The sequence below is a fragment of the Gossypium raimondii genome, chromosome 11, assembly GCF_025698545.1.
Source record: "Gossypium raimondii isolate GPD5lz chromosome 11, ASM2569854v1, whole genome shotgun sequence".
NCBI lineage: Eukaryota > Viridiplantae > Streptophyta > Magnoliopsida > Malvales > Malvaceae > Gossypium > Gossypium raimondii.
Genome location: NC_068575.1, coordinates 43,845,775 through 43,917,863, shown reverse-complemented (window position 1 = coordinate 43,917,863; position 72,089 = coordinate 43,845,775). Strand labels below are relative to the sequence as shown.

The 72,089-nt window shown below is 33.3% G+C and overlaps 4 protein-coding genes across 7 annotated transcripts; 2 read left to right on the top strand and 2 right to left on the bottom strand.

The window, feature by feature from the left end:
• Positions 1-5,535: 5,535 nt before the first annotated feature.
• LOC105803735 (V-type proton ATPase subunit c2) lies at positions 5,536-6,916 on the top strand. The gene is made up of 3 exons (XM_012636123.2): positions 5,536-5,725; positions 5,815-6,100; positions 6,583-6,916. Exons 1-3 carry the CDS (start codon positions 5,647-5,649, stop codon positions 6,713-6,715), a joined length of 498 nt encoding a protein of 165 aa, XP_012491577.1. The 5' UTR covers positions 5,536-5,646; the 3' UTR covers positions 6,716-6,916.
• Positions 6,917-43,236: 36,320 nt separating this feature from the next.
• On the top strand, positions 43,237-45,015 carry LOC105801522 (agamous-like MADS-box protein AGL81). Its single transcript, XM_012632791.2, has 2 exons — positions 43,237-43,309; positions 43,623-45,015. The coding sequence occupies exon 2, from the start codon at positions 43,625-43,627 to the stop codon at positions 44,843-44,845; it is 1,221 nt and encodes a 406-aa protein (XP_012488245.1). The 5' UTR covers positions 43,237-43,309; positions 43,623-43,624; the 3' UTR covers positions 44,846-45,015.
• A 457-nt stretch (positions 45,016-45,472) lies between these two features.
• LOC105803736 (probable LRR receptor-like serine/threonine-protein kinase At4g36180) lies at positions 45,473-50,092 on the bottom strand. 3 transcript variants are annotated; one of them, XM_052623948.1, is made up of 3 exons: positions 46,267-50,092; positions 45,856-46,012; positions 45,473-45,755 (listed from the first exon to the last, which is right to left on the bottom strand). In XM_052623948.1, the coding sequence occupies exon 1, from the start codon at positions 49,753-49,755 to the stop codon at positions 46,369-46,371; it is 3,387 nt and encodes a 1,128-aa protein (XP_052479908.1). In that variant the 5' UTR covers positions 49,756-50,092; the 3' UTR covers positions 45,473-45,755; positions 45,856-46,012; positions 46,267-46,368. The 3 variants fall into 3 exon arrangements, with proteins under 3 accessions (XP_052479908.1, XP_052479909.1, XP_012491578.1); XM_052623949.1 differs by having other exon boundaries at positions 45,865-46,012; XM_012636124.2 differs by having other exon boundaries at positions 45,473-46,012.
• Positions 50,093-50,893: 801 nt separating this feature from the next.
• On the bottom strand, positions 50,894-56,409 carry LOC105803737 (kinesin-like protein KIN-7G). 2 transcript variants are annotated; one of them, XM_012636126.2, is made up of 14 exons: positions 55,910-56,409; positions 55,249-55,338; positions 55,031-55,131; positions 54,821-54,934; positions 54,665-54,746; positions 54,517-54,584; positions 54,323-54,388; positions 54,105-54,229; positions 53,427-53,763; positions 53,222-53,341; positions 52,813-53,137; positions 52,223-52,698; positions 51,746-52,059; positions 50,894-51,630 (listed from the first exon to the last, which is right to left on the bottom strand). In XM_012636126.2, the coding sequence occupies exons 1-14, from the start codon at positions 56,121-56,123 to the stop codon at positions 51,306-51,308; spliced, it is 2,757 nt and encodes a 918-aa protein (XP_012491580.1). In that variant the 5' UTR covers positions 56,124-56,409; the 3' UTR covers positions 50,894-51,305. The 2 variants fall into 2 exon arrangements, with proteins under 2 accessions (XP_012491580.1, XP_012491579.1); XM_012636125.2 differs by having other exon boundaries at positions 52,223-53,137.
• Positions 56,410-72,089: the final 15,680 nt, after the last annotated feature.

Genomic DNA, 72,089 nt, shown 5'->3' with positions numbered 1-72,089 from the left:
TACAACTCAACAATTAGCTTTATCCAACGTCTATTGAATTCAATGATAAAAAGTTCGATGATTGTTAAACAAGTTTTCAAGATTGAGTTGTGTGAATAAAAAAATAGCGTCGTAAGAGTCCCCATTTATAGATTTAGGCTTCCTTTGGATGCCAACGCACTATAGTGCGTTAAATTTTTTTCCATTGAATTTCAATTTCACTGCACCACAGTGAATTGCTTGGCTGTTTGGATGTGTTGGCTTCCAAGACGGTGAGATGTTCTCACTTGACTTTGGATGACCTTATCTCCATGGTGCTAAAAGCTCCGGTCAAATGGAGTGAGGCGTGAGGCAATTTTAGAAGACAAAAATACCCATCACAATATCACCTTAGTAGAAAGAGTACCGTCTCCTAGTTTTGTCCCTCATTCATTCATCAATTCTATAACAAATACAAAAAATGGCAGTCAAGAAAAGAAAAGCTTAGCTGACGGCAACTAAATCATCGAAAACCTTAGCTGCTTGAGCTCTTCCAACCTCCGGTCTCAAAATGAAGAGAACCGAGAGAGAAGAATCCAGCGACGGAGCTGACGGAGGAGGAGAAATGGGGACGTGATGATTCCATTAATCCAACATCCATAACGAGTAGAGTAAAATCGACACTCCAAGGAAAGCTTGGAGAAAATTCAAGAACTTTAGAACAAAAGCAAATGAAACATGACAACAATTCGGCCGCATTCCCTAAGATTTCAAAACGATTTTGATTTCAATTTTTTTTTACTTTACACAAACCCTAATTTTGATGATGGATTTTGAGAAATGGATAAGATCGAAGCTGCGTCTTTTGGATTTAATTCATTTGGCTTTATTTTGCTTCAATAAAAAAATATATATGTATTGTATTTTAAAAATAAAAAATATATGTAGTGTATTTTAAAAATAAAAATATATATGTAGTGTATTTTAAAAATAAAAAATATATGTAGTGTATTTTAAAAATAAAAAAATATATGTAGTGTATTTTAAAAATAAAAAAATTTAATCTGATGTCCTTAATAGTCATTTTTTATTCTCACCTCACCGTTATAGCTGCATTTGAATCCAAACACACACTCTACCATTGTTTCTAATCTCACCGCTACAGTAACTAATTTCACCGCCACCGTTATTTTTAACCTCACCGGAGGTAAACACACCACCCATTTAAACTAAGCCTTAATCTAACTCGACTTTAAATTTAATTAAAAGGGAATATAATTGTTGAATGCGGAACAATTTAAAGAAAAAAACAGCCGGGCTTTTAGGAAAGAAACGATGTACAGATGGCGTTTCACAGAAGACTCTTAAAGAGGGGCATGAATACTATGGCGAGAAAATGGGCCATTGATTGGGAAAGAATAGGGGAATGATGGCCAGCCAGAGGTGAGCCGGGGGAAGGGGGGGGGGGTCCTTGAATAGGTGGTAGATTGCAATAGGATTTGGGCTTCGCCGAGTCGTTCAGTGCCTCGTGGTTGATGATCAGCTGAGAGCTTTCTGGGGCTAGAAATGGGGGGTCCAATTTCACATCGAGTATGAATTGACGCGTTAGATCTCTATTTTGCTTATATATGGCACATACAAAACCCAACGTTTTCCTTGTCAAAAAGGTGCCATTCCTTTTTGCGTCAACTTTTGCACTTTATTTTATTTTTGGTAAACGTTTGAAAAGACACCTTAACATATACAAATGAAAAATAAATACTAACAACATCACTTGTAAGAAATAATTTAATCAATAAATGTTCAAGCCAATGTAGTGTATATTCTACATTTTAAAAGAGAAATTAGGTAGGAATTTTGAAAATAATATTATTTAAAAGAATAATCATAAATTCTGAGAAAAGTAATCTTTATGGTTTGTAAATGGACACATGAATATCTTAATTAAATCAAACAATCGAAATCGATTAGAAAATTAAAAAAGAACAAGGTTTAATGGTGTAAGGAATTTTTAACTTTAAAAAAATAATTAAGTCTTTTTTCACTCAATTGGATATTTTAACTATCAAAATGCATCAAAAAATAGGGACTTAATTTTTTAAAAGTTTGAAGGCTTTTACACCCTTAAGCAATAAAAGAATACCCAAATTGAATTAAATGATGATATACTTGTTTAAATTTTGTTGAATAGTACCCTTAACATTCTTCTATATATAAAATTAGAGATAAATCTTAAAATTATATATGAACTTTGGTATAATGTGTAATTTTATACATGAACTTTGATTTTGTGCAATTTTATGGATTCAATTCTATAAAAAATAACATAATTATTGATATAGTACCATTTTTGTTTATATATTGCATACACATAATTATTTTTGTCCAACAAAAAAATAAACCGATATATTTATTTCTTTAAATGTGTATGATTAAATCAAAATTAAAGTTTCATGTATACATTTGAATCATAATCAAAATTTCTTGTGTATATTTGCACCAAATTAAAATTCGGTATCAAGTTGCACATTAAATTTAAATTCATGTAGAGTTTTATCCTATAAAATTATCATACTTGACTCGTTCTTAATTTGTTTGTTAGTAGTGATCTTTTTTCGCAACGACATAAGTGAGATTTTTGCATATATTATTGATTCGTTTCTATTTACATACAAATGCATTGTTAGTGTTTCATTAACATTTAACGATAGAGTGACTAATTTGATTACAATTTTTAAAGCGATTAACGAAACAAAATTTATTTAAATTTCAACAAATTCTTTAAGCTACATATGCAACGAATGTCTAATAAATTTGCAAGTAAATTTAAGCGTAAAAAAATGAAAGCTGAAAAATGATTAAAGTAACAATGCATGGTATGAGGAACAATATGAAGAAATATTAGAAATAAGAAGTCTTTCAGATATGTAAAGCTAGTTCTATAATTAAAGGAGCCATCCTCAATGAAATTAAAAGCAAAGCAAATAACCAATTATGGCTATGGCTGATCAACATATTGTGATGACATTTCATGAATACTTTCTTCCATTTATCTTCTCTTCTATATATTATATATAACATTCACTATAAGAGAAAAAAACTAGTGGATGGTACAACAAAATTTTGGGTAAACTATACACATGGTCATTCAACTATGTCTGTGTTCTTGTTTTAGTCACTCGATTTTAAAAATTTTCAATTTAGATATTAACATTTGAATTCGTTCCTGTTTTGATCGTCCATGGTTAAATTGATAAAGAAAAGTCTTTTTTCTAAATGGTATAATAACTCATTTAGTCATCAATGCTTATATATTATATCAGTTTAATCCTAATTACAAATAATTCAATAAATTAAACCCTTCACATTTTCAAATTTTATCAATTTGATCTTCAAACTTTCTAAGCTTTTAAAACAAAGGCATTCTACATCTATTAATTGTTTTATTTATGGTTGAAATTCTAATAGCCCTTTTTGTTTATATTTTCGGAAGTTAAGAGTTATAAATTAACTAAAACCATTAAAATTAATAAAAATGTAAATTTTAAAAATATAATATATAATAAAAATATATAAATAATTTAATATTTGTAAAGAAATAATTTTTATTCTTACTAGCATAATTTTAGTTTTTTTATTAATTTGGTAAATGATTTAACACTAAATCACAGACACATATGGCTTATTGTGGGTTTAAAAATTAAAAACAATTAATTAAAAATAAATAGAACACATAATAATCTATTAATTTGTTTATAAAATTAAAAAATCATTATGAATGTAACAAAAGAAAATTCATAATTGTTTTACATTCTTTTTCTTATGAAAACTAAATGTTCATAATTGGATTTTTAAAGTTATATTTTTAACATTGATATTTGCTTCAAGGTACATAAAATATCATACTCTTAATAACAAGAGTAACTCTAAAGTGTTTTTTTAAGGTTTTTCCTTTTTTTAAGCCAAAATTTTATCAATCAAATGGTTATAAACAGCTCGTTAGTTGAGATTTTTTTCATTTTTGGGTTTAACAAATTTATAAATTTGAAATGCCTCTCATTTAAAAGCTAAAAGCTTTAGTTAGGAAGTTTGATGATCAATTTGATAGGATTTGTAAATATGAAGGGTTAAATTTATTGAATTATTTAGAATTAAGAATAAATTGATAAAATATGTGAGTAGTAAGGATGAAATGTGTTATTATATTAGTTAAAAAAAAATTAGCGAGTGACTAAAATAAAAATAAATTCAGTGCCTAAATTACAAAAAAAATTAAATTAATCAAAACAAAAAGGGGAATATAGTTGCATAACCTGTTGACCCTAAAATCTTTGACACATGGGAAGGTTTTCTCTACATGACTCACTATATATAATTATTTCACCATTGATCCATCATATCATGACTCTTTCCAAAGTGAACGTGTGTGGCTCTTACCGTGGCTTGTGGTAGAAACCCATTTACATTTTTCATCAAAGTAAAATCATTCCCATCTTCATCATAACATTTTTGTTCAGTAAGTACGATTAATGAAACTGAGAATGCTAAAGTCGATCTTTCTTTAGTGATCTACAAGCTTTACGAAATACATCAATGATGTAAGATGACCATCTTTCTTTTTATCCAAACCTTAATCACAATGCATTAGATGTTAAGCATTCGTGCACCTTTCGCTCTAATCCAATAAGCTTCAAGGTTGTTGGGAGAAATAAAAGTTTAGTTCCCTTTTTTTTTGTCAATCAACTTGCATTGCATTGCATGAGTTTTTCTCTTATGCATTCTTTTGTTGGAAATTGTTCCCCATATTGTTGGTGGAGATGATTTAATCTCTGTGAGCAAAGTTTGAAAACTAACATATGTTTGGGACATGCTGCAGTTTCTAATTTCGGTTGTGAAGTTAAAAATCTCCACATCTTTAAACTCCATAAGAAAAACTAAAAGCTCTCACCAAAAAAAAAAAAAAAAAGAGAAATGGTTAAAATATACTATGAGTCCCTATATATTTTTTTTTTGGAGATTTAGAATTCAAGTTTTCTATTTTTTCTATTTTAAAATTTCAAAATTTTGATCCAATGGTTAACCTCATTAAACCTTTTTCTATCAAATTCATAGGTTTGACATTTTGGAAAAAAAACAAACACTCACTTGATAGACATTCAACAAGAAAAATACGTTGTAATGAACCTGAATTTAAGAGAAGAGTTTTAAGGGAAGAGTGACTAAGTTCCTTGAAATAAAAGTAGGAGGACTAAATTCTAAATGAATGAAGAGTACAGGGAGCTAAAGCACATTTTAACCGAAAGAAAAATTGGGTAACCTATATATATTTTCGACAGCCACTTGTGATTTTGGGCTATCAAAGATTCCTAGCCCTAATTATTAATGTCCAATTAAAGACCCCCAATCCAATATTACAGCATAACACATGAGCCCAAAACATGTCTCCAACAAAAAATTTGTCCCAAATGAGGCACACGTTTTACGTAATGCCAAAATCTGCCAATTGTATGGCGAAGGCTCGATCACGTTCACGTGGGATCCACTCAGAAATTTCCCAGTTCCTTCTTCAATTCATTATCTCTCTTGTCTCTCCCTTTCATTTCATCACTCACGAAATCCAGCGATCAAGGTTTCCCCAAACTCCCTTCCAATCCTCGTCTCAACAATTTTTGTTTAAAGCCTAGTAAAATGGCGTCCACATTTAGCGGTGATGAAACGGCTCCTTTCTTCGGCTTCCTCGGAGCCGCTGCTGCCCTCGTTTTCTCCTGTAAGATGCTAACCCTAACTCCTCCCAGAAGAATCGATTTTTGATCGGTGCTGATCCTTTCTAATTGGGTTTTCTTTTTGTTTTTACAGGTATGGGTGCTGCGTACGGGACGGCGAAGAGCGGTGTCGGGGTGGCGTCGATGGGAGTGATGAGGCCGGAGTTGGTGATGAAATCGATCGTGCCCGTTGTTATGGCCGGAGTTTTAGGTATTTATGGGTTGATTATTGCGGTTATTATCAGCACTGGGATTAACCCAAAGGCCAAATCTTACTACCTTTTCGATGGCTATGCTCATCTTTCCTCTGGTCTCGCTTGTGGCCTCGCCGGTCTCTCTGCCGGTATGGCTATTGGAATCGTTGGCGATGCTGGAGTTAGGTACTGTTATCTTATTTATTTTATTAATCTTCATTTTCAGCACTATATAAATTGGATTCAGATTTCGTTCTTTGTTGTCGTGTTTGTAGATTTTTCTGACTGGTAATAGTAGTTAAAGTAATTTAACTCAGGGGATAGTAAAATCCATAATTAGATCAAATTAGTATTCTAGAATGGGATTTTGTTTTAAGATTTCGCTTATAACTGATGCACTCTGATCATACGGTTGCCTGATAAAGATGTATCCGCCAACTGTTCTAGTTGGAATATCACTGGTTATACAAAGTATTGGTCATTTTGATTCAATCAAGCATTGAGAAAAAGGGAAGGGGTAGTAAAAACAAAGTAGGATATGGTATTTCGACGAATGAACCTCATAATCTGCTTGCTGTATGGTTATATATTGCATTCAATTTACCACGATGATAATTCTTTTGCATTTGTTAGAATGTGGCTTGTTTGAATTTATATTTTATGTGCAGAGCCAATGCCCAACAACCAAAGCTTTTTGTTGGAATGATTCTTATTCTCATTTTTGCTGAGGCTTTGGCTCTCTATGGACTCATTGTCGGTATCATCCTCTCTTCCCGGGCTGGTCAATCCCGGGCAGAATAGAGTGCAAAGTTCCGAGACTTGGGTCATTGCTAGTAGGCTTCACTTGGTTGTTTCGTCTCCAATTCTTGCCGCTGGAGCAGTATGAAACATTTGTCAAGTTGTTCTTTCGATCTCATTCATGAATTTTCTTTTCAATGGTTCTCTGCTGTTTGTATGATTAGAAGACGGATTCCGTTTGAAATAAAATCTTGTTTTACATTACATTTTTTTTTTAAGATCTAGTGTTGTAATATGCAAGTTCAACATAATGTAGACACCATTTAGTTTAAAACTGGTTTTTCTTATATATATATACAATTTGTTATGTGTTTTAATGAGTTAATGATAAAGAAATTACAGAAATTTCATTTCATAATTAAAATAAGTTATACCATTTGAGGATATTTTATTCTTTTCATGTTAACAAAATGAATTAAGATATACAGCTGGTGGAATTTGAACTCGCGTCAATACCAGCGTAACTTGACACTAATTCATAATTAATGATAAATAATTGTAGTGGATTTAGTATTATAAATACGATGTGTTTATATTGCTAATTTCATATATTATTATGATTGATTAGTTTCAAACCATACATTTAATTTGTTATTGTATGTTATTTTTAAACATATGTCTATGTTCAAATTCCTGGTTCCTACACGCACACGCATTGATAGGATTTCTAGGATTTATAGCATGTCTGTAAATGTTTTATATCTATAGAATATATTTTTTGCTCTATAGGCGGTAAATAGGGGTAGTTTACAAAAGTTAGGTAGCATGTGGTGTTTTTTAATGTTATGATTTCAACCATATGAATTATTGGAATGTGATTGATGGGTTTGACATACATTGGAATGTGGTGATTAAAATGTTAGGAAATTTACATTATTATGTTTGATTCACTAAATACTTTGATGAGAATGTAAATATAATTTACAATTTTACTTTTATTAAATAAAAATAATATTCATGTATTTAATTTTTACGATAAACTTTATTAGTAAGAAAATTTATGGATTAAATATTTAATAATGTTTTAATTGATAAATTTTAAAAATTATAATTTTATTTGAAAATAAAACCATTTCAAATTTATCTTGCATAAATTTTATAAATATAAAAAATAAAAAAAAAATCCATTGGAAGAATTAGGTAAAGTAACAAGAGAGTTGATAGGAAAATGATTGGCTTCGGAACTGGATCTAACTTGATGGTTTTATTTACTTGGGTTGGAGGGCGGTGAGAGAGAAGCTGCAAAAAGAAAGAGTATTTTGTTATTTAATAGATTAATTTTACTTTTAATATATATAATTAACTTTCCAACTCACATGGAAAAGCAACTTTCACACATTTTATTACATGTTCCATGGAAAAGAGATTCCGAAGAAAAATAATAATAATAAATGCAAAGGCATTAAAAAATATTATTTTCCCTTCTAGCAAACTCTACGCTAATGTATAAACAAGGTAGTATAAGAGTCTTCAAAACTTAGGGTTAGAATCACTGTGAGGGTTGGAAAAAGTCCTTGGCATAATTTATGGGGTCATAACTAAAAAAGATTTTTTAGGGTATTTTGGCATTTCAAATTAAAGTATTTTAGGTAATGATTAATTTAAAATATTTTAAATAACTAGCTTCTTTTTATCTCTAGGTAATACTTAGGTTTTTCTGTTTATGCATGTGTAAATTAAAATATATTTATATATTTTATATTTTTAATAAATTTTATGAATAAATTTTGTAATTGTATTTATTAACAATATTCTTAATTATTTAAAATATTTCTATTATGTTTTAAAATTTTTAATAGTATTTTTATTTTTTTAAACCTGTAAAGCAAATATTTTAATTTTAAATTTTTAAGTGTTATAATATGTGTTTTAAAATTGTTTTAGAACTATTTTCAACTTTTAATTTTTAAAGTTGATTGCTATTTTATTTTGCTTTTCCAGAAGTAGTTTATATTAGTTTAAAGAATTATTTACTTTGAAATTTAATTAATTTATAAATTTAATGTTATTTTAAAATTATGTTTTAAATTTCTTTATAGTTTTATAACATATTTAAATACATTTAAAAATATTTTATATCCATTTTTTAAATTTATAATGTTATGATTTTAATATTTACATAAATATTTTAATCATGTTTATAGATTTTAATAATAATTTTAGTTTAAAATATACTTCATTAACAAATATTTACATGCCACTCAATGGGCAAATTATATCAAGAATTATATAATTTCCTGATTTTTCTTAATCAAGAAAATGCCCTTTAATTTCCATAACTTCATGTTTGTTATTAGATCTAAGGTAAGTCTTGTCTCTTCTCATATTAATCAAACTAAGTTTATAAGATTTTAGTAAATGTATATGTTCAGGTTGTTTTGTGAGTAGTTATAGTCGTTGTTACATTGGCCGAGTTTTATAATTTGTTGATAATATTTTAACTCGAAATAATTGGGCCATCACTTAGTTGATATTGTAGATGTATGTTGGCTCATATATAGATATCGTTCTTATGAAGATTGGATTGATCTGAATCAAGCAAATCGAATTCTCCGTTTTGTAGAGATTAGCTTGAAGACATATTTTGAAGATTTCAGATTTATCCTAAACTTTACTAGGATATTGGTAGTCCTATTTTATTGGTTATTTCGTTGAGAATTAATATTGTGATCGAGTTATATATCAACAAGTCCAAAAATGCTTATAAATTTCAGACTTGTATAAGTTAAAGGTAATGAGAGTTTTAATATTTAATCTATTGGGAACCTGGTTTAGAAAATGTGTAATACTCCTAACCCACATCCTTCGCCGAAATAGGGTTACAAAATGTTACCAGAGTTTACAGAATAATTACACATAGTTCCACTATTTACTTATGATCATATCAAAGCTGTCCACTCAACTCATCGTCATTAAATTATCTATATCTTGAGCTACGGAACTCCGAATTAAGATTCGCTAAATTTATCTGAAACTAGACTCACATATCTTCTTACCATAAAATTTTCAAAATTTATGGTTTAGCCAATAAGTACAGTTTATTCTTTAAAGTCATCCATGCTCTGCTGTCTAATAGTTTCGACCATTCTTAACTAAAAATTAATTATCTCCTCGTACGGGATTCGGATGATGTTTCTGTTTGTTTCTATTGAAAATAGACTCATTAAAAATTTTAAACATATAAATTCTAACCCATAATTATTTTTATAAAATTTTTAATTATTTCCAAAGTCAGAATAGGGGATTCCAAAATCATTCTGACCCTGTCTCATAAAAATTTAAATATATCATAATAAGAAATTCTTTTGCTTGCACCTTTTCTTCCATATAAAAATAGTCTCAATAAGCTTTAATTTCATATTTTATTCAACCTCTAATTCGATTTCCACAATTTTTGGTGAATCTTCAAAGTTGGACTACTGCTGCTGTCCAAAACTGTTTTAGTGAAAAATGTTGATAACTAAGTTTATAACACCTTCACTTCCTTTCAATTAAACCCTATACATGCCATATAAACATTAAGACGCACAATAAAATTTACTGAAGTAATCTGGATAGTGTGTCCTGATGTGTTGATTCGGTCCAGCAATTTCACATTAATCTACAAAGAACACATACAGGAGTAAGCTTATGTAAGCTTAGTAAGATTTTATATATAACTTTAACTTTTCTAAATTTCTTTATTTTCATTTGCATTTCTTTACTTTCCACTTTTATCCCATATGCCTAACACACAAGTCATAATCATATCATTCAACCATGGTCACAAGCTAGTGCATTTAACCAAAGTTCTTTTTTTCCGAATTGATTGCATGATAAGTCATTTCATAAAAAAAAATTGCATAATTTAAACCTTACCACTTTTTCGTGAGCACTAGCATGTTTTCACTTAAATACTTACCAATTCAATGCATTATATAAATAATCATATTACCATTTCTCCAATGGCTTGGCACTTGCCTATGCATCAAGCAACCACACTGGTTAGCGTACTTGCATATATTATATATAAATTCAACTTTGATAAAATTATTTTCTCGACATGTCACACTTGAGTTTATTACAACAACCATATCATATTTCATTTGTTTCACAAATATCTCAATTCTCATGCTTGCTATATAAATAGCTTTTCACAATTTATTTCATATTTCATTATATAATTGCAATATTCATTCCATAGTCATTTCATGAGTATATACCTCATATATTCCATATATTTGCAACATATTTCACATTCTATTTTCAATTCACTATTTCATGTTCTTAGCCCAAAGTAGACTTTATAGAACACACCGGATATACGGAACAAATACAGAGGTACATTATTATGCACTAATGAACAGAGAGCATTGATGTTCTAATAATCAGAGAGCGCGCTAAGGTTCCTTAATGGCATTGATGTTCTAATAATCAGGGAGCGCGCTAAGGTTCCTTAATGGCATGCCACTAATATTCTAGTAGTTCTAATCTCGTCTACTTGGGCAAATTATATTATGCACATATATCACTTTTACACTTTTCGCATAATGCTTCTATGTACTTTACAATTTAATCCTTACACCGATAATCCGTATACTTATATCTTCACTATCTTTAATACATGTAATATATTTCTAAATTCATTATTCATCCATAATTCACTAATAATTCTTATCATGTATTTCACATATCACTTTTATATATTTTGTAATTTAGTCCTTAGCACAAAATTTCATGTATCAATATATTTTACTTTTAATAACACATATAACATAATTCAATACTAACACATGTTTCTCATTCAATTCAATTTTCTAAATTCAATTCAATAAAATTACTTACCTCAATATTTACTTAATTAAGCTCAATATCAAATAATAATCATTTTCAATTTCTTGGGTCCATTTATCGCTTACTTTTCTTAATCAATTTAGGGAACGGTTACGAAATTGAGTACTTCGTTTTCACAATGTCATAGTATAACTATGGTCTTGCACATAATCACATATCACAAACCAAAGCCATAGCCCAGCCATGGTCTTACATGGAAGCACATATCACACCGATGCCATAGCCCAGCTATGGTCTTATACGGAAATCACTTATCACATATTGCCATGGTCCAACCATGGTCTTTTCCGTCAATGCGTATGAGTCACTAAACGAAAGTACTCAATCCAATGTTCCACTAAATTAGAAATTTTATTCAAACATTCATATTTTCACAATTATCTCAGTTTAATAAAATTTAGGGACTATTTTGATATTTTCTCTTTTCCGCGTTTATCTTCAGATTCTCGATCTATAATATAAAATTTTCCATTCATTAGCATCTAATTCAATACTAGCTCACTTCGCAATTTATGCCCTTCAATTTTTGAAATTACACTTTTACCCTAAAATTTATAGTTTTATAATTTAGTCCCTACTCAATTAACACTTTAATTGAACTAATTTTTCCTTAAATAACACTTTATCTGATCATTTTAGGCAATTATACAGCCTTTGATATTCATAATGTTAGTACAAAACCCCAATTCTGGCTTTTTCACAATTAGATCCTAAAAATCATTTTATACTAAAATCACTTAATAAAATCATAATAAAATGAAATTAAAACTTCAAATCTATGATAATTCATCATAAAATTCTGGTACTCACTCATGGTAACTTTCAAAATCACTCATAGAATAAAAACAAATGAATTCAATAGTTGGACTTAATTGTAAAAGTCACAAAACATGAAAAATTACAAAGAAAAAGTAAAAATTGAACTTACATGATGAAAAATATGAAAAACCAGCTTGAAAACTCTCTCCTATGGCATTTTGGCTGAAGAAAAATGATGAAATCTCTAGAATTTTCAATTTTGTCTTTGTTTTATATGTTTAATTTGTAAAATTTCCAATTTTGCCCTTGTTTCTCCTTATTTTCTTGTTGATTTTCTTGCGCAAACTGTCCAGCCCATATAATTTGGGCCCTTATTAGTCACTTAAGCTATTTAATCACAATTTAACAAATTTTTTACTATTTTCAATTTAGTCCTTTTTAATTAATTAACTATCCCAACGTTAAAATTTTTTAACGGAACTTTAATACTAACTCAATGACACTCCATAAATATTTATAAAATTATTTATGGCTCGGCTTATGAATTTGAGGTCTCGATACCTTGTTTTAGAACCAATTTACCTATTAAATTCTTTTTAAATTACAAAATTCACTAATTCAAAAATTCTTCTAAATTCACACTTGACCCATAATTATTAATTATTAAATTTTCAAGCTTGCTTGTCGGATTTAGTGATCCCAAATCACTGTTTCTGACAATACTAAAAATTGGGCTATTTTAGAATGCATTTTTGTAAGTAAAACAAATGAGTCACTTGGTTTCACCAACTAAGCTTTTATGGAGAGAACTTAGTGAAAAGGGATTTAGATCTTAGGTACAAGTGTCACGGGTCGCAGTTCAAAGTTCATGACCATTGCTCAAAAAACATCCCACAGAGGTCAATCTATTAAATGAGGTTTATTTGACCCACTTGAACTGGCCCGATTCAAAGAACAAGTGTTGAGGCCCATCTACTTAAAGCTTTGGTGGCCTAGCGAAGCACTTATGAAAAACTAGGGCTACATTGGTAAATAGGGAAAGTAATATTATAAGATTTGTAATCTAATAAGATTTGATTTTGTAACCTTGGGGATTATGCAAATCCCTTAATTGTAGATATGATTCGATCTTGTCCGTTAATGTAAAGCTAGTTTTACCGTTGGATTTAGGGAAGTTCAACTATAAATAGAGGGTCTCTCCCTCATTTATAATCATCTATTGTATTACATTCTTTAGTAGTGAATACTAATTGAGAGCATTTACTCAGACACCTTGTTGGCGTTGTTTTTTTGTAGTTATTTTGTTCTTTCGAGCTTTCTTTTATCTTTAAGTTGCTTTCACTTTATAATACTCAAATACTTAAACTTACCTATTTAATCCATCTCATTGGTTTATCAAAATCTACTACTAGTTACATAAACATACATATAATATATATCATTCACAATCACATTACAAATTATATCATTGCCAACTCAACCCTATACATGCCATATAAACTAAAATTTACATTGCAAAAACTACCAGATTAAACTGGATAGTGTAGCTTGATGTGTTGATCCGATCTTCTGACTACACGTTAATCTACAAGAACATTAAACAACACGAGTAAGCGTAATGAAGCTTAGCAAGTTCAATAGGTTAAACATTGATCTTACCGAACTTAATATAATAAATTAAATTGTAAATAAATCATACATTTTTCCCTATCAATTACAATATAATCAATAAACACACTTCCTTTAGATCAATATCAATAATAATATATAAATATTTCAATTCAATCACATAAGTCTTTTACCATTTCTTTCTGAATCGAAGAACGGGTTACAGATATGAGTACATCGTTCTTTTTGTGCCATAGTCCAACTATGATCTTACACATGCATTGTCATGGCTCTACCATGGTCTTACATTTGTAGTGCCATAACCCAGTTATGGTTTTATCATCAGAATGTCATAGCCCAGCTATGGTCTTACACACACACACACATATATATATACCGCCATGGTCCAACAATGGTCTTACGTTTAAGGTGTCATGACCCAGTTTTTCATTAAAATGTCATAGCCTAGCTATGGTCTTAAATTTAAACATTGCCATGGTCCAACCATTGTCTTATCCGTCAATTCATTCTTTTCCACGAAACGATCGTACTTAATACTGCGTTCTACTCATTTTAAACATTCAATTTAATTTTCAAACGTTTAAAATAATCTTAATTTCAACAAAAAAATATAAATAAATACATTATACCATTCCTAAATTAACAAATGATCATGAAATTTTAACCATATGAACTTACCTGGGTTGGATTGTAAAATTGGTAGTAATTCAGAGACTACTCGGTTAATATCCTTTTTTTTTCTCGTTAATCTACGAGTTCTTGATCTAGAATGTGAAATTTTTCATTCATTAGCATATATTTCAATTTCAGTCCACTTCACAATTTATACCTTCAAAATTTGAAATTACACAATTAACCTAACTTTTATAGTTTTTGCAATTTAGTCCCTCACCAATTAACTCATCAAATGAGCTAATTTTTCTCAATTAACACTTTATCTAAATATTATAAGCTATTATGTAGCCTTTAATAAATAGAATTTAATACCAAACCCTTAGATTTAATCTTTTTCACAATTTGGTCCTAAAATCAATTTCTATTGAAATTACTTGATAAATCATCATATAACAAAATTAAAACTTCAAATCCATGTTAATTCATCATAAACATCCAACACTCATCAATGGTAAATTTCAAAATTACCTATAGAATCAAAAACTAATAAATTAGATAGTTGGACCTAATTATAAAAATCTTAAAACACAAAAATCACAAGAAAAGAGCAAGAATTCAACTCACATGATGAAAAAATATTAAAAACCAGCTTAGAGGACCTTCAATGGCATTTTTGGACTGAAAATTAGAAGAAGAATAGCCTAGAAAAGTTTAGAATTCAATTTATTTAAGTTAATTTCAAAAAATTTACAATTTTACCCTTAAATCACCTAATTCCAAGATTTTTTTTCGTCTTAGGCCGCCTCAACCATTCCTTGGGTGTCTAATTGCCCTTTTAGTCCTCCCTTATTTACCATTTATGCTATTTAATCACTGTATCAAGTTTTGCACCATTTTCTAACAAAACTTTAATACTACCTTAATGACACTTCATAAATATTTATAAAAATATTTAGCGCTCGGTTTATAAAATCGAGGTCTTAATAGCCCATTTTCAAAACCAATTAATCTAATAATTCCTTCTAAACTCAAATCACTATTTCAAAAAACTTTCTAAAATTTATGAGCTTAATCTTCGGAATTGGTGACTTCAAATCACCATTTTCGTTACCACTAAAAATTTAGGCTGTTACAACTCTCTCCCCTTTAGGAAATTTCGTCCTCGAAATTTGTTACTTGAGAATAAGTTCGAATATTGCGATATAATCGATTCTTCTATTTCCCAAGTAGCCTCCTCCGAACCATGATGGTGCCATAATACTTTAAGTAATGGTAGTTGTTTATCCCCTAGTTCTTTAACCTCTCGAGCCAAAATTCTTACCAGTTCTTTCGAGTACGTCATATTCGGTTGTAGCTCAATTTAACCGTGAGGAATTATGTGTGAAGGATCTGATCTATACCATCTCAACATTGATACATGAAACAAGTTATGAATTTTCTCAAGTTTCAGGGGCAAAGCTAACCGATAAGCCACAGGGTCAATTCTTTCAACAATCTCATACTGTCCGATAAATCTTGGGATCAGTTTCCCTTTTTTACCAAACCGCAATACTTTCTTCCACGGTGAAACTTTTAAGAACACTCGATCACCTACATCAAATTCTATTTCTCTTCTTTTCAAATCTGCATATGACTTCTGATGGTTAGAAGCAGTCTTTAAACTGTCCTGGATGATTTGAGCTTTATCTTCAGTTTCTTAGATTAAGTCGACTCCTACTAGCTTGGATTCACTCAATTCAAACTAATACAACGGAGTCTTACATTTTCTTCCATAAAGAGCTTCAAATGGTGCCATTTTTATGCTAGATTGATAACTGTTGTTATATGCAAATTCAGCTAACGGTAAATACCTTTCTCAGCTACCACCAACTTGATATGTAACACCTTAACATATCTTTCAGAATCTGAATCACTCGTTCTGACTGCCCGTCAGTCTAAGGATGAAACGCAGTGCTGAAATTTAGCTTTGTACCTAGAGCTTCTTGTAATTTACTCTAAAATCTCGATGTAAAACTTGGATCTCGATTTGAAATAATGGATGTGGGAACCCCATGTAACTTCACAATCTCTGATATATACAATTCTACTAACTTCTCAAGCAAAAAGTCTATTCTGACCAGGATAAAATGTGTCGATTTAGTCAATCTATCAACAATCACCCAGATTGAATCTTTCTTTCTTAGAGTCACAGGTAATCCAGATACAAAATCCATCGTGACATGCTCCCATTTCCACTCAGGAATCCTGACAAGTTGTAACAAACCTGTTGGTACCTGATGTTCTGCTTTGACTTGCTGACAAATCAGACACTTTGCCACAAACTCACCAATCTCTTTCATACCCGACCACCAATACATTCTTTTCAAATCACAATACATTTTCGTACTACTCGGATGAATGGAATACATGCTACTGTGAGCTTCAAAAAGAATGCCATTTTTCAAATCTGAATTATTCGGAACACAAATTCTATTGCGATAACGCAACATACCATTATCATCAATGGTATACTCTAAACTCAACTTGTCCCGAACCATTTGTCGTTTCAACACCAATTTCAGATCATTATCTTGCAACTCTTGAATTCATTGAAGGAGCATAGGTTTCGTTCTCAATTCTGCTAATATAGAACCGTCTTCATTAATAGACAAATGAGAGTTCATCGCTCGAAGTGCAAACAATGACAACTTTCGACTAAGTGCATCTGCAACCACATTAGCCTTCCCTGGGTGGTAGTCAATAACCGAGTCATAATCGTTTAGTATCTCTTACCACTGTCTTTGTCTCAAATTCAGCTCTTTCTCAGTCATCAAGTATTTCAAACTTTTGTGATCCGTAAACACATAACATTTCTCGCCGTATAAATAGTGTCTCTAGATTTTTAAAGCAAGCACAATTGTAGCCAACTAAAGATCAAGTGTAGGATAATTCTTCTCATACAATTTTAACTGCCGAGAAGCATAGGCCACTACTTTTCTCGACTGCATCAGTACATAATCCAATCCATTTAAAGACACATAATTGTAAGCAACATACGGTACACCCGATTCTAGCTAAGTCAAGACCGGAGCTTCTATTAGCATTTTCTTCAACTGATCAAAACTCTATTGACACTCATCAGACCAAACAAATTCTACGTTTTATGTAGTAATCGAGTTACCGATGAAGCAATCATCAAAAAGTTCTTGACAAAGCGGTGGTAATATCCTACTAAACCCAGAAAACTTCGCACTTCTGTTATATTCTTTGTAGTTTTCCAATTCACCACTGCAGATACTTTACTCAGGTCCACTCGGATCCCTTCGGCTGATACAATATGACCCGTAAATCCGACCTCATGTAGTCAGAATTCACATTTATTAAACTTTGCATACAATTGTTTTTCTTTCAAAATCTGTAACACGGTTCTCAAGTGTTGTACATGCTTAGATTCTGTCTTGAAATAGATCACTATATCATCAGTAAATACAACCACAAATCTATCCAGATAAAGTTGAAAAATCTGATTCATTAAATCCATAAAAGTAGTAAGAGTGTCAAACCAAATGGCATTACCAGAAACTCATAGTGACCATACCGAGTTCTAAAAGAAGTCTTAGGCACATCACACTCTTTAACCTTCAGTTGATAATACTCAGATCTGATATCTATCTTCAAAAATACTGCAACACATTTCAGTTGGTCAAACAAATCGTCAATACGAGGCAAATGATATTTATTTTTAATTGTGACCTTGTTCTACTGTCTATAGTCTATACACAGTCTTAAAGAACCATAATTCTTTTTTCACAAATAAGATAGGTGCACCCCAAGGAGACATACTCGGTCTAATGAACCATTTGTCCAATAACTCTTGCAATTGTGTTTTTAACTCCTTTAACTCAGCTGGTGTCATACGGTATGGTGTTATCGATATCGGAGCTGTTCCCAGAATTACATCAATTGCAAATTCAACTTCATGATCAAGTGGTAAACCCAGCAACTCTTCAGGAAACACATCAGCAAACTCATTAACAACTGGTAACTGTTATAGCTTTGATTCAGAATTCCAGGTATCAAGAATGTAGGCTTAAAATGCCTCATTACCTTTCTGCATTAGTTTCTGAGCTGAAAAAGCTGAAATAATTCTAACATTTTCCTTCAGATTCTTAAACTCAATAGTAATCATTTCACTTGTCTGACATTTCAGATCAATCTGTTGTTCTTTACAATTTACTACAGCATCATGCTTTGTCAACCATCCCAAAATAACATTAAATTCCCGAAAGGGTAGCAATATCAAATCAGCAGGGAATTCACAGCCTTTTACTTTCAGTGGACAATTTCGACACACTAAATTAACTATCACACTTTGGCCTAATGGATTAGTGACTTGAACATCATAATCAGTAAACTCTATAGGCATTTTCTTTTTTGTTACTAATGCAGTGCAAATATAAGAATGCCTGGATCTAGGGTCAATCAATGTATACACAATAGCATAAAAAAGATAGAATGTACCAGCTATTACGTCCAGAGTCGTAGCTTCCTCCCTCGCTCGGATAACATAAGTATATGCAGGTGCCCTAGTCTCTGACCGGCAGCAGAATTTCTCATACCCAAACGAGTAGTTCTAATGGCACTGTTTTGGCCCAAACGTTTACTTCTTTGGAAAGTGGCCATATGTTTCTCTTTCTGCTCTTCTTCCTCTCTTTGCAACTGAGGGCAATCTTTAATAAACTGATCGGTGCCCCCACATTTATAACAATCTCCTACATTTCCTTTACATTCATCGAAATGATTTTTCCAACAATATTTACATTTGGGCTTAGGAACATTTTGCAAACTAGCCACACTAACCGTAGGTCTAATAGTCATCTCGTAATCTTGTCTAGTTGCCTTATTCTTATTTGATCGTTTTGGCATTAGAGTGGCTCGACTAAAATCATCTCTAGACTTTTTAGTCGGAATTGTTAGAAATGACTTGGAAAAAACTTTTCTTGTAAGATTCTTTATTCCTTCTGTCTCTCTACATTTTTCTGTTATATACCTCTTCTAATTTTTGAGCACGATCTAACAAAATGACAAATTCTCGTATTTCTATGCCCCAAATCATCATTCTAATTTCATCATTCAGTCTTTTCTAAAACTGGATACACATTTCTTTTTCGGTTGGTACAATTTCTCGGGCATATCTGCTAAGCTATATAAATTCCCTTTCATACTCGGATACCAATCGATTACCTTGTCGCAAATCAAAGAATTTCCTCTTCTTTTTATCCAAATATCTCTTCCCAACATATTTCTTTTTAAATTCACTCTGGAAAAATTCCCAAGTGACTTTTCTTTCGGCACCACGGCCACTATGGTCATCCACCAATTATAAGCTTCATCTTTTAGTAGTGACACAACATATCTCAGATAATATTCGGAAGAACAAGCTAATTCTTCAAAAACTCTTATTGTGTTATGAAGCTAGTACTGAGAATTGACAGGATCATCATTTGACCTACCTCGAAATTTTTTAGCCCCACATTTTCTAAGTTTTTCGATCAAAGTACGTTTACTGGATTCAATCACTAGAGGAGGTGGAGGTGCTACCAAAGGCACTTTGGACGGTGCAGTAAGGGGAGGAGGTTGTTGAGCCTGATTTCTTTCTTGCATAATTTTATTAAACCATTGGTTCATTAACCCAAAGAACATATTTTTAAGTTATTGTTCTTGAACCGGAGAAATTTGGATGTTACTACTTGTTCCGTGCTCAAATGTCTGTACTCTACTATTGACCTCATCATGTTTAGCATGTTCAGATCTATCCGATATCTTTACAATCTATAAGAAAAACAAGAGTTAGAGCGGATCATACACATCACACCATCACAGATTTATATGACATGTATTTCTAGACACTTTACACATTACTATCATTCCGAGAATCGACTAAATCGAAGCTATGATAGCAATAAATGTAACACCCTTAACCCTTATCCGTCACCAAAATAGGGTTACGGAGTATTACCAAACTTTACGAATTAAAAACGAACATTTCCCAACCTTTGTTACACATATTAAGAATCAATCAGATAACGCTCATATTGTCCCTTAGATGGACCCTTGAGGCCCAATATTCACCTTAGAAATGAATCGAGATTAAATCGGGTACTCAGGGAATTTTCCCAAAATCTCAAAAATTTTCTTAGAAGCAGGGGACACACGCTCATGTGGCTAGCCGTGTGAGACACACCTGTGTCTTAGGCCGTGTGGGCATTTGCTATGAGGCACACGGTCGTGTCCCAGCCCATGTCCTTACCTATGTAACTCTCTCTAACTTGGGTCATACGACCAACCACACACCCGTGTGCTAGGCCGTATGTAAAAACCTGGGTATTTTGTTTCGAAATTCAAGGTGCATGGGACACACGGCCATACTACACGCCCATGCATCAGGCCGTGTGTCACACACGGCCGAGACACACGCCCGTGTGGACAAAAATAGGCCATTTTAAGGCCACTTTTCTCACCCATTATGATATCACCCTATACACAACATTTTAATACCTCAATACATCCCAAACAAGGATTAACTTAAGCCAAATATACATTTTAAGCATGACATGCATCCTAAATACTCAAATACTTAAACTTACCTATTTAATCCATCTCATTGGTTTATCAAAATCTACTACTAGTTACATAAACATACATATAATATATATCATTCACAATCACATTACAAATTATATCATTGCCAACTCAACCCTATACATGGCATATAAACTAAAATTTACATTGCAAAAACTACCAGATTAAACTGGATTGTGTAGCTTGATGTGTTGATCCGATCTTTTGACTACACGTTAATCTACAAGCATATTAAACAACACGACTAAGCTTAATGAAGCTTAACAAGTTCAATAGGTTAAACATTGATCTTACCGAACTTAATATAATAAATTAAATTGTAAATAAATCATACATTTTTCCCTGTCAATTACAATATAATTAATAAACACACTTCTTTCAGATTAATATCAATAATAATCTATAAATCTTTCAATTCAATCACATAAGTCTTTTGCCATTTCTTTTTAAATCGAAGAATGACTTACGGATATGAGTACATCATTCTTTTTGTGCCATAGTTCAACTATGGTCTTACACATACATTGCTATGGCCCTACCATGGTCTTGCATTTGTAGTGCAATAACCCAGTTATGGTCTTATCATCAGAATGCCATAACCCAGCTATAGCCTTACATATATATATACTGCCTTGGTCTAACTATGGTCTTACGTTCAAGGTGCCATAACCCAGTTATGGTCTTTTCATTAAAATGCCATAGCCCAGCTATGGTCTTACATTTAAAAATTGCCATGGTCCAACCATGGTCTTATCCGTCAATTCATTCTTTGTCACGGAACGATCATACTCAATCCTACGTTCTACTCATTTTAAACATTCAATTTAATTTTTATACTTTTACAATAATCTTAATTTCAAAAACAAAATATGAATAAATGCATTATACCATTCCTAAATTAACAAATAATCATTAAAGTTTAACCATATGAACTTACCTGGGTTGGACTGTAAAATTGGTAGTAGTTCAGATACTACTCGGCTAATTTCTCTTTTCCTCGTTGATCCACGAGCTCTTGATATAGAATGTAAAATTTTTCATTCATTAGCATATATTTTGATTTCAGTCCACTTCAAAATTTATACCCTTCAAATTTTGAAATTACACAATTACCTTAACTTTTATAATTTTTGCAATTTAGTCCCTCACCAATTAACTCATCAAATGAGTTAATTTCTCTCAATTAACAATTTATCTAAATCTTATAAGCTATTACACAGTATTTAATAAATATACTTTAATACCAAACCCTAAGATTTAATATTTTCACAATTTGGTCCTAAAATCATTTTCTATTGAAGTTACTTGGTAAAATCATCATATAACAAAATTAAAGCTTCAAATCCATGTTAATTCATCATAAAAATCCAACACTCATCAATGGTAACTTTCAAAATTACCCATAGAATCAAAAACCAATGAATTAGATAGTTGGACCTAATTGTAAAAATCTTAAAAACACAAAAATTAAAAGAAAAGAGCAAGAATTGAACTAACATGATGCAAAAATATGTAAAACCAGCTTAGACGACCTTCAATGGCATTTTTGGACTGAAAATTAGAAGAATAATAGCCTAGAAAAGTTTAGAATTCAATTTATTTAAGTTAATTTCACAAAATTTTCAATTTTGCCCTTAAATAACTTAATTCCAAAATTTCCGTGTGATGGGCATTGAGGATGATGCCACTAAGGTAAACACTGCTTCAATCTATTTTACTGATGTTGCTTTCTTATGGTGGCGTCGTAGGTTAATTGATGAGAAATGTTGCCGGACAGTTATTGGGACTTGGGAGGATTTTCAAAGAGACTTGAAGAAACAATTTTACCCATAGAATGTCGAGGATGAGGCTCGAGCAAAGTTTCGTTGGCTTACGCAACAAGGTACTGTTCGGTAGTATGTTTGCGAGTTCAATGAGTTGATGCCTTAAATCTCTGAGTTGAGCAAGAAGAATCATTCTATTGGTTTAAGGATGGGTTGAAGCCTTGGGCGAAGCAAGAATTGAGTCAGCAAGGTATCATGGAGCTTACTGGAGCCATGGCCGATACAATGTCCTTTGTCTTGGTCTGAAGAAAGATACATTCGATACTTCCAAGCCCAAAGAGACGGGCAATGGAGGAAGAGACCACGAGAAAGAACGAGACAAAAATGAAAATGGTAAGAATGGTGGTAACAAGAAATCGCCTAATAGGAAGGGGAAACCCAACAATAAACCGAAGGAACCAATAAAGCGCTTCTTTTGTGACGATCTACATATGGTGAGGTACTGTCTGAAACGATCCATGCTTTCTGCCATCAAAGGGGAGGATGAGCCAAATAAAACAACGATAAGGCTTGGTTCAATTGTGAGTGGTGTCGAAGCCAAGAAGGTTAGAGAGAGTGGGAAGAAGTGTAACATCTACATTATACCTCGAAGCTAGGTGCAAGTCATGCCGGGTTAGGAATATTAAAGAATTTTAGAAACAAACTAAATATGAGATTTTTTTAGTGCTAATATAGAAGTAGTTAGAGCCGATAAGAAATTAAAAAAATGCTTTTTAGATGAGGAAAATTAATTTGAGATATTGACTAAATTATAGAAGAATTGAAAGTGTTGTGGTAAAAGTTGAAAATTAAATGTTATAAAAGAATACATGAATTTGTGGAATAGGAAAATGACTAAAGATGAAACTTTACCAAAATAGAATATGACTCATACATGGTATTATGGAAAAGATAAATGATGAAATGATAGTTAATTAAACAAGATAATTATGGAGACTTAATGATTAAAGGATGTAATTGTGTTAAATTATAATTAGAGGGCTAAATTGTAAATTGTTATTTTTAAATATTTAATTAGAAGATATTTTGAAAGAATTGTGTATAAAATAGTAGAAAAGATGAAAAGCATTCATATTCCATAAGAGAAACCAATATGTCACCCCTAAAAGCCACCATCCAAACTTTTGTTTTATTCCAAATAAGTCATTCTACCATTTTAAGCCCTTCCAAGCTTAATTCCTTAAATTTCTTTGATGTTTCCTTAATAAATTTAATAGAGAAGACTTGTAGTTACCTTAGTTTCATGAGAAGAAGCATCAATAGTGATCTTAGAAGAGGGCAAAAATAAAAATAGAAATTGATTTCTTGGGAACAAGGTAAAATATGATGAAATATTTATGAAATTCATGTTAATTTCATTAAAATGACATAGAAATGTTATTTGATTGTAGTTTTGTTGGGAAATCGCCTATATTTTAGTAAATATGTAATTGTTTTCAATTTATTTGAACGATGAATAAATAAATAAAGTTAATTTCACATTTCACTATTATGTCTTTTGTATTTTGTATTTCTTATGTTTTGCATGCATAGCGAAATTGTGACAAGTAAATATTAGCTCATTGATTGTTTAAAGTTCCAACTGAAGATAAGTGGCATTGTAAAGAACATTTACATTGCAAGAAAGATAACTTACTTCAGTAGATAATCTAAATGAGTCCGTAATCCCATAAAAGAATCAAAGTGAGCATTTGATTCAAATACTAAGAAGGATTATTATGTCGTCTACAATTCCAATTGGGGAGATGGCTAGTCTTGGCTATCGGAGCAATTGACTCCACGAGTAGAGACAAGATGTATTCATTGGTAGAATGATACATTAGACTGGACCCAAGATGAATTAATTCTGAATCCGTTTGTGAATTAATTCAATTGTGACGTTCATGGTGTGATTTACCTAAATCTTGAGTTAGTCACTAACCATTTGTATACAACTCATGTGCTTTGATATAAGTGGAGGCTTATGCTCTAAAGACGATTGAGCCTATAACCGGTATGTTGGGTACATGACTTGTGTATGGCATGGCTTTACTAGCAACAGTGGAATTCATAGCTTAATTAAAGAGTTAATGATATCCTCTCATTGGCATTGTGTGGATTGATAAATATGGAACGTGGTCACATGTTACTTGTTCTCGAATGAGCAATTTATCAGTCATTTGTTGAAAGTGATCATATTAATCATTAAAAAGACAAAATGGTAACAATGAGATAAAATAAGATTGTATTGAGTGAACGGATTTAACTCAAATGAATAAAGGATATCATATGAGGGTAACACACACATGACGAGGTTATTAGACAAAGTAGTTGGATGAATTGCTTTCTTAAAGAATATACAATAAGAAGTTTTCAATCATGGTACTTCTTGTTGACTGAATCCATGATTAAGTAATTGCGAATTATCGGAATGACGCTTCTGGACATAATTGCAATAACTAGAGCCTAATTGTATATGTTCGATTAGTCCCTCTGCCAGTTTAACAAAAGCTCAACCGGACTGCATTTGAATTAAGAAGAAAATTCTATGACTTTGGGAATAATTTAATTGAGTCGATTTATTTGATGTGGAATTAAATTAGGTGGTCGTGAAAATTTTTCAACTAGAGAATTTGATTAAAGTATTTTCTTGAAAAATTAATTTGGAAAATCTAAGTGACTTTTGGAAAAATTAATTTTGATCAAGTAAAATTAATATGATATTTTTAGAAATTAAATTTCAAGTCAGACAATTGGCCCAATGGGTAATTGAACTTGAAAATTGGACCTGAGATCATAATTGGTCCCGGGAGCCCAAACTGAAACTAAGACCCAAAAACTAGTCGAACCGGCCCGTATGTGAAACTTGGCTGACGGTCCAACTGGTGGCTAGACTAAACCGGTCAGGTCGTCATTGACCTGGACCGAACTGGCAGCAGCCGGACTGGCTCGAGGTGCTGTAAGGGTGTTGCACCTATATCACCAGACATGGCGATGTCGGTGGCTGCAGCGGTGGCGTCCTGGTGGCCGGTGACGGTTGGTCATCGGTGGTTGTGCAGTGGAAGAGCTACACTCCTACTGGGACTCTACCAGAGAATTTGGTTTTAGATTAATTATTCTAAAAATAATAATAGTTTAATAGTTTAATATTAAATTTAATTTAATATTTATCTTGTAGATAAACATTCTATTATTTTAATAATATTTAATATTAAATTTAATCTAATATTGATATTAGATTAAATTTAATATTAAAGTGATTAAGCCTAATCATAGTTAAACTCTCCAAACTCTCCCTATATAAATAGAGCCTTGGGTCATTATTTACACACACTTGAATTCAAGAGAAAGTTGTAGAGAGAAAATTCTCTGAAAAGATTATTCCAGAAATTTTTTAAAGATATTTTTCTAATTTACAGCTTATCCCAAAAGTTTAGAGAAATTACAAAATTATCCCACTGGTAATTTTTGTGAAAAATTTTCTAATTCAAAGCAAATCCACACCAAGCAAACATGAGCTTGATGATAGCGAAGAAGACTACTCAGTCGAAGCGCTTATCTTAGGCAAATCGAAAATGTACAATTTTAATTAAGTGTTTTTTCTTTAGATATCACAACAAATATCTTGTTTTAGACAAAATTTTAAAACTCTGGTTTTTCCCTAAATTTATTTTCCGCTACGTTTTCTAAACCCGTTTTCCCAACAATTTTAACATGTAAATGTTATATATTTGATATGAAAATAAAGCAAAAGAGAAGAAAGGTGGGGATCGAATTGAAGATAAAGGAAAGGATTTTTAAATTGGGTTGATATTATGATTTGATGATTTGCATGCATATTGTGATTAACGAATATCGGTGGCATGTAAAAATCATACAAACTAGTTATACGAGCACGGAGGTTGATATAGAAATGTGATAAAAATTCTAATAAGGAAATGAAATAGTGATTGACATTAAATTGAAATTGGATGTATAATTGATAAATAGATGGAATGATATGATATTATGAGAATGATGTTTATATGGTTAAATGTTGAATTGGTTTTGAGAATGGTATTGAAATGTGATTTTAGGTGATTTGGTTTATTTCATATTAAAATGTTATATGACGAGGTTAAATGTTAACTCACCTTTTTTATATTTGATTTGTCATGATAGACAACTTTACCAAGCTAAATAGCATGTAGTGTAAGTATAACTTGAGGTAAGTTGGTTTAATACCTGTGAACTTACTAAGCATTTGTAGTTCTTACTCTGTTTGTTTTTCCTTTTCCTGTAGATCGTCAACTTGTGGAACGTGTCTAGTGAATTGTCGACGAGCTCACACTATCTTGGTATTGATTCGATAGTCTTTTTATCGTTTAAATCTCGATTTTGTGGAATGTAAATAGGTTTCAGTATGGTTAAGTATTGATTTTGTAAGTTGATGAAATGATCCATATATAATGCCTGTTTTGAATGTGTGTATAACATGTATATAAGGCTTCAATTGTATATGTATGTAATTGAGAGATTTCATGTGTTTGAACTATGAATGTGGTTGGTTTTTAGATGCCTTATTAAAGTGCTCAAAATGTACAAAATGGTACTATGATTCATAAATGGTTAAAGCTTTCAAATGGTCATATTTGATTGTGAAAAAGGTTGGATTAGTGTGATATAAACGGTATAGAATTGTATCAATTGACTTGAAGGGTTGATAATGCTTATATAACCTTGTTGTGAAATGGTGCCATTCAGGCATATTGGTTAGTTGATTAAGGATTGTTATATGATATGTTTTGGCATGTTTTGGACAAGTCTAAAAGTTGATCGATGTATATGCTTGGCTTATTTGGAATATTGGTTTTGGTAACTTGAACCTAAAGACACATTTTTGCACCACATGGGCTGACTCACAGTCTTGTGTAACACAAGGGCAGGTGACATGGTCGTGTGCTTGCTAGTAGTTAGGAAATATTTAAATCACACGGTCTTATTTTGTTACACGACCCAGTCACACTGTAACACCCTTAACCCGTATCCGTCGCCGGATTAAGGTTACGGAGCATTACTGTACAAACGAAACATTAAAAAAATACATTTCATACATTATTGAAAATATATTATAAAACAATCATTCTCATACATGTCATCCCTAAATCGAGCCCTCGAGGCCCTAGAAATACCTTAGAAACAATTCAGGACCAATTTGATATCGTTTGGAAAGTTTATGAAAAAGTTACAAAAATTTAACTACAGGGGTCACATGACCATGTGGCCAGGCCGTGTGCCTCATACGGCTGAGATACACGCCCGTGTCTTAGGCCATGTAACCTTTAAACTAGGTACACACGGTTGTGTCCTAGCATGTGTCCTTACCCGTGTGACTCTCTGAGTAGGGTCACATAGTCGAAATTTCCCCACTCGCCTATGTGCAAAGCTGTGTGCTAGGCCGTGTAACTAACTGAATTGCATGCAAAGAGACCTTCAATGGACACATCGCCATGTCGTCAGGCCATGTGTCATACACGGCTGAGTTAGACGCCCGTGTGTCAGGCTGTGTGGACCTAAAATTGTAATACCCTGAAAATTACTACAGTAAGAAAGTAAGGTAGTATTCTCGATATAGTAAAAAAAAAGAAATAAAGTGACAAAAAGGGGAAATTTTGAGTTATGTCAACATTGGGGAGTATATTATGGTATATTATATATTAATTCAAGAAAGGACTAAATTGTAAAAGTGAGAAAAGTTTTGTTGTCCAATAGTAAATACTCAAAATTTGAGGGGTTAAAGTGTAAATATAAAAAAATTGAAGGACCAATAGTGAAAATATTTTAAGGGTAGAATAATCTAGAAACTAAGAAAAGTGGATGAATTAGGACCAAATTGAAAAGGTGAAGAATTTTGAGGGACTAAATCGCAATTTTACCAAATTAAGTGATGACTCAAGGATGGAATTTTAAAGATTATAAAGGGCAAAATGGTCAATTAGAAGAGAGAGAAATCTAGAATATAATGATGATGTTGGAGATATTTTATATTAAATAAATAAATAAATATTAGTTTATTAATATTTTAATTTGATTTTTAAATGATATTTTATTATTTTATTAGTATTTTATTTAGTATATATAAGAAAAGGAAGATGAAGAATCATCCATTCCACCATTTTTCCATGCATTTCACGTTAGGAGAGAAGAGAAGAAAGAAAGTTTCGCTTTCTTTACAATTTGGTCCTCCCACCCAAAATTCACCATTTTCACTTAGAAATCAAAAAAATTTCCATTGCCACCAAGAGAAAAAATTGATAAGGAGACTATGGGGAGCTAGAATATAAAGTTAGATTCAAGAAGTAGAAGCTGGAGGAGGGAGAAAATCAAGTTAAAGAGTGAAATCAATAGCACAAGGTAAGAATATCAAGTTTTCAATATATTTTTAAGTTTGATATTATTGAAAAAGAATGGAAATGATGTTATAGTAGAGTTTTCTTAAATAAATTCTTATCTTTCTGATATATTACTGAAGGAAAATGAGAGAAAGTGATGGGAAATATTATAGAAAGGGAATAAGGGTGTTATAAATTTAGTAATCAACATTTTGCACTAAAACAGTTTTAGACAAAGAAGCAGAGGTTAACTTTGAAAATCACCATAAATTGTGAAAATTGAATTTAAGTATGAATAAAATATGAAATTAAATCTTATTGAGTATAGTTTATCATAGAAGAAACAGTGTAAGTAATGGAATTGTAAATCATGAGAGATAATAAATTTTGTGAGACAAGGTCGAGAATGAATTCGGGTTCCCCTATTCGACTTGGAAAAATCATTAAAATTGTAAAAAATAATTATGGGTTATAATTTATATTTTAAAATCCTTAATGAGTATATTTTCAAGATAAACAAAGGAGGAAATCATAAGAATTTTGTACAAAGACATAATTAATTTTTAGTGAAGAGGGTCGGAACTGTCAAATAGTGAAATAGGGAACTTTAAAGAATAAAATGTACTTATTGGATAAACAAAAATTCTAAAAATTTTATAGTAATAAGATACGTGAGTCTAGTTTTATATAAAATTAACGGATCTCAATTCAGAGTTATGTAGCTCAAGATATAAATAATTTTGTCACTATGACTCAAGTGGACAGCTTTGAATGAATAAATAAGTAAATAGTGAAATTATAGATAATGTTTCATATAAGCATGTTATATACATTAAGGATGTGGAATGGAGAGGAGGAGGAGGAGGAAAATATATGATTATTCAACTAGCATGAATTTTCATTAAAATGGCTAATTTACATGTTTTAGATTCAGGGGACTAAATTGAATAAAAGTGAAATTTTAAGGGTAATTTTGTAAAATGTCAAAATGACCAAATTGTATGAAATGAATTGTTTTATTATAAATTGAATGAAATGTTAATTTAGATCAAGATTGGGTGGAAATTCGAGAAAAATGAAAAATTACCAAAATGTCCCTAAATTTTGATATTTCTGCAATTTAGCCTGGTAAGTTCGTGTAACTTTAATTATATTCTTAAATTCTTGAAATGTTTGTTATTAATGTGAATATGATTTGAATTTTCATTGTATGAAAATTGATGAAACATTGATAGATTTGATAAAAAGGGGAAGAAATCTCGGTGGAATGGAAGGAAAATTTGATAGATCTCTGAAAAGGAATTGACGGTAAAAAGGATCTAGCCCGAATGGGTGGTCCTATCCTGATATAGCCCTCTCGAAGAATATGTGGAAAATGGATTTAGCCCGGACGGGTAATCCGAATTAGGGTCTGAATTTAGCCTGGACTGGTAATCCAGATCCAAGCTCATTAGAGTAATTGTCATTGCAGGGGATTTAGCTTGTATTGGTAATCCCGAAAATACTCTATGAGTTTATATTACAGGGGATTTAGCCTGGACTGGTAATCCTGCTGTAAATATGAGGTTCGCGGGAGTGTGCTCTCTGAAATGAAAATGTGCGCACATGAATATGAATTGATGGACCCGGATTTGTACACTAAAGTGTACCCCTGAAAATCCATCGAAATTCCGAGAAATTCAACGGGATAAATATGGAAAAAAAATAAGGGAATGGAAATCATGGTATTGATGAGCTCATCAATCATGGTATATATATTATTGATACATGGAAATTATTGAAATAACTTGAATGTTGAGTTTGTGCATGTTAAGGGAATAAAGCATTGAATGGCATGTATAAGTTAAATTGGCCAACGTTAGCTCATTAATGTTTTAATTTTGATTGGTTTCAAATATGAATGCTACATAAAATGAAATGTTTGATAATTAACTTGTGAACTCTAGTAATGCTCCGTAACCCTGTTTCGGCGGCGAATTCGGGTTAGGGGTGTTACAAAAATTCACCAAAAACAAGCCATTTCCAACACCAATTCATGCATAAACATTTGAACCAAATGTGCACACTTACAAAGCATCAAACCATACCTAAACATACATATATATGTTCCATTCCAAAGTTCTAATTCAACTAACCAATATGTCATTCAAAGGCATCTCAAATACAATCATCAAGACCTACCTAAACATGCATATTTTATCACTTACCATTCATTAATTACTAGCTCCAAAACTTACCAAGCATGCCTCATTGTGACCATTACCATTCCATCAGAAAAACATGTCACTTGAGCCATTCAAAACATGCAACATGATATAGTCACTATGACACAAACTAGCAAGGCATCAAGTGATATCAACCAAGATAACATTTACAACATTTACAAGCCAAACCACCAACTAAACATTCATCACAGTGACCTTACAATTCAACCTATACATGTCATTATAACATTGGCCAAAACACTCAAAAACAACCAATATTTATGCTGGATAGTGTGATAGATCTTCGACGAACTTCCAAATAGATCAAACTTTCGATAATCTATAAAACATAAGAAAGAGACTACGTAAGCACATAATGCTTAGTAAGTTCATAGAAAATAAAACATAACTTACCATTTCGTTTACATAAAAATAAGTATAAGCATAACGTAACTCAAACCACAAGCTTGGCACAAGCCTAAACATCATCATCAATACACAAGTTAGTGCATTTATACACAACTCATTTGGATTAACCACATGATAAGCCATTTCCATATAAAAATACATCATTTGAATCATTCATCCTTTCCATGAACATATATATAATACCATTTGGAAACTTACCATTTCAATCTCTTTTCTTACCCGTTGAACCAACTAGAATATCATCGGATACTCGGGAAAGCTCAAATGAAGTGTGCTTAAACATATAATCGTAACCTTTCTTTTACACCATTGCTCATACGAGATGTGAAATGGGCTTGCTCACACAAGCTGTGGGTCAGAATGTAAGCTACACGATGTTGCTCACACGAGCTGTGGAGAACCTACTACAAATGTAGGACCTTAGCCATCGGTAGGACATTCAAGACTAGCACCCCAAACATGAAATCCCTAATGACATGTCATTTGTATCCTACAAATTCCTAAGATTCAACTGGGACTCGATAACTGTCATGGCATTGTTTTATTTGTATATCGATCAATTCACATGATAAATAACATATTAACATACTATTTGAAATAGCATTAAAATGATAACTATTCATACGATCTTACTTCGACGATTAAGGGCGTAGAAACGAAATCGAACTAATCTGATGCTTTAGCTTTTTCTCGATCTAAATTCGTACGTGGTCTATCTTGATCTAAATAGAAAATTCAATCCATTTAATACCCTTAGTATTCAATTTAGTCCACATTTCATATTTATGCAAAAGTACTATTTTGCCCCTAACATTTTAACTTTTCACAATTTAGTTCTTAAGCTCATAAATTGAAACTTAAGCTTTTTAATCCTTCTCTCATGCTAACTGACTTCTCTAAGGACTTAAACCAACCCATACTAATCTTCATTTCATAAATTTAACATAAAATTTTACTATTTTTACAAACAAGTCCCTAAATGCAATTTTCATCAAAACTCACTTTACAAAACTTGTTTATTTATCAACAAGGACCCATAATCTACCATTAAGCATCAAGAATCATATAATATCAATCATGGCATAACCCTCAATCTTTGAAAATTTTACAAATTGATCCCCGGGCTATTTAGATTAAGCTAAAACGACTTCAAAAACATAAAAATCATTAAAAACGGGGCAAAATTACATACCATGCAAGTGAGACTAAGCTTGGCCGAACCCTAGCTATCTCCAATGGTGATTTTCGGTTTTGAATAAGATGATATGAAGATGATACTTCTTTTTTCTTTCTTTTGTTTTATGTTTTATTTACTATTTTTCCATTTTGTCCTTTAAAAACATTCAAAATTTCAATAAAACCTTTCCATAAATATCCACTAACTATAGGAATGGTCTAATTATCATCTAAGTCCACTAACTTTAAAGTTTCATAGCCATTTGACCCTTTTAGCTATTGGAACTCTACTTTTACTCTTTTTACGATTTAGTCCTTTTCACTTAATTAATCATGCAAACATTAAAAAATTCTTAACTAAATTTTAATATGACCTCACTAACATCCCATAGATATTAAATTAATAATAAAATAATAATTTACTCATCGAATTTGTGGTCCCGAAATTATTGTTCCAATTTCACTAAAAATGGGTTGTTACACACACGGCCGTGTGATTTTTTTTATGAAATATTACATTTTGGTCCACACGGCTTCAGAGAGTTACAAGGTCTAGACACATGGTCGTGTGACCCCTGTTTTACATTATTATCTTTAATTTTTTAAAATTGTTACAATTTAGTTCTTGTTCATGCTCGAGTCTACAAAAGAGCTTTTGTAAGCTCAATTAAGACTTAAATTAATTGTGTATTTTAATATCTAGGCATTTATGATATGATTGAATATTTGAATGATTTTTTTATGGTATACTTGATCATAATTACTTGTAAAAATGTTAGAAAAGGTCATTATTTAATCTCGGGCTGACTCTAAAGCATTCGTGTGCTTGTATAAGACCCGAGAAAGAATGTTCATGTTATTTAATGTTGTATTGTTAATAAGATTGCATGGTTGATACTGTGAATTTATTTGTAGTTGCTCCAGCAACGGATGTGACACTCTGTTATTTAAACCTGACGACCGGGTCGAATAAGGAGCATTGCATTATTAATTCAATAACACAACAAAGTAATATTGCTTCTTTTGATGTTGTCCACAGTTCATTTGTTGATACTGCGAATATTGTCGGAGCCTAATGATAGCCTTGCTAATCCTGCTTGTGATTATTTTATTAGTATTGTTGAGAATGAGATCAATCTGTTGGTACTAATTTTGTTGAGGGAACTGACTTACTTTCTACTAAGGCCACTCAAGAAGTTGAGGATGTGGTTGCGATGACCGCAGTTACAGTTGCAGCACTATACCAAAACAGGCTTTTAGCGGCGCTTTTTTAGGGCTATAGCGGCATTTTTTAGCACCGCAAATACTTTTAGTGGCGTTTCGCGAAGCGCCGCAAAAAATGCCGCTACTGACTGCGTCGCTAACTTTAGCGGCGCTTTTTCAAATAAACGCAGCTAAAGATGAAGACCTTTTGCGGCATTTCTTTTAAAGCGCCGCTATAGACTATGGTCTTTAGCGGCGCTTAGACAAAAAACGCCGCGATAGACCATGGTCTTTAGCGGCGCTTATACAAAAAACGCCACTATAGATTGTGGTCTTTAGCGGCGCTTATACAAAAAACGCCACTATAGATCGTGGTCTTTAGCGGCGTTTGGACAAAAAACGCCATTATAGACCATGGTTTTCAGCGGCGCTTGGACAAAAAACGCCACTATAGACGATGGTCTTTAGCGGCGCTTAGGCAAAAAAATGCCACTATAGGCCGTGTTCTTTAGCGGCGCTTACCCAAAAAATACCGCTAATTTTGGCAGATTTGAAAAGTTTTTTTTTATATTTTTAGCCCTCCTGTAAAAACAAATCAGAAGAAACCAAATCTAATCCAGCCAAAAGTAATACATCTATATAATATTTAAAATAAATGTCAATAAATAAAATAAAATTCGTATTATTCTTACAAAAATTGTAAAAGTTAAAATGATAATACCAAAGTCAAAATTGAAGTATATTTACACGATAGTCTAAGACGACGATGGTTGCGACAGCTGAAACATCTTCATCATATTCAAGTCTGCTTTGGAGTTCATCGAACTTTTAAGTCGCTCGCTTCCCTCGTTGCCCTCTAATTCCCTCGCCGCACCTCTGCTTCTCTCATTCTTGCATCTGCTTTAAGTCTTCTTGGAGTTCTTCATACTTCGTTGAACCTCGCTTCTCTCTTCTTGCCTCTCTTCTCTTGTTGCAGATCTCTTTAAGTTGTAGCCGGAGTTCTTCATATCTTTTGAACCTCGACTTCTCTCGATGTTGCCTCCGCTTTAAGTTGTGTAATTTGTTCACTTGTTGTCGCTTGCATCTGAGATATCTGGTCTCTTAACCTCTGAACTTCAGCTTGAGCCTGACTCCCCGAATGCATGTATTGTTGCGAGCTGGATCCAAAATATTGGGATGGGCTAACAAAAGATCCTTGAAATCGAACCCGACCATACCTTTCAGGACCCAAAACTTCAGTGATAATCCGGTTATCAATGTCGTCAATATGAACAGAACTATCACTTGAAGCAATCGCTTCGTACTCCGCCTTTTTGTCCTTCAGTTTTTCCTAAAAAATAAATGACATAGTTAAGAACGCAATATATTAAAAAAACAAATGCAACATAACTTAGCAATATTTGCATTACAAGAAATGAAATAAACCATTAGAATAGTAAAAATAATTAAAACAAGTCAAATTGTATTAAGCGAACGTACCATAATTTCTGCAGCTTCAGGAGTCATAGGGTTTCCATCTTTCTTCCTATGTGTAATGTCAAAAAGTTGAAGGCGTCCAAATTTTTGACCCGACAGGACTTCCTACAATACAATAGTAAAAATATTATTTGATATAAAGTAATAAATATCTGCCAGTACCTTATAAATCCAAAATACCTCGGCCTGAGCTACACACGCAAAACTTCTTGACCCAGCTGTGTGCGTGAATTTTTGTTTCTGCCTACTATTTGTTCCAACTCGTTCACGATCCTACGTTGTGAAATTATTAGTACGTTAATTATTAAATACTATAAACCAAAATAATTACAAGATTTTTGTAGTAACACATACCTCTCCTTTCTTCGAAGTCTAAAATCTAACGACCTCTTCCCACTGGAACCTTAGCATTCCCGGCGGGACATTTTGTAATTTCTCGTCGAGTGTGTTTTTGTCTTATAATAGTCTTTCTTTAATGTGCTCTTATGGTCTCTCCACCTTTTTCCTAATGCCTTCTTTAGATAAGCATTGGAGACCTCTAGAGCAAATCTCGCCTACAAAAAACACATTTTGTTTTTTACTTAAGAAAGTAAATGTAAACGAAACTTAAACCCAAGTATTATAAATGACATACACGTTTTGTTACCTTAATGTTATCGAGAGCTTGATTCTTGTTACTCTCGGGCACTTTATGCCATGACTCGAAGTTAATTGGCAATATATTTGGATTCCGTGCTAGAATGCCCATGTATCCTGCTAAAAGGCGAGCTTCTGATCCAATAGGCTGACCAAAGCTATTACTGGATACTTGGACACGCTCAATTGGATCTAGATCATATAAATCCCTCAGTAGAGTACGTCCGCGAACTCTCCATGTCCCGGTAGTTTCAGCTAGAAAATAAAAGTATTGTAATATAAGAAATTTAAAAAATAAAATAAATAATAAGTCAACACACATGTAAGTTAGATGTTAAATTACTTTGAGCTTCTATAGGTTCCTCATGTGTAACCGGAACATTCGAAGATCCAATAGCAGTTTGTTGTTCAGTGCTGTTTGTTTCGGTCGAGTTTGGAGTACCTTGAACAATGCGGTGCGCTCGCACGGGTCTTCTAGGCATTTTATCTGCAATACAAATAAATTAGTTGAAAACTTAATATACAGTGCTGTTTGTTTCGGTCGAGTTTGGAGTACCTTGAACAATGCGGTGCGCTCGCACGGGTCTTCTAGGCATTTTATCTACAATACAAATAAATTAGTTGAAAACTTAATATACAATTACAACAATAATAATATGTTTAAAATAGTTGAAATATATAATAAGACCAATATTATGATATGATATTACAATAATTAAATAATCGTAAAAGCTTACTATATTATAATCCATAAATATCTTCATCCGTATCCTGGCGGACCCATTGACTGTGTGTACTAGTACTAGGGATGTTTTCGTTTAAGTTTTGTTCTGGAAATGGCAAAGTTTGTGTTCTGTCGTCAATGCCATCTCTACTTCCACTGCCTATGTTAAACAAGTCCCTAGGAATGTTACGGAGTACAACGTACCAACCCTCATCAATTGGATCTTTTGAGTAAAATACTTGTTTGACTTGAGAAGAAAATACGTACGGCTCATCAATCAATTGTTGTCCTGTATGAATCAATCGATTGAAGTTCACCATTGTGAAACCAAATTAATCTTGCTTAATTCCACGACCAGTATTAACATCGGCCCAATCACCTCGAAATAAGACAACTTTCCATTTTCCGTAGTAATCCAACTCAATTATATCAGTAAGAAGTCCGAAATATTCTACATTTCCCTCGACAGGATTGTTGTCCCTAGCACTAGCATAACTAGTAATTGAGGAATTAACAACCATTCCACAATTTTGCGTTCTCCTCAATCTCTCGCGATATTTTGTATGAAATTTGAATCCGTTTATGAGAAACACACTATATCTTTTAACCACCCGATTTGGACCTTGAGAAAGCCATTTAACTTCGTCGGTCACGTTCTTCCCACTCCAAACCTATTGTATGAAAAGTCAACTGAGTAATTAAAAATGTTATGAGACAAGATTACAATTATATGTCGATGAAAGCTACAATTGCATACCGTTTCGGTTAACCATTCATGGAAAGATTCTGTGAACAACTTATTGATGTCTCGAAGTTGTGTTCTTCTTGGAGCGCTGAACGAGATCTCGGTATTTGTTTGTACTCACTATGTAAAAAATATGTTCAGCTTGTTAGAAGATAAACAATTTTTAATTGATGAATATTTATCAAATTTGTAGAACTTACTTGCGTAAAGGTTCCATTGATTCGTGGTGAAACAGAACATACCGATGTGCTTGTACCCACGAAAAACCATCTAATTCTGCAATTTCCACTTTGCCGATTGCTTCTCCAAACCCATATCATATAAGTCATACGTTAGCTTATAACCTATCATCAAAACTGATCAGCTTGATGAAGTAAAAAGGTACATGACAGTGAATTAGATGATATTAGAGGTTTAAAATTGAACATATATATGAGTATATGTTGAAACCTAACCTAACCAAATCATGCGGGAGAAATCACATTTTATTCTAAATTAAACATAAAAAAAAGTATGTCAATTGGGTAAGGATATTAGACAAACAACATTACGCAAATAATTAGATGATACTCATTCTATTCCCAAAGCTATAAAGCAGAGATTTATAAAATCCACCCCACGTGAGAAGGTGACAAATTAATTGGGGCTCATATTTTGTCAAAATTGCTACCCATTTGATTATCAACAGTTTCGTTAAGGACGTTTTGAAAATAAAGTAGATTTAAAGGCAAATAATGCAAATATAAATACTAATAACAGCCTGTTTTCTAAATAGCAAACCTATTATAAGTAGTAGTCAACCTTTGCAAGCATATTACAATCTATAAATCATAACCTATATTTAATTATTTATTAAATTCAGGCATATAATACATTTCACACACACACACACACACACATATATATATATATATATATATCACCTAACCAATGTGAAATAGCTTAACATTATATGTTTTAATACATATGACAAACATGCCGATTACCTTATAAGTTATGCGAATTTCATATATTAAACATCACCAAAATATATATATAGTATACCATATCCTTATAATCCATGTATGATTAGCGACAATAAAAATATATTTAAATCATAAATTAACCAAAACCGAACTAATAAACTACAAACTGAATTCACATTACGCAAATAATGCACACTAGGCATAACAAATTCTCTCCACTAAATACTGAATTGATGTGGCCTAGCTATTATTATTTCATTGATTATATTGTATGCCTAAATTAAGTCTAACATCAAACAACCCAATTGAATACCGAAAAATCATTACACAAACAACATTCACACATTTACTTACTCAACCAAGAATATGAAAGTAATATGAAAGTAAATTAAACAAACAATTTGTTTCAGTAATGGATTGAAGAAATAATACATTTCCCCTTAAATGGATGCTGGAATAACTCTATAGCCAAGGATATTAAAGAAATCATGATTAAAACAAAACGAAAACCATAATTTTAATAATGATTTCTCAAAATAAATCATGATTAACTATATTGAATACTGTGTTTTATATTTAAACGCAGCACATATAAAAAGCAGTTGTACGGCTTTTGTAAAAGACTTCGTGGATTGACACCAGAAATCCACAAATCGGGTCGGATAGGGGTTTAAGGAAGGAGATGAAGAAGCAGCAACAACTCATCAAGGCAACACGGAAAGAAACCCTAAATTTTTTTTCGCTTTTATCTAATGAGAAGCCACATTTTTTATGTTGTTTAATCGAAACCCTAAAACCCCAAATAACTTAGACCGACCTAAAACCAAAAAATTTAATCGAAAAAAACGAAACGGCTTACCTATTCAATGGACAAATCTCGCAATTGTGCCCACCTTGTTTCAAGATCGACTCAAACACGTTTCTTTCCTTTGTATTTTTCGTGAAAAGTTTTCTCCCTTTCGACACTTAGAAATTTCTCTCTAATTTCTCTGCGATTTCCCGATTCTTTGTAAATGGAGGACGACACCGATCTAAGTTAATTTGTCCTCTGAAGAAACGGTGCCGTTTAAGTAAAGTTATGTAAGTTTTGCGGCGCTTTGTGTAAAAACGCCACAATAGAAACTGATTCCCTAACACATAACGACGTCGTATATTGCAATCTTTGTGGCGTTTTTTACTGAAACGACGGTAAAGGATACCTTTTGCGGCGTTTTTATATAGAAACGCCGCTCAAACTCTAATTTTTTTTGTCTTACATTTAAATAATTAATTACCAATTTATTTAACAAATAAATAATTACTTACTTATTTATTTGTTTATTTATTTATACCAATATTATTTTGGTCCTATATATACAAATTAAATAATTAATAACTATATATATATATCCATATATATTAATATATCCATATATATCAAAAATATATCAAATGGCCGTTAATTTGGGTTAAATGTTTTAATTATATAACTACTATTAGTTATATTGTATCATTTAACAAGTCTCAAATTATAAATTAACCTTGTATTCTTAATATTAACCAATCAATTTATGTAGCTACATGCATAAAGTGATCATCTACCTATTATACTCAAAACTTATCTTAATATTAAATTTATTCGGATCTATATTTTACAAATATATAAGAACATATATATTTACCTCCAAAATTAATCAATCTAATTATATTAACCTCTTAAGAAACCCTAAACCCCGCCAAACCCTAAAACCTCTCTAACCCTTAAATCCCTAAACCCTAATTAACCTCGTCCCTAACCCATAAATTCACGTCAGAACCCTAAAGCATAACCCATTCTAACTCCTAAGCCATAAATACCAAACCTTAAATTCATATATACCGGCCCGTACTCCTTAAAATACCATGCATCGACCAAAATATTCCCTAAATATTTTTTAAAATATTCCTAAATATTCTTTAATAATAAAAAATATAGTGAAAATCTATTAAACAACAAGTTATATATATATATAGTTAAAAATGTTGTATAAAGTTGAAATAAGGTAGCAATATTATCTTTATGACAAAATTTCGTATGAAGCTTCAAATGTCCTCTTAACAAATGGAAAAAAAAATTGTTATAATAAACTTGGTACAACAAATTTTGACTCTTTATATAAAAACAATTTTTTTTATAAAATTTGGTATAGAAAATGCATTTTTTTCGATAATAAATTTGTAAAGGATGAGGACACGGGTTAAATGGCCTTTAAAGAAACGGCGCCGTTTAAATTAATTTTAAGTCACATTTATGGCGTTTACAGTAAAACGCCACTAAATTTTCAATTACGAAAGTAACAAAGGACGTTTTCACAAAATTGTTGACATATCTGCGGCGTTTTCCGAAAACGCCAGTAATAGAGTACATCATTCAACTGAAACGACGCTGCTCGACGAGTTTCAAGAATATTAGCGCGCTTCCTATAAAACGCCACAATAGAAACGATTCCCTAACACGTAACGACGTCAGATATTGCAATATTTGTATGCTTTTGACTAAAACGCCTAGTAAAGACTATTATATATATATCTATTAATTATAATATAAACTATACTAAACTTCAATATATTAAATTTATTGATCTGGATTTATTTTACAAATATATAAGAACATATATATTTACCATAAAAATAATCAAAAACTAATATTAATCTAAATTAAACCCTAACATGATCGTTGAAACCCTAAATCTCAAACCCCTAAACCTCTAACCCCTAAATTAACCTTAAATCCCAAACCTTAAATCTATACCCGTACTCCTTAAAATACCGTCCATAAAAAAATTCCTAAATCTTTAATATATATATAATCATAAAATATATTTTGTATAAATTGGTGTTTAATTTATATTAATTCCTTTGATTAATTTAGTTAACAAGACTACCAAAATTTATTACTCTTATAAAAGTTAATTCTATTTTTAATTTATTCTTTACAATACAAAATTTAAGTTTTATTATATTTTATTTATTCATAATTTAATATATTTTCTCTCGTAAAGTAGTTTAAATCAACTATGATTGAAAATTAGTAATAAATAGTTAGTGTTATATACATATCGACTTCTCTTTAATAAAAACTTTTGTATTAATCAATAATATTTGTTAATTATAATTTAGATGTAAATTGTACCACTATATAATAAATAGAACAAAATATTAATTATTTCAACTTATAAGATTTTTGTTACTATTAGCGGCGCTTCGGCAAAAACGCCGCTAAAGGTAAATGCGTTAGCGGCGCTTAGATACAAACGCCGCTAAAGGCCGGAGAATTAGTGGCGCTCAGATAAAAACGTCACTAAAGATCCGAGCATTAGCGGCGCTTAGACAAAAACGTCGCTAAATGCCAGAGTATTAGTGGCGCTCAGATAAAAACGCCACTAAAGATCAGAGCATTAGCGGCGCTGAGAGAAAATCGCCGCTAAAGGCCAGAGGTTTAGCGGCGTTCATATAAAAAGCCGCTAAAGATCGGAGAATTAGCGACGCTCAGATAAAAACGCCACTAAAGATCCGATCATTAGCGGCGCACAAATAAAAACGCCGCTAAAGGTTTAAAAATCGTAAAAATTGGTCTTAGGTTTTTTGTGGCGCTTTATATAAAGCGACGCTAACCGCTAATTTCTATTTTTAGCGGCGCTTCTTCGAAATCGCCGCGGATGCTCTACCTTTAGCGGCGCTTTGGCTAAATCGCCGCTAATGCTCGATTTTTTGCGACGCTTTTGTTCCAAACGCCGCTAAAAGTGCCGCTAAAAGCCTATTCTGGTGTAGTGCAGCTATCATTACTCTTGTTGAAAGAAGAAGAATACGATCTGCTACTGCCAAAGAAATCAAAGAAGCCTATACTTCTAAAAGGAACACCATTTTTTTATATATATATATGTTTCAAACCATTACTTTTATATAGAAATATATTAGAATTAGTATCAAATTGCGATTATTTATAAATTTTAATGGTTAATTTTTAAAATTTATGATTAAATCTACACAATATATAAAATTTGAAGGTTAAATTTATTATTATATCGATTTTAAATTGTCACGTTACCCTCCGTTAAACACTTAACGATGCTTAATGAAAATGGACAAAAAAAAATTCGACTAATTGAATGACTATTTTAAAATTTTTAGAAATTAAGTGAAAAAAATTAAAGTATACAATGTATACGCAATAAAAATGAACACCTAAAACATAACTATATTTATAAATATTTTGATGTCTGGTTATATCGAGAATCATACAAATTCCTGATTTTTTTTTAAAATTATAGCGTCCTTAATTGTGATGAGAATAAAATCTCTTTTCCTTATTTAAAATATCTTTTCTTTTATTTAAAAGGAATAAAGAGAAACTCAATGTTTGTTATTGAATCGAGAGGGAGGCAGTGAAGGTAAGTGTCTTCTCTTCTCCTATCTTTATAGTTAATCAAACCATGTTTATCGTTTTGCCTTTTATTGTTCTTTTCTCCTTGTTTATTACAGTTAATTAATATGATTTTGGTGAAAAAAAAAACATGAACATTCATGCTTCACTTGATTTAGTTTGGTGGGAAAAAAAAAAAACAGATTTAACAGACCATTAGGTTTAATGTTTGAACAACAATGACATGTTAGAAAACATGAAGATTCATGGTTTACAGTGTCTTAATATGCATGTTTCTCTTGATTGTTTTTTTTTTTTTTAATTTCTTGGTTACTGTTTAGATATGGCTCGTAGAAAACTGAAAATGAAACTTATAGAGAAGGAGAAGGCTCGAGCTGCAACGCTTAAGAAGCGATTGCAGAGCTTGAAAAAAAAGGCTCATGAATTCTCCACCCTTTGTGATGTGGAAGTATGCATGATCATCTTCGAACCCGAATTGAAGGACAGTCCTTCTAGGGTTGAAGTTTGGCCTTCGGATCCTGTTCAAGTTGAGACCATCATTGGCAGATACAACACTATGGCTACTTCGGGTTCCCAAAAGAAGACTTTTAGTATTTCCGATTTCTTCAACATGTGCCGGAGACAAGCTCGTGACGAAGTCGCACAAGTATGCAAGGCTAATTTCAAGGCCAAGTTTCCAACATGGGATGATCGTATCGACAATTTCTCCCCTGAGCATATTGCGTCGTGTCTTACTAAACTTGATTCGAACATTGAAGTTGTTAAGAGGAAGATCATGTTGATGAAGGGAGATGATGAGCAGAAGTTGTTGCGATCTGAATTGAGGACACTAGGTGGCTTTGGTGCTCGATCGACGCTGAGTTCTTCTGATAATTACATCCCTGCTGCAGCCTTACATCTTTGGAATCGAAGCCTTTTGGATAATAACATTCAGACTCATACCCCTTTGGAGATTGTTAACCATTTTGATCTCATCCAAGACATTCCTCGAAAGAACTCGGAGTTCGGAGTTATCAGAGATCAGCCTCCTCTTCCTGCTAGACCTCTTGACATGCAACTACCTTCCTTTTCCCCTGCCGATGAGGCATTGGTGAAGCTTTCCCTCAGCTTGAATCCCATTGAGAAATCATTAAGGATGTCGATGATGAATGATCTTGGTTTTGGAGTTCGATCAGGAATTGCATCTAGCAGCAAAAACAGTTTTCCGAACAATGCGATGTACAATCCTCCGCCATCGTATTCCATATGTCACGATCCAAGATTCGGGATGCCAAGCAATGATGTAATGTTCGATTCAGCATCAATGCCGGTTCTTCATGATCCGAGGTCAAATGGCGTGCAAAACAATGTGATGTTGAAGGAGCCTAAGTCAGCATTGGAAACTTGCTTTTATGCTCCATCGATGCGACCCGAGGTAGCTACGTATAACCAGCAACAGTTGATGATGCCGCATGTGTTTTCGCAAATGCCTCCTCCGGAGTTCACAGATTTCTACCATGACATCAATCAACATGAGATGATCAACAAGAAACAAAGGTTCTAGCCATAGGGCTTTCTTTTAAGCGTTCCGAGTATTTTAGAATCATTAGAATCGTTACAAACTTAGGCGTTTAGACTTTGGCTTTACTCTTTTTTTTTTCATTCGGACTTCTCTCTATTTGGACTGTGTTTTATTTGGTTTCATAAATAAAATAGGCATTGGAAAATGAGGACTTTTTCACTAGATATGTTGAATGGTGAGTTGTCTTTTGAAATCCACACAAAATTTTGAAAAGTTTGACAAAAACATTAGATTCGAAAAACATGTTTGGACAAAAATAAACTTATTATATATGGTTGAAACATTCAAGACTTCTAACATTTTAATTATGTAATGCTAAAACCAACAGTTTAGCAAGTTATTAGTTTTCATAAAATATCGGGGGATAAATTTTACAAAGTGAAACAGCTAACTTCTCAGGTTTGATAAAGCAGTGCACCACATAAATTAAATATATGAGTTGTAGTTGGCCCTAACTCGAGTCCTAGATTAGGGCTTAAGTAAGTTGGGCCATGTTGCCCATGGAGATTATTAAGTTATCTCCCTGCAAATCCTCAGTAGGGCAAATATTATATAATCCAGTTTGACCTTGTCGGTTTTCTGAAACCTATAATCCAAGAAACCCAAAAATAATAAAATAATTAAAAGAGATGGAGCCTTAACGGTCACTGCAATTCATTGTGCATTTCTCAATGTTGTTATTCCCATATTCTAATGGAGATGAATCCTAGAAAACCACATAAATTTAATTTCATTTCCACGTCTATCACTTTCCCTGTTACCCATTCCCATCTGCTCAAGAAAATTTGGGGTCTTTTGTCATCATCTACATTTATCGGCTTCAGCTTCTTTTTTTCCTCCATTGCCATGCCTTGAACGTTTGAAAATCCCCCGCGTGGAGACAGAAATCCACCTTTAAAAGAAAAAAGCTACAATCGACTGAGCTTCCCACACACCAACACCCAATGTGCAAAAAAAGAAATAAAAAAGCAAAACCAGGTTTTTTTTTTTACAGAGTGTACATCTCGGGGTCTACAATTTGAACGGCTATATTTTTCAATGAGCCACGTGACGTGAAGAATCCAGGGGTCCCCAGCGGTTGTTGTCGGGTTTCGGACCTCTTCAACTCCGGTTTTGGCTGCTTCTGGTTTTTATTTTCCCTAAATCCACCTGAATTGGACATAGATCTGATCAGAATCAATTTGCGTTGACTAGTATGAAGTTGGGACAATTTTTTTAGATCTGAGCCGAGTTGCACTAGTTTTTCGAGTTGATTCCATCAATTTAATTTTGATTTGTTTCAAGTTGACATCAAATTTGATTCAAAGTTGATCCAAATTTCGAGTTCAAAAAATTGATTGGAAAGAAATAGTAGCAAAACTTGTGAAAGTAGGAAGAATTTAACTGAACAAAAGAAAATTCACCTTGCTTTTACATTTTTCTCTCTGAAACTGAAAAAATGGATAAAAGTTTTCATGAGACAGGAAAAAGTAACGAAAAAAAGAGAAATCGGAATTGGGGGGTGTTTATGCGGGTGAAGGTTTAGAGGTGGGATCCGCTGATGAAGGAATATCAGGGCCCACACGACAACCTTCAAGCATGAACACAACATCGGACATGGTTGGTCGATCAAGAGGATCTGGAGCAGTGCAAAGTAACCCTACTTTGATCCCTAGCAGAAATTCTTCCCATTCTGATGATTCTGGGTCAAGCTCAAGCAACCCTGGTTCTAAAAGTTCAGCTATTTGGCCTCTTTGAAGCTGCTTCTTCACCCATTTAACAATGTCTTCATCCTCTGTGAACATAAGTGCTCTCTTCCCTGTGAGTAGTTCAAGCATCACAATGCCAAAGCTGTACACATCTGACTCTTTGGTGGCTTCCCCTCTTAGAACAGCCTCTGGGGATACATAACCCAATGTGCCAACCGATGTTGAAGTGGAAGCTTCTGCTGGGGTTGTGATTGTGAGCCGGTCCAAGCCGAAATCCGACAAATGTGCTTCGAAATCGGCATCGAACAGCACGTTTTGGGGCTTGACGTCTCCATGAACAGTGTTGGATGCGTGTAGGAAGGCTAAACCACGGGCAATGCCTAGAGCAATTAGGTGGCGCATTGGCCAATTTAGGACATGACCATCTTGGTGGGATGCCTCTTGGAGGAGAGTTGCAAGGTTGCCATTAGGCATGTAATCGTATACCAGCAGCCTTAAGTCTGGTGGCCCTGCGTAGTAGCCACGGAGAACAGTCAAGTTTCGGTGCTTCACTTTGCCTACAAATTCAGCTTCTTTTCTAAACATGTTTTCATCAAGCGGTCCATCTGGTAGGCGACGAATGGAGAGCACCATTCCGTCATTGTAACAAGCCTTGAAAACTAACCCATACCGGCTTCTGCTGAGCACATTCTCTTCAGCAAATTGCCTAGTTGCTTCAATCGTTTCCGCTAGTGTGATCTTGTTATTGAACATAACAAGCTTCGGCCCTCCATTGTCAGTGCTGCCACGGCCCCTACTTGATCCGGAACTTGCCCTTGCAGGGCTCCGTTTCTTCTCCCCAGCAGCTGCTTTGAGCTTCTTGCGCCATCTAAATAGACTGAAGACATAGAAACAACAACATAATAACAAGAGACAAGCAGCACATACTACCACCACAATCAACACAATCAACCTTTTCCTCTTGCCCTTATCGTTTACATCCCCACACTCTCGATCCAATGGCTTCCCACATAAGTCGCGGTTTTCAGCAAATACTGATGGATTGTCAAATCTAAAACCCAATGTAACTGGAACCTCCCCTGATAGGTCATTCCTCGAGACATTGAAGTAGATCAATACCGAAATAAGACCGAGATTAGAAGGAATCCCTCCACTCAAGTTATTAGAAGAAATATCAAGCACGGTGAGATTCGATAACTTGGAAAGAGAATCCGGTATGCTACCCGAAAGCTGATTAGCATCCAGTAACAAAGTGGTCAATGATGAGCATTTGGAAATTTCCTCTGGGATTTGCCCTGTTAAGTTATTACCACCCAAATCTAGCAAATTCAACTGCAAAAGCCGAGAGAGATCAGTAGGAATGTGACCTGTCAAAGAATTTGATCCAAGCTCGAGAACTTCGAGCCCGGTGCAGTTTCCAATCTCGGGTGGGATCACCCCAGTTATGTGATTATTAGACAATGAAAGAACAACCAATGAATGAAGAAAGCTTAAAGTTTCTGGTATCTGACCGGAAAATGAATTGGAACTAAGATTCACATAACGCAAACTCGTCAAGCTACCAAACCCTTCAGGAACATCCCCAGATAACATATTTTCTTGCAAAGCAATGACTTGAAGATTAGGTAAACCCGACAGCTCAATTGGCAACTTGCCGGAGAGGTTCTGCTTGCTTAAATCAAGTGTAGTTAGCTTGAACAAATTGCCGAAACTTGCCGGCATCTTCCCTGAAAACCCGTTAGCACTTAGATTCAAAACAGCAATCCTACTCAAGTTCCCAATGCTTGCAGGAATCTCACCATAAAACATGTTCCCACTTAAGTCCAACGTACTCAAATTGCTCAACCCCATGATCTCCTCTGGCAAGCTTCCAGTCAAGTTATTATGTCCCAAATTCAAGGTTTCAAGCTCCGTAAGATTACCAAAACTCCCCGGAACCGAACCTGAAAACAGGTTTCCCCCAAGAGAAAGCACTTTTAAACCAGTCATATCACCTAAAATAGCAGGAATATCACCAGAAAAACGATTTCCTCCAAGATCAAGAACATGCAATGAACCACATTGCCTAATCTCAATGGGAACCGTCCCAGTGAAAGAATTATTAGCCATTTTCAGCTCTTCCAATCTAGACAAATTCCCAACCTGGACTGGAATCTCACCTGAAAACAAGTTATCAGAAACATCCAACATCGATAATGTCGTCAGACGAGTAAGCCATAGAGGAAATACCCCACCAATCTGATTCCCGGAAAGATCCAAAACCTGTAAAACGCTATAGCATTTCTCTGATTCAGGACCAACAACATGCGTAAACAAATTAAACCCCAGTTGAACAATCCGAATGGAAGGCGGATAAACAGTAACGTTACAGAACAACGAAACCGGCACCGTTCCTGACAGATTGTTATGAGAAAGCGAAACAACTTGAAGCTTAGGAAGAGCTCCAATGGCTGCTGGGATAACCCCACCAAGCAAATTGCCCTCAGCACTAAAATGGACAAGTGAAGAGCAGTTGGCTAAAGCAGAAGGTAAAGTCCCTTGTAAAAGATTATAATCAAGCCAGAGATACTGAAGCTGTTGAAGCTCACCAAAGGTAGCGGGAATCTGACCGGAAAAATGGTTATACGAGAGGTTAATGAGTTGAAGCTGTGATAAATTAGCGATGCTAGTAGGAATTGAACCGGAAAATGAGTTGGAAGAAAGATCAAGATACTTGATATTCCGTGGGAGATCTCCTGAGATTTCACCCGATAAATGGTTTTGAGCTAAATTTAAAACGGCTAAATCAGTGAGATTACTTAACCCGGAGGGCAGCGTCCCGGTGAGTGAGTTGTACTGCAAGAAAACAGCGCGTAGAAGCTTGCATTGCGAGAGAGTAGAAGGTATGGTGCCGTTGAAGGAGTTGGAACGAAGGCTGAGTCTGGTGAGGAACTTGAGGTCAGAGAGACGGTCAGTGAGTCGTCCACTGAGTTGAAGCTGAGGTAGACGTAGCTCGGTGACTCGGTTGTTGGAACATGCAACTCCCTGCCAGTCGCAGGGAGCTGCAGGAGTTGATGGATCCCACCAGTTCAAAGCTCCGAGCGGGTCATAGAGATTAAGCTTGAAAGATGTTAAAGCTTGGATCTCAACTTGGTTCTTTTCGGCTTGGGACAAAAACGGTGAGCAAAGAAGCAATGAAAGGAAAAAAATGAGACCTTTAGTCATTGGTTAACAATGGCAAAGCTTGGTTTTTTTTTTTGCCCCCAAAAAGAAAAAAAAACTGAGTCTTCAACTAAAGGGTGTAAAGGTTTAGTAAGAAACCAAAGAAGGGAGCGTCTATTACTGTTAACAAAGGTGTTGGTTTCGCCATATGATTTGTGGCAGAGAGCAGAGTGTGTTTGCAGGAGGAGCAGTCAGCAGCAGCAGAGAGAGACCCACGCAAGAAGAAGGAACATAGATACTTATGCTGCCCTCTCCATCTTTCTCTAAGAAGGGGGAATATGGGTTCCCCAAAACACTTTGAATAAGCACTTTTTTTGAAACATTAAGTGGTGGGGGTTAGTAAAAAAAGGGGGGGGGGGGTGGTTTACCCTTTTGAACCTCATATTGATATGATGTTGGACAAAATCATTGAGCCCTGTGTGATCTTATCTTTGCACTGTTGTAATCTTCCCTTTTGTTTTGTCATGTATCAAACTGTTATTTTAATAGGTCTTCTTTTATGGAATTTCAGAATTTATTTCCCATTTTGCAAAAATCTGTTGTTTCAAATAGGAAGGTTCTCAAAACTAAGAATTTTAACTGTACTGGTGTATATGACTTTCAGCTTTGCTCTTTTATCTATTGTAGATTTGTTTCCAGATGCCTTTGAAGCCCTTTTAATCCTTTCATCGAATCCTCTCCTTTTCTTTCTTCTCCTTTGACATTTTGCTGTTACCTTTACTCCAATTTTTTTTTTTCTTTTTCAGCTTTAGCCTTTCACTTTTCACTGTTTGATTCAAAGGTGAAGATGTTAAAATGGGATTGGCATATATCTAAGTGTCACGCATGCTTTTCAATTAGAATAGGAAGCTAAGTACGCGTTGTGTGTAAATTTGAGAAAAACGTAAAAGTTAAGCCCACCAGACAAAAAAAGGCTATCACCACTGTGGGCCACATCCTTTGGTAGTCCCCCGCATTAATTGCATGATGCAAAAAAAGTAGGCTATTAATTGGCCGAAAGAACTTGGAATGTGGGCAATATGAGAATATTTTGGTGCCAAATTTGAATTAATTTTATGTTTAGGAGGGAGCTGGTTTAAAAGCCTAATGCCCTAACAAGGACTTGTTTAAAAGCTTCACATGTCAAGGAAAGAGAAAAATATGATGGAACCCATTGTTTAATCTCCTTTATTTATCAAAATCACTTTACTATATGATATTCAACATGCTAAAAAGTTCGAATTCCAATCATATCTATGATGTGCTTTCTTCATCTCCATATTCAGTTTACTTCTGCAATCAATGGTGAGAGGTGCACCAGAAAGCTGCTGTGGGCATTTTTACCACTATCAGCCAAATAAATGACTTGTTTTTTTAATCTTCCTAACCCAACAAATTTAAAGTGGTGGATCAACAGCCACACTTAATGAGATTTGTACCTATTATTCCATCCCATAATAACCCATCAGGTCCACTGATGAACTTGTGAGTTTTGCCTTGCCTACTTAGTATTGGAACATCACAAGTGATTGCTTATTGGATAACCATTGTTTGATTGTATTCGGTCACAACACCTATAAGATAGACATTGCACTGCATTTCAAACCATAGGATCTCTTGTTGGAACATTTTCCTGGTGTAAAGTTGAGGCCAAGCATTTCCTTAAAGGTCTTCTCCGGGTCTGTAAGGCCAACCAGCTTTGCAACAATGGCAGCGCTCTCAGTAATGTGATCCATGTCTTTACTGTCAATCCACAGGCAATGAGCCAACTGCAGCCTCCTATGTTTAGTGTTCAATCCAATGCCCCATTTGAGAAAGAGATTCTTTCTTTCTGCTTTGGAGAATCTCTTGTTCATCTGCTGGCTCAGCATATGTCTTTCTCGACGTAGAGACTTCAAGCTGTTTAGAACATATATGTAGAGATAATTAAGTTGTTTTGGATTAGAAGCATGCTGACAATGCACAAAAAGATTCTATGAACTTGTAGTTGGACACAATAAGCACATACGTATACCTTGAAGCACGGGTAAGGACTAGTCCGTTTTCAACTGTTTGATTACCATGGGAAATTACATTGTTGAGGAAGGACAGCCTTCGATGTTCCACCTCCATGTATATATAATCTTTTGGATCTCCCTTAAATAGCATTAAAAAGTAGGTCCGGTGGACCAGTGACACATTGCAAGCATGCCAAAGTTCAATGATCTCTCTTTGAAGCCTCTTAAATTCTGAAGACCATGTTCTAGGGCTCCCATAATTATCTGAAATTGGGTCCAACCCAATGTCTGTAACAGTCTTTCCATGTAAAACGGGCTCCGTCACCTGTACCTGTCATGCATGAACAATATCATATTCAGAATGCAATTCTAAACAAGTTTGCTTGATAAGTACCCTTAATTATTAATATATAAAAAAATAATGGTTAATATTAGCACCAATGTCCCATTTTGATAATGTAAACAGGGATTGACAAACAAAATCAAACACTCACCGCCTGATTAGCAAGTTTCTTCTCATGCTTAAGATTAGACGTTTCATCTGTAGCACTTGTCAAAGAACTTTGAGATTCATTTATTGATATCTGGGCTTTAACCTTGTACACAGTAGCACTCGTTGCAGAAGTTTGCGACCCATTACTAGACAAACCTTTGTTCTGAAGATCATACTTCAATGCAGAGAGTTTCCTCCGGATACTCTCTGGTCTTCCAGTGAAATATTTCTCATTTCCTATTGGAGGTGTGCTCTCATCCTTTTCTACCCTCTCAATCCACTTGGAGGTCAAATCAGTCATGAAACTTGCTTTACAACTTCTACTCCTAGTTAATTGCAAGCTTCTATGGCTAGATATTTCTTCTTGCAGACGCCATAAGCATGGTTTTTCAGGAGATGGAATAGCAACATCCAGATGGTTGCTACTGTTTTTCCAGTGCAGAGAACTGGATTCTCTCTTTAATCTAGCTTCATTGCCTACATCAATCAATCCTGAAATAGCTGAGCTTTCCCTTGGAGATGACATATTATAATTTTGATAAATCTTTGGGCTAGACACTGATAAATTTGAGTTTGAATATGTATTCGTACTTGATCTTCCCGAGTCAATGCAACGGACTTCCTTGCAAACTGCCTCCGAGTTTTCATCGACATGGTCATCATTCTCCTCCAAGCGATGATTAATTGCAACAAAATTAGGAATTTTAGGTGACAACCATGGGGAAGAACTATGACGCGGTATATTCAGTTTGAAGTCAGGAAGCTGGAGGAAGCTCTCTTCAGAACTATAGCTTTGTCTATCTGGAGGGCTGGACCTAAGACCAACAGCCAAAGCATGTCTTGCCATGATTGAACTTTCATAGTCCCATGAATTTTGCACTTGCAGTTTGGGGTACTGAGGATCTGGATCTGCGGCCTGGTGAAAGGAAGGTTGGAACTAAAGTTTCAATTCTGAAATGAACTTAAAGAGGCATTAATTGGTTTAATAATCTACACATACCCATATTTTCACTGGCCTTTCATCTGCAGGACTTTCATTGTTAACCACTTGTCGTAGATCCTCAACCTCAGACTGAGCATAGTCTATTTGCTGAGTCAGTAGGATTACCTGTTTCTTTAGCTGCATGAAACATGTAGGAAAAGTGAATGATTTGTGGACTAAGCTAAAGAGTGAAAAGACATGTTATCTCAGAATTATTCATCACCTTTTCAATCTCAAGGTCTTTCTCTCTCAGCAACATGGCAGAATCAAAGGAAATAGAAGCTGTTCCTGCACTTTTCAACTCGTTCTCTAATCTAGCCAATTCCCTTTGCAATTGCTTCACTAATGCTTTATCGGACATGACCACGTTGACTTGTGCATTGGTAGTCACTTCTTTGGCACAACTTGCAAACAAGAGGGTGTTTCTTGATTGTTCGACATGGCTTCGTGCTGGACTCATGGTACAAATGATAGCAGTTCTAGCATTGCCTCCTAGTGAAGACTGAAGAATACGTGTCAGCTTTGAATCTCGGAAAGGAATGTGCCCATTTCTTCCCTTGCTGCAGCCAAATACAAATTTATAAGAATATATGTCAATTATTACCTGTTTCATGCTTGAGGTTCAATATGTAATATAAACATTAAGAAGGGTAAAACAGAGGAAAGGTAAACCAGAATCGGAATTCATAAACAACAGGCACATGCATGCAGAGATGAAAAGAAAAGAAAGCACGTGGTGTGTATTTGTAAGCTTTCTGATATATATTAGATGCTATTTTTGGCTCAATATTATGAAAAATGATCAGTTACATCAAACTGATCATGTATGGTCAAACTGAAGGACAGAAACCGATGAAATTTATTGGTTTTCCACAAAACATGATTTCATCAAAAAGCTAACCTCAGCTTACGGATAACAGTTCCAAGTGTTAATAAACTGCGATTTATATGGCAACCTTCTTTCAACCTTGCACCAGCTGATAATGACTGAGACGCACGCTCACTTCCAGCGAGATCAACAAAACTCTAGACAAAATAGAATGAAAACGTCAGTTGCTTTTCCAATATCTTTCAACAAATAAATATTTGACTGAAAAGATAAAGTATATTGTTTCATACCACAGTGGCTGCAAGCATGCTTGATTTGTCATTGCCTAAAAACTCTCGTGCAGAACTTTCTATTGTCTGATGGGAGGCACATAGGCATATGATATTTTTTAAAAATTGATAACTAAAAATAAACAACATATCATTGTGAAGTGAAGAGAAGTGAACAATATATAAAAAGTCTAGCAATGAAACACAAAGCTTACCACTCTCAGAATTTGATGGGACCTAGAGCTTGCCTCATTCAGAGAAGTCTCTCCAATTTGTCTTTGAGCTGCCAATGTGCACCAACAATTGCTTAACTATGCAGTCATCAGATACTGAAACGAAGGTCGGTTAAAATAATTCTTTTACCTTCACACACAGATAGAAGGTCTTTAAAGTGATTCCAGTCCCGCAGAGTTTCTTCGGTGAGTTTCTCAACAACTATCCCTCTCTATCAAATTTTCTGGTGTTAGTAAAATAGTCCATAAGATTACCAGTTCCTCATAAAAATAGGATGTAACTCACTTCGGGATCATCTAGAAGTCTAAGAGGACTGCTATCTGCACTAAGGAGGTCCCTGACAGATTCATTGTAAATCTCAATAGCAGAAAACTTCAGGATAAACTCTCTTTCCTTGTGCTGCATGGAAGTACAGTTCGCTTTTTTGTCAAAAATGGAATACGAAGGAAAAGCATAACCACTAGTTAGCAACAAGAACCATTGTGCCTTCATTACCCTTTGTATGTAGTCATATATATCTGCCATTGCATACTCAGTAATTCCAGTCATCGTATATGTCTTTCCGCTGCTTGTTTGCCCATATGCAAAAACACTTGCTGAAAAAGTAATTTATGTTAAGGAAATTAAACAAGGGACTAGGAAGTTATGTGGAGAAACAAAAGAGCCTTATAAGAAGTATACAAAAGGAAATGAAACGAAACAAAAGCACTCACAGTTTATACCACTGACAACTGAAAGAACAACCTCCTTTGCTCCTGTTTCATACACTTGCCTATTGGGGCAATCGGAGCCAAAAACATTGTCTAAAATCCACAAGCAGACCCATGAATTGAGAAGAAAAAAAAAATTAGAAGACTATATGAAGCTGTTGATGTCAATTCCATACATGACAACATAGTAAAACAAATATTGTCTCTATCATCCTGACAAGAATCAAGCCTTCATAGTAACAAACGCCAAGTTCACCTTACTTTCATTCATAAGAAAGCTAAGCAATCTTGCTATAGCCACTCTTAAAGTGGTGATACAATATCATCATGGCAGACTGGTAGTTAGTGACAAATATCATAAAGGAATTGCAAACATCGTTTTCTCAGACCTAACCTTTCATTTTGGGGGTTGGTGCCACTCAAGGGTTTCTGAACTAAAACTGCAGAAATTTGGTTCTAATGCAATCAAATTTATCATAGAGCAGCTAATATTAACATTAAACATGATTAACAGCAACTGCAAAAGTTTGGTTCCAAATGCTAGTGACTTCCTCAGCTATTTCAAGAAATTAAGAGACATTTTCAAAATATATTTTCCCATAGGACTAAGGACAGGCTGAGTAAAGCAATAAAATTTACATAAAACTGAAATCTAAAGCCTTACCAAATTTATAAGCAGTAGGGTACATGGATCTCTCAGAAACCGACAGTTTGCTCCTGTATATGATAGTGTTATCATTGATGCATTCCCAGTCTGATACATCATGCCTAACAATTTCCTTCTCACTGAGCGGCCGCAGTCGAACTGAAACAAAAATTCTCTCATGACACTCTGTTGACTCTTGCATTTGCTCCTCCTCTCCACCATCCACCCCCATCTCTCACCTTCCCACTCCAAAATATGCTAAAAAGTAATACCATGAAATGGAAAAGTTCAATACATTGAGACTTCCATCAATGCCTCTTTACTTCAGCTCTCTACCACATATTCTACTGAGCCATCATTTTCTGCAATCAAAAGACTAAATCATGGGTTAGTGCTAAAAATTCACCCAAATTTTTGCTCAGCATCAAGTCTCAACCCAGAAACTAAACCGCCTCATTTCTTTATCTGCCACTTTTTGGTTCAAAAATATCAAAGTAGACACAGATTCTATCCTTTATAGTTGGCTACAGCAACAATTCCTTTAAGACAAGAAAAATACAACCATTTTACTTAATTAGTTAATTTGGGTTTTAATTTAATTAATACAAAAATTTGGACTTTTCTGAGATGGTCCCCTTGTACAGCCAGTCAAAGTCGATATTCTCATGTTTATGCGATTTAAATACAGAATATTTTTGGAGGTAAAGTAAAAAAAAACACAAACAAACATGAAGTTAAAAGTAAATATTTTGAGAAACAATTAAATTTTTTTTACATTGAGAAATCGTGGTCTTTTCCAAGAAATGTTTGATCTTTCCTCCCAAATTTGGTAACTTCAGTAAATATCACCATTTTTTTTCTCTTCTCTGCCTGTTCTGGTTTTGTCTGTATTTAACCCTGTCAGAAAACAACAAAATCCAGTAGTAACTTAATCCAAGTTCCAAATAAGGAGCACAATAAACAAAAATTAATATCATTTCTACAAACATGGAAATTACAGCAAAACAATCCAACCCATTTTTTTATCCACATTTACCTGAGTCATTTACATCACCAGTTAACTGCCCAGACTGGCAATTTGCATGTACATATGGCAGAATGAAGGAAATAGAGAGGGAAAAAAAAGAGAATAAAATTTGTAGTCTTAGCTCTCTTTTAAGAAGAAATTAAAGGAAGGGGTCGTAATGCAGGTCATTGCTTTTGAAAAGTGCTGTGGAAAAGTATTTTTGAAAAGTTTGGTTTAAAATTTTAGTGTTTAGCATTGCTGTCAAAAAAGTGCTGTAAAAAAATACTTTTTGAGAGTGCTTTTGAAAAGTTTGGTTTAAAATTTAAGTGTTTAGCATTACTGTCAAAAAGTACTTTTGAGAAATAAAATATTCATTTTAGACATATTATTATCAAGTAATATATATATATTTAAATAATATTTAAATTAGTTAATATTATTATATTTTAGTAATAATATAAAAATTATTATAATTTGTTGTTAATATTTTAATATATGAAATATAAATTGTAAATATTTTAAGCAATAAATATTAATTATTTATAAAATTTAATTAGAATATATAAATTATATTTTAAATATTTAAATATAACCATTAAATATTTGTAATTAGTATTTTAAAAATATTTTTATTTTTAATTAATGATTTTAACACAATTGTAATTAAGTACCAAGAAAAAAAAAGAAAAATACTATGTTATTGGAGGAGTAAAAAAGTAATTAAGCACCAAAAATACTTTTGGGTACTCTTGGAAGAGGAAAAGCTAAAATTTTTAGTTTCTCCTTTTCAGCTCTTTTTCAGAAGTGCTTTTCAAACTTCTGAAAAGCTAAAAATTTTAGCCAAAAACAGCTTATTCTTCACAGCTTTTCTTTCAAAATTACTTTTAAAGTCAAAACTATTTTTTTAATCATTAAAGAACTGACCCGTAGTGAGATATTGAAGCTGTTATGGTCTCTACTTCTCTGTTTAGTTTACTTGGAAGCTAAAGTGAAAAATGATTAGCCTTTGATTTTCTTTCTTCTTTTTGGAAAATGAAAAGGTAACTGATAACAGAGGTTGAATTTCTTTTAAACAATGATAACAGAGGTTGATGAGATTATAGTTTCGACCATAAAAGGTGTACCTAATTTGCTTGACAGCCAAGTCTTACCTTGCATTAATTTATTGCTCAAGAATTCCAGATAAAACTAGCTTTTCTAAATCCTAAAAAATATAATTATTAATAATGATGAAGTGTATATAAGCTAGATTTGCTTCTTTAAAAGGTGCTAAATACCATATGATTATTAATGGATCTTGGATGGGTTCTAACTTTTCATTTGGGTTAAATATGCTAAGCTAACCCGAATTAAATTATATTTTTTATAATAGTAAAATTGTGATTTTATTTATTCTTTTATAATTTTAAAAGATTAAAAATATAATTTATCATTATTAATTTAAAATTTTATAAATTATAAAAGAAAAATTTTCTATTTTAGTAGAATATTGTGATTACTTATGCAATATTAAATCAAAATACTATTGAGCTTTTGTTAATTTAGTTAAAATGGTCTCTCTATATTATATTAAGAAGTAAATTTATGATTTTATTAAAATGTGTAAATCTATTTTTTTGTTAACAACTCACGTGAGTAACAAAATAACTAGACAATTACATACAAGATGTTATATGCATCTCATTCTAACATATAAAACTAATTTTAACAGTAAAATAGATAAAATTTTTGATAGAAAAAGTTAATTTACTCTTTTATGTAACATATAAAATTTAATGGGTCTATTTTTTTAATAGAAGGTAAAATATAATCCTACAACAACATCCATAGTAATCTTTCTTTCGGCAGTTTTTCTTCCCCGCTAGCTTTGTAGTATAATACATTACTTGTCCTCTCCAAACCAAAAGTGGAAAAAAATGGCAGGCAAAAGCTGTTAAAAGACGGAAAGCATGGGGATCCTTTCTTACCTGAGCCAAGGAGAATAATAATTAGGAGCACCCCATGTGGTAAGAAAGCAATTGCTTTTACATAGTCTTCATTCAACACATGAATGGGAGGCCCATGCATGTGCATGAACAAAATAAAATTTGTTGCCAAAAAACCGTAAATTTTGCACCTTTTCATTCCCCCAAAACAGTCCCTTTTCTCTCTCTCTAGATATGGAAAATGATTTTTTTTCATATTTTATTTCTTGAAATACAATTTGACCCCCCCCCACAAAAGAAAAACATATGGGTGGAATATTCCATCAGGCCAAACGTTTTGAACTATGGACCAATGAAACAAAGGAGATTTATTGAAGAAAACCATGAATAGAGTTCAATGGACGTATGTGTGTATTCACGCTTTGCTTATTTTCCCAATAAGTTCCTAACTTTCAAAAATTACCAAAGCCCCAGGAAAACAAAGTGTCGGTGTGTCATGTTCTTATCATTATTTTTGTGGAGAGAAACTTAGATTAGAGGATAGCTTTTTTTTCTTTTGAATTCTCAACGTAAGAAGATAACACGAGAGCTGTTCCTTTCTTAAAAGAAATGAATTTAGTGGTCAAATTTTATAATTTCACGAGACTTGGAATTCTGATTTATGATGTCAATGAATAATTTTGTTGAAACATTTTCAAATATTTATAGTGTTTCAATAACTAAAAATGAATATAGTTATAATATTAAATGAATAATTATGTGTTTATTATTTTAAATACATTATTATTCGGAAAGACACCTATTAAAAGATGTCTCTATGAAGAGACATGAAAATTCCTATAAATAGGAATGAGATTTCATTTGAAAATTACGCCAACAAATTCTAATATTTTTTCTTTCATTCCTTCATTTTCTAATATTATTTGATTACTCTATAAAGTATTACTGCAGAAATCCTTTATAGAAATTGAGTTTCTTGTCATACATTACTCAGTGTGTAGTGGGCTATTCTCTTCAGTGCAAAACGCAAATAGTCATTGCCTTCATTGTATCCTCCAGGTTAATTTGCTTGGAACTCATTTGCACACCGAAGATAGGTGGAGGCGAATATAACCTTAAAGATATTGACTTAATACACGCCTTGGAGCCTTGTCCTATTTCTTCTTTTTCTGTTTGAGTTTCGTTCGTGTGTTCGAGATTTTCTTCACTGGAGATTTGTACTAACAATTTTAAGGTTATATTTCATGATGACTACCACAACGCATGAAAGTGGAACACTAAGGGAGTTGGCTTCCAACTCTGTCAAACTTGATCGGTTTGATGGTGGTAATTTTCGACGATGGCAGAAAAAGATGCACTTCTTATTATCAACTTTGAAGATTGCTTATGTTTTGGATACTCCAAAACCTGAAGAGAATGATAACGAATCTGTTGTTGTAACTCGAGAAAGACAAAAATGGGACAATGCTGATTACATGTGCATGGGCCACATATTGAATGGTTTATCTGATGGTTTGTTCGACACCTACCAAAACGAGGTCACTGCTAAAGAATTATGGAACAAATTAGAGACAAGATACATGACTGAAGATATTACAAGTAAGAAATTTCTTATCAATCGTTTCAATAATTATCAAATGGTTGATGGTCGTTCTGTTATAGAACAATTCCTTGATATTAAAAAGATGTTGAATCAATTCAAATAATATGATATGAAAATGGATGAAATGATTGTTGTATCTTCCATAATAGACAAACTTCCTCCATCTTGGAAAGATGTTAAAAGAAGTCTAAAACATAAAAAAGAGGAAATATCTCTTGAGGCTTTGGCAAATCATCTTCGTATTGAAGAAGAATATCGAAAGTAAGATCAGAACCTAAATTTTGAAATACCAAAGTGCATGCTAAGAAGGAAGTACATACTACTAAACCATTCAAGAGAAAATTCAAACAGACTGATAGAGCACCTAAGTTTAAAAAGAAACAAAATGGTTCATGCTATTATTGTGGTAAGTCCAGACATTTCAAGAATGAATGTCGATTTTTAAAGAATAAATCATCTTCTAAGGCTGATAATAACGAAAAGTTCATTGCAATGATATTTGAAATTAATATAGCACAAGATGATAATACATGGTGGATTGATGCCGGAGCAACCAAAAATGTGTGTAAAGACAAAAGCATGTTCACCAAGTTCACACAATGTGAAAATGACAATGCCTTGTACATGGGAAATTCTTCCACCACAGTAATCAAAGGCAAAGGTTTTGTTGAACTACAATTCACTTTTGAAAAGGTTTTAACCTTAAATGATGTATATTATGTATCAGAAGTTAGGAAGAATTTAGTGTCTGGAATTCTGTTGAATAAGTTTTGTTTCAAACTTATTTTTGAGGCAGATAAGTTTATTTTGTCTAATGGAGGAATTTTTGTGGGGAAAAGGTATATGTATGAGACTATGTTCAAACTCAATATTATTTATAAGAATAAAAATATTGTTTCTGCTTATATGGTTGAATCTTTTTGTTTGTGACATTATAGATTAGGTCATTTGAATTATAAAAATTGAATGACATGTATAAGTTAGATTTAATCCTCGTTTTAATAATAATATGTTGACTAAAATTACAAGAAACTCTTTCCCGAGGTTAAAAGGAAAACAAAATTGCTTGACTTGATACATAGTGATTTATGTGACATGCATAATACTCCTACATTAGGTGGAAAGAAATAGTTAGTTACTTTTATTGATGATTGTTCTAGATATTGTTATGTATATTTATTGTATTCAAAATATGAAGCGCTTGATAAATTTAAAGTTAATATAAATCTGAAGTTGAACTTCAGTGTGAATCATTTATCAAGTGCTTAATATCGGATAGAGGTGGAGAATACTATAATCCAAGATATTTTGAATCCACTGGAATTGTCCATCAAGTTTCAACCCCTTACACACCACAACAAAATGGTGTAGCTGAAAGAAAAAATAGAGTCTTAACTGAAATGGTAAATTCAATGTTATCATATGCAGGTCTTGGACAAGGTTTTTGGGGAGAAACTATTCTAACAACTTGTCATATATTGAATAGAGTTCCTAATAAGGAAATTAAATTAACCCCCTATGAACAATGGGAGAAAAGGAAACCAAACCTTAATTATTTGAAGGTTTGGGGTTGTAGAGCTATTGTCAAAATTCCAACACCTAAACGTAAAAAGTTAGGTGAAAGATGAATTGAATGCATATTTATAGGATATGCACATAATAGCAAGGCATATAGGTTCATGGTAATTGAACCAAATGATTCAATTTCAATTAAAACTGTTATTGAATCAAGAGATACTATTTTTTATGAAAATAGATTTAATTCTATATCAAGACAATTACAGCCACAACAATTGATTCATTCTTCAAATGAGAATGAGATTCCATTGGAACAAATTGATAATAATGATGAATCTTGTCAAGAATTAAGAAAAAGTAAGAGATTAAAAAGGTCAAAAATTTTGGACCAGATTTCATTATGTTTCTTGTAGAAGGAAAAGATGAAAGTATATGCAATAAGATACTTACTGTTATAATACGGAATCTGATCCTATTACATTTGAAAAGGCAATGAAATCTCAAGACTCTGCTTTTTGGAAAGAAGCAATAAATGATGAGATGGATTCATTAATGGGAAATCAAACTTGGATCTTAGTTGATCTTCTACCAGGTTCCAAACCAATAGGTTGTACATGGATTTTCAAAAAGAAAATGAAGGTCGCTGGAACTGTAACACCCCTTACCCGAGACCGTTTCCGGAGTCGAGCACGAGGCATTACTTAACTTATCTTACTAATTCGGAGCATAAAAATTTACTTTTGCAAATTATTTTCACTATTTACAGCAAAGCTGTCCAATTGCGCAGTGGTCACTAAATTAATTATAAATTGAGCTACAGAACTCAAAATTTAACTCCGTAAATTTTCCTTGAAACTAGACTCATATATCTTCCTACCATAAAATTTTTAGAATTTTTGGTTCAGCCAATTAGTACAGTTTATTAGTTAAAGTCTCCCCTGTTTCACCATTCGACTATTCTGACCTCTTGTTACTAAAAATAACTTTTCTCGTTATAGGATTTTCATATGCTATTCCCACTTGTTCCTAAAGAAAATAGACTCATTAAGGAATCTAAGCATGTAAATTTCAACTCATAACCATTTTTTTACAATTTGTAATTATTTTCTAAACTCAGAACAGGGGACTCCAAAAACAGTTCTGACCCTATCTTACTAAAATTCACATATCTTAAAATATAAATTTCTTTTTGCTACACTGTTATTTTTCCATGAAAATAGACTCAACAAGATTTAATTCCATATATCATTCACCCTCTAATTCATTTTATACCATCCTAGGTGATTTTTCAAATTCACGTCACTGTGCTGCCTGAATTCTATTTCTTTGCAAAATTTTATACTTTCATGATTTCCATGCATAATTTATCACCTAATATTTCATAACAACAAACACCTTCATCCTTAACCATTTTAATGACCATACATCATCAAATACTTACACATCACTCATTAGAAAATCATCATTACAAACATACAAAATAACTAAATCCCTATACATGTCATAACTCAAACGTGTTTTGACATAAAATACCGAAGCGATTGTGGTTGATAGTGTGGACGATCTCCGACTTCTTTAGGATCCTTGAAGTAGCTTTGCAATACTATAAGAGAAAGAGAAATAAAAGAAGTAAGCATAAAGCTTAGTAAGTTTACTAGCAAATAAATAACAACATTACACACAAATAATTAAACTCAAGTGACTATATCTCTAGTTTACTCTTTAGTTAATCTCATACTAGTTCTCTTACTTGTTTACTTAGAATACTTGTGTGCATAACTTACTCAACTCTTGCTGCATCGTTGAACATCACTTGATAGTATAATAAGTTCTTAAGTCTTACAACTTACATGAGCTTGCCATTTATGCTTTAAACTGAACTTTCATGAACATGATTCGTTTACAAGCCCGTTGAGCTACATTGGAATAATAAGGATACTCGGGTCTCTTCTGATAATAACATGCCAAAGCCATGTCCCAGACATGGTCTTACATGGGATGTTCTCATGTTGGTGCCCATGCCATGTCCCAGACATGGTCTTATAGGGGACCTCTCATCTCGGTGCCAATGCCATGACCCAGACATGGTCTTACATGGGACCTCTCATCTCGGTTATAACGCCATGTCCCGCACATGGTCTTACATGGGACCTCTCATGATCTTAAGGATGCCAATGCCATGTCCCAGACATGGTCTTACATGGGATCTCTTTACCCAAATATCATGACATTCGTATCCAGTACCATCCTTATGTATCAACGGGACTTTTAAATTTTAATTCTCTATCATTTCATGCTTGGATCATCATCAAATAAATTCATAAAATAAATTCATAATTGCTGGAAATTAACAGCATTAATAACAAATATTGAAATATTGCATTTATTTACCGTAAACTTACCTCGGTACCAATTATAGCCAAATTCACCAACTTAGTCTTCAACTTTATTCTTCCCTTTGTCTAACCTCGAGTTTCGTACTTCTTGATCTAAAATAGTAAATTTAACTTATTTAATAATCACATTCATCAAAACAGCCATCGACTCTAACTTTTCAAAATTACAATTTTGCCCTAAACTTTACATAATTACATTTTTGCCCCAAGGCTCGGAAATTAAACTTCATCTCTTATTCTTATGTTTTATAACATTCTGAACATTTTTCCTTCTATGGCAACATCAAATTCCCACTCTAACATGTACTTATGAACATTAGGTATTTTTACCGATTATGTCGTTTTACTCGTTTTCACTTAAAATCGCTTAGCAAAAGTTGTTTAACATAATTTCTAGCTTCATATTCTATCATAAAACATCAAAATAAACACTTTTCACCTATGGGTATTTTTCCAAATATAAACCCTAGGTTAAATTATTGCTAGAATAAGCTAAATTAAGCTACCGGACTCCAAAAAGTAAAAAACATTAAAAGCGGGACTTGGGATCACTTACTATGGAGCTTGGAAGCTTGAAAACCCTAACTATGGCTTCCCCTTGCTGATTTCGTCCTAATGAAGAAGATGATGATTTTTCCATCTTTTCCCTTTTAATTCATTTTAATTACTAGATTACCAAATTGCCCCTAACTTAAAAATTTTCTATTTCACTTATCTCATGTCCATTTTGTCTACCAAGTTACCAATGGTATAATTACCATATAAGGACCTCCAATTTAAAGTTTCATAACAATTGGTCACCTCTAACATGTAGAACTCAACTTTTGCACTTTTTACAATTTAGTCCTTTTGACTAAATTGAGTGCCCAAACGTCGAAATTTTCGAACGAAATTTTCACGAAATCATTTTGTGAAATTGTAGACCATAAAAATATAAGAAAAATAAAATTTTTCTCATCGGATTTGTGGTCCCGAAACCACTGTTCCGATAACCTCAAATTTGGGCCATTACAGGAACCATTAATAAATTTAAAGCAATGTTGGTAGCCAAAGGTTTTACACAAAAACAAGGTATTGATTACTTTGATACCTATGCTCCAGTAGCAAGAATTGCTACAATTAGACTCTTAATATCACTTACCTCTATAAATAATTTGGTTGTTCACCAAATGGATATTAAAACTGCATTTTTAAATGGTGAATTGGAAGAGGAAGTGTATATGGAACAACCAGAAGGATTTGTTGTTCCAGGACAAGAGCATAAGGTATGTAAGCTTGTTAAATCTTTATATAGACTTAAAAAAGCACCAAAACAATGGCACCAAAAGTTTGAGAATGTTGTTTTAGCTAATGATTATAAAATAAATGAATCTGATAAGTGCATATATAGCAAATTTGAAAATGGAAAATGTGTCATAATTTACTTAAATGTAGATGACATGCTCATTTTTTGCACTGATTTAGAACAAATAGAAAACACAAAGAAATTATTGTCAAACAACTTTGCTATGAAGGATATAGGTGTAGCAGATGTTATTCTTGGGATTAAAATAACCTGAGATGAAAGCACTATAGCTTTATCACAATCACATTACATTTAAAATGTGCTTAAAAAGTTTAATCTTTTCAACTGTATACCAGCATCTACACCCTTAATCTTTTCAACTGTATACCAGCATCTACACCCATGGATCCTCAAATAAAATTAGTATCTAATACTGGTAGAAAAATTGATCAATTGAAATATGCAAGTCTAATTGGTTATATTATGTACATAATGACTTGTACAAGACCAAATATTGCATATGTTGTTGGGAAATTGAGTAGGTACACAAGTAATCCAAGTAGTTTGCATTGGCAAGCTTTGAATTGAGTACTTAGGTACTTAAAGAAAACTATTAACTATGGATTGTGTTATAATAGATATCCTCCAGTTTTAGAAAGGTATTCGGATGCTAGTTGGATTACAAGTTTGGAAGATCATTCATCTACTAGTGGATGGATCTTCATTCTTGGTGGAGGAGCCATTTCTTGGGGTTCCAAGAAACAAACATGTATTACTGATTCCACCATGGCAACAGAATTTATTGCTTTAGCCGCTGCATCTAAAGAAGCAGAATGGTTAAGAAATTTGCTTTATGATGTACCTTTATGGCCTAAGCCAATTTCACCTATTTCTATCCGTTGTAATAATGAGGCTACTCTAGCAAAGGCATATAGCCAAGTATATCATGGAAAGTCTAGACACATTGGATTAAGACATAGTTATGTCTGCAATTAATCTCTGATAGAGTGATCATTATTAATTGTGAGGTCAAGTGAAAATTTGGCGTATCCTTTGACAAAAAGTCTTGCTAGAGATGTAGTAAAAAAGACCTCAAAAGGGATAGGACTCAAGCCCATTAATTAGAGTCACCCATGATGGAAACTCGACTCAACGCTTGGTATAATGTCAAGTCTTGAGTTCAATGAGACAAAGTACATAATTAGTATGTGACTGTTAGCACTATAAATAAATACATCCTAAGATTAAAGTGCTAGGTACCTGTAATGATAAGGAAAGGATGAGTAATGTACTCTTAATGGACCCATAACATAAATATATTAAAGTGTTATAATTATGAGAACACTCTTGATAAGATCTACCTATATGAGTGGAAGTGTGGCCGCTTTTAGAAGCTCAAGGGCTTGGCTCTGACAGCAATCATGAAAGGAGTACATATACACATGGCCATAATAGTGTCCCTAGATACTGTTGACACTATTTTTTGGATGAAAAATGGGGTCGACTTGGGTTTTGAAAAAAAGAAACGGGAGTCGCCACCAATCCTTTTTTTTATGAGGTGTGATTGGATCACCTTGAAAAGTGGTTGTTTTTAATAAACGATTTGATTTTATTAAAACAACGGTTTTGGTCCACGAAATTGAGAAAATGGGTTCGGAGTCGATTACATACGAGGAAGGATTAGCACCTCGATCGCCCAAAATTGGTACCTAGTTGATTACTTAATGTCTTAATGTCGAAAATTGAGAACTTTGAAGAATTTTAAAAATACGATCCTTGTATTAAAACGTTGAAAATTTTCAGAAAAAGGGGCATATTTCACGTTATTCGAGAAAGAGAATCATATCCAGTAAGTTAGGACACAATGTCTCAATTCCGATACGAATGAATGTCAAAATTTACTTATTTAAAAGATGTTTAACTATCTCGAATTTAAAGAAGGGACCACGACTAGTAAGTTAAGACACGATCTTTTTTAATTCCCGAGATCATTTAAAACTTGAGTTTGGAAATGATTCGTGTATTTAGATTTATCGTGAAAATCGAAACCCAGTAAGTTAGGGTACGACCTTCTCGAATCTAAACACGAGATGCTATTTATTATTTCTAAAAAAAATCCCCATCTCAGAAAAACAACGCGTCATATCCAATACGTTAGGACACCACGTATCGAATTCCCGATAATGAGCATTTTATTATTTTTAAAAGAGTAATATCGATTATTTAGATTCAACAAAGAAAATCGGAACCCAATACGTTAGGGCTCGATTCTCTCGAAGATCCCAAATATCGAGTATTACTTATATTTTAAAATTTTCCTTTTCAAGAATCGAGTGAAAATGAATATAATGGATAGATAAATAAGTAAATAAATAAATGAATCAAGCAAATAAAATTATAAAAGCAAGAAATGTATGGATGTACACGTGTATGTATATATATTATAAGACATAATAAGCAATGTAAGTAAGCATGCATGCATATATTTATGAAAATTAAAAGGTATGTACATAGGTATGTATTCAAATTACATACTATAAACATATAAGCATATAAATATATATATACTGTACTTATGAAGATTAAAACATACACATAAATATATATAATTATGTATGTAAATTAATTATAGTATAAAAACATAAGTATATATATAAGAAAAATAAAATATAAAGATGAATTTAATAACTTTTGAAGGTATACATATATATGTTACAAAAATATGTGCGTGTATATAATATATATATATAACAAACTTTTAGAAAATAAAGAAAAGTAAAATAAATAGACAAATAAATAATAAAAATAAAAAGAAAGAAAACTTAAATGAAATAAGGATAATAATAATATTACTAATAGAATAATAAAATAATCTAAAGTTTAAATATATATATATATATGCGTATATATATAAGTAATTAAAATAATAATAATAATAATAATAATAATAATAATAATAAATAATAAAAGATGATAATACATTAAAATAATGAAGAAAATAATAAAAATGCTAAAAAGGGGACTAAATCGAAATAAAAGCAGACAATACAGGGCGAAATTGAAATAAAAAAAAGAGGAGGGATTGATTTGAATGTGCGAATAACATAGAGGGGCTGGAAGGAAAATTTTCCCTTCTCCTCTAAAACGCACAGCTTCATTGAGGACCAAATCGAGAAAAAAATGAAATTTTGTGGCAAAATTGAAAAATAAAAACAAAATAGGACCCAATCGTAAACAGCCTCAAAAGCGGAAGGACCAGGAGCGCAAATAACCCCTTTTATCCAGAAACACGCGGATCCTTGGCGGTTTGGGTCGGGTCGGTCCGATTCATGTTAAAACGACGTCGTTTTGTGGCTTTCTGAACTCCCCAAAACGGCGCCGTTTTAATATCCTATATAAGTTAAAAATCTGCAAAAAAAATCATTTTCCCCTTCTTTAAACAAAAAAAATTTCAGAAAAGCTCTCCTCTCTCTCTCCCTTCTCCGAGCACAGGCCCAAAATTCGGCAAGGCCCCGCGTCATGCATGCATGCCACCGCATTACAGTGGTAGGAAAATCTAATAGAAGGTATTTTTTTGCCCTTTTTTTTATAAATATAAAGGTATATGATGTGTATAAAAAAATTGTAAACAGATGAATGGTTTTGAAATAAAAATAAATAGATAAATAAATAAAAAGGAAAGACCTTTTCTGTTTTTTTGCTTCAATCTGTTTCTCCTTTCCTTTATATTTCTAAATGATGTGTTTACAAAAGAAAATAGGGAGAGAAGAACCCTCAAAACAATAGCCAAGTTCGGCCTCCTCCTTTCGTTACAAAAAAAATGGCTTTTTATATAGCCTTTTACATGAATTTAATCTATTTTTTTGTGCACTTGTCACTTCTTTCTTTCTGTTTGCAGGCGCAAGTGGGCAAGTGGCAATGAGAGTGGCAGACGGCGATGGCAGAGGGAGGCAGAAGGCTGCAGCGCCTAGGTCAAAGGCTAGGGTTTTTTTTTCTGAAAATATTTTAAGTATTTGGGTTTGGGTTATTTTAGGTTTACTGTTTGGGTTGGCTGTTTGGTGAGGCCCGGGTAAATTTGGGCTATACAGCTGCCCCTCTTTGCTCGTTGTCGTGTAACGAGAATAGAGCAAAGACTAAGAAAGACCAAATTTGCCCGGTCTCGCCGAGTCTTGACCTCTTGGTGCCTTTCTTCTTCAGATGGCCTTCTCGCAATCCACTGTGTCTTGTTGCTTCAATCCACTTCACTGCACTTCAGAGAGATACGGCTTGTAGCTTCAATCCACTCTGTTGCAACTTCAGGGGGATAGGATTACTAGTTTCAATCTGCTCCACTGTAATCTCAGGGAGATAAGATTACTATCTTTGATCTGCTCCGTTGTAATATCAGGGAGATAAGATCTGCAATTCTTCGGTCTGCTCCACTGTAATCTCAGGGAGATAAGACCTGATACGATCCTCTCTACTGTAACTTCAGAGAGATAAGATCCTTTAATCCGCTCCACTGTAATCTCAAGGAGATAGAATTACTATCTTTGATCTGCTCCGCTGTAATCTCAGGGAGATAAGATCTGAAATTCTTCAACCAGCTCCGTTACTACCGAGAGAGGCAAGGTTTGTGTTCGATCTGCTTCGCTGTTAACGCAGGAAGGCAAGATCTGCTATCTTCAACCAGCTCCACTGCAACCGATGGAGGCAAGGATTTATTTTCGATCTGCTTCACTGTTAACGCAGGAAGGCAAGATCTGCTTCTTTAACCAGCTCCACTGTAACCAATGAAGGCAAGGCTTTGTTTTCGATCTGCTTCGCTGTTAACGCAGGAAGGCAAGATCTGCTTCTTTAACCAGCTTCACTGTAACCAATGAAGGCAAGGCTTTGTTTTCGATCTGCTTATTGTTAACGCAGGAAGGCAAGATCGCTTCTTTAACCACTCCATCAGAACCAATGAAGGCAAGGCTTTGTTTTCGATCGCTTCATTGATAACGCAGGAAGGCAAGATCTCGCTTTTTAACCACTCCACAGTAACCAATGAAGGCAAGGCTTTGTTTTCGATCGCTTCATTGTTAACGCAGGAAGGCAAGATCGCTTCTTTAACCACTCCATCAGTAACCAATGAAGGCAAAGCTTTATTTTCGATCGCTTCATGTTAACGCAGAATGCAAGATCTGCTTTTTAACCACTCCACTGTAACCAATGAAGGCAAGGCTTGTTTTCGATCTGCTTCGCTGTTAACGCAGGAAGGCAAGATCTGCTTCTTTAACCAGCTCCACTGTAACCAATGAAGGCAAAGCTTTATTTTCGATCTGCTTCGCTGTTAACGCAGGAAGGCAAGATCTGCTTCTTTAACCAGCTCCACTGTAACCAATGAAGGCAAGGCTTGTTTTCGATCTGCTTCGCTGTTAACGCAGGAAGGCAAGATCTGCTTCTTTAACCAGCTCCACTGTAACCAATGAATGCAAGGCTTGTTTTTGATCTGCTTCGCTGTTAACGCAGGAAGGCAAGATCTGATGTCTTTATTGATCCGTTCTCTGGGGAACATGACCTGTATGTTCTATTTTATGAACTTATTTATGCCTAGTGATTAGGATGACATGATCAGAATGAATCAAATGCTCCTAACTAGATGTGTATGAATGCAAAATGTCATGAAAATGATTCCTTAATGCTTAGGTTATCATCACGCAAAAGCTTATTAAGGCTTTATCACTGACGTGCTACAACACCTTCTTGTTCGGCTGGCATATCCAAAGAAACACTTAATCTGATTGCCCCCCACTGTGAACGTCAAAGTTCGATCCATTGGGACATAAAATTTGTACCATCAATCTCCCACTGTAACCCAAGGGTAGAAAGATATGACTTTTCTCAATCTTCTCCTATTGCAATTCAAGGATACAGAATGTGAATCTCTTTGGTCCTTTACGTCATTCCCAAGGTGTCATACCAAATACTTATGCACAATTGTAAAATTTTCTTCTCCGAGAGAACCATTTCTTATCACTTGGTGATCATTGCTTGTTTGTTCATTGAAGCTTTGTCACCAACACGACATCTTGTCATTTTGTTCAATCAATGTTTTGACAACAAAATCCAAAAGGATGGTCTTAATTTAGACTATTCCTTCTTAGATATTTCAACCTTTAAATTTGGTGTGTTCTAAACAATAATCCTGTTTCAGGTTCCTGTATTATTTAGAAACTTTTAGAGTAATATGCAAAACTTCCATTGTGAAAGTTTTATTAGTCCATTAATTATTATTCCAATGCAACATGCTTGCAAAAATATCATAACAATGGATAAGATAGAATTAATTTGAGACCATAGCCTGAAGTGGATAAATTATCAAGGATAGTAAGCATAAAAAGGGAATCAATTGGGAACACGTATCTTGAAAAAGAATGAAGTATTCCAAAAAATCGAAAAAAATTCAATACAAATAGTATGAAGGTTAGGTGCCCCAGATATCGC

Bases quoted from the DNA above. Each gene is read 5' to 3' on its own strand.
- LOC105803737 (XM_012636125.2), bottom strand. From the start codon at position 56,123: ATGGGGGTGGATGGTGGAGAGGAGGAGCAAATGCAAGAGTCAACAGAG. The intron at 55,132-55,248 runs GTGAGTGCTTTT...TTACTTTTTCAG, and splicing joins AGTTGTCAGTGGTATAAACT to CAAGTGTTTTTGCATATGGG. The intron at 54,747-54,820 runs GTGAGTTACATC...AAAATTTGATAG, and splicing joins GACTTCTAGATGATCCCGAA to AGAGGGATAGTTGTTGAGAA.
- LOC105801522 (XM_012632791.2), top strand. From the start codon at position 43,625: ATGGCTCGTAGAAAACTGAAAATGAAACTTATAGAGAAGGAGAAGGCT.
- LOC105803736 (XM_012636124.2), bottom strand. From the start codon at position 49,755: ATGACTAAAGGTCTCATTTTTTTCCTTTCATTGCTTCTTTGCTCACCG.
- LOC105803735 (XM_012636123.2), top strand. From the start codon at position 5,647: ATGGCGTCCACATTTAGCGGTGATGAAACGGCTCCTTTCTTCGGCTTC. The intron at 5,726-5,814 runs GTAAGATGCTAA...TTGTTTTTACAG, and splicing joins TGCTGCCCTCGTTTTCTCCT to GTATGGGTGCTGCGTACGGG. The intron at 6,101-6,582 runs GTACTGTTATCT...TTTTATGTGCAG, and splicing joins GTTGGCGATGCTGGAGTTAG to AGCCAATGCCCAACAACCAA.